Here is a 72089-nt window from a genome sequence, read left to right as displayed (position 1 = left end):
GAGTGGAACACAGCTTTTCTGGATTAAATAAAGATTATTATTATTATTATTATTTTTTACAATGGAGTTATTAACATTTATTTTTTGTTTATTGCAGTAACATTGGTTTATAACATTGTAAAAATTTCAGGTGTACATCATTGTACTTCTATTTCTGCATAGATTACATCATGTTCACCACCAAAATACTAATTACAACCCATCACCACACACATGTACCGAATTATCCCTTTCACCCTCCTCCCTCCCCCCTTCCCCTCTGGTAACCACCAATCCAATCTCTGTCCCTATGTGTTTGTTTATTGTTGTTATTATCTACTACTTAATGAAGGAAATCATACGGTAAATAAAGATTAATTCAAATATTTGATATTAAGGTCTGAATTATAAAAGAATATTATGGGAAATGACTCTTTACCTTGAAACTAGGAAAATGATGGGAAAAAAAGAGAGCAGACTGCATCCATTAAATATATTGTCCTTGAATGGGTTTGTGTGTGTGTGTGTGTGTGTGTGTTTCTTTGCACGTAATGACACTGGAAAGAAGCACGGGTTCTTAAAGACAACTATAAGAAGCTATGTGTGAGTATTTCAAAATAACTTTCTCTGAGTGGGTGTTCATCTTCCTTTCTCCCTTCTTTTGGTAATATAAATCCTTTCTCCCGTGGAAAATGCTCTCCATAGTGTTTGTAAGGGATTGAGCACATCACTAAAAAAAGGCTAAGCAGAAAAGTCATGTACAGGGCTTTTTCACTGATATGACAGAAAACTATCACAATTATGGTGGTTCTGCTGACATTATATGAGCTCAGGGCTGCCAGTGGAGATGATCTTTCTGAAAATAAACTTGAAGGTGGCTGACCAAGTCTATGAGCACTCAGAAGAGAGAGCCCTGACCACATTGTTGGAGTTCACAAATGCAGCTGTACTAGAACACAAAACTGCCCTTGCAGTCACCAGTTAAATGAGCCTATAAATTCCTTTGTTTTGTTTAAATTAGTTTGAGTTGAGTGTGTGTTACTCTTGCCCTTCAATCTGGTAAACTATTAGAAGAATAAAAATATTTATTGCTAGCACGGTGTGAAGAAAAGAGTTCTTATGCTTTGACAGTGGAAATGCAAATTAATAGCTCATGTTTAGAAAGTAATCTTGCAAAATATATTTTATTTATAATATACATATTCTCAAACCTGGAAATCCCAACTCTGAGAATTTATTCTAACTCTGGGAAGTTATCCCACAAAAATTTAAGCATATCAGTTTGCAAAGATATAGATGGTAGTATTATTTATAACAGCAAAAATTTGGAATAAAGTGAATACCCAACCAGAGGGGCTGGTTGAATAAACTATAGTAAATTCTCATCATGGGCTATGATGTTGTCTTTAAAAAGAATGAATTACAGCTTGATTCCCAAAACTTATTTTCAAATGAGAAAGACAATATGCAAGAAAGTGCATATAACACAGCCCCCCATTACAATGCAAACAACCAATGACGTGGCTCCCTCTGCAGGTGGATGTAGCGTAAGTTAGGAAAAAATACACATCCAGGTCACAAATACATGTTACCCAGAGTAGCACATGTATGACTGGGGTGGGAGGATGGAGAATGAAAAGAAGTTACAAATATATTGATGAAAATAGTCATCCAAATATTATTGGGTATAATTAATATAAGTAATATTATTGATTGTTATTTCAAAGAGAAAATAAAGGACTGATCCAGTGAGCCTGAAAAACTTCCAGAGTCATTATATCTACTTAATAATAAACTGAGATTCAATCTCAATATTAAGGGGAAAATATCCAAATCCTAGAAACACAGAAGTGTGCAAAATTAAAGTAAGATTGTATAAAGAACTCTTTTAGATTTGTCCTCAAACCAATGTCATCAGGAATACATAAAAAAAAAAGAGAAATATTAATGCTATTGGATTCAGAGAGTAAATGTGTATAATTCACAGTGAAATGGAAAGGATATTAAATGGAATAAACACACAGTTATCCTTGTTAAGAACTGTTTCCTAAAGATTTTCTGCTTTGAATGCATGAATATTTTCTCTCAAGTCCAGAAAGACCTAGAAATAAGAATATTTCTACTGTCAGAGTGTAATTATCTCATTACACTTACCCTTCATCTTCCCTTTGGGGGGAAAATTATTTAGATAAAATTCCACATGAAGAAGGATATTTGTGCAGAATACTTACACTTAGTTGCAAAAAATGCTGACAATCCCAAAAGAACGAAATAAGTAATTACTCATATTACTGCAGTAATACCTCCAGAAGGTACTGCTAGAACTCTGTCCAAGATAACACGTAAATTGTAGAGGAATCGTTGCAAGCCTTCAATCAAGGAGCTGTTGTCTGAAAGCTTTGTCTCAAAAAAGCATACAGGTTAAGAATGGAACAACTGAGTGAATTAGCATTGTCATTACGTAGGTACTATAACCCACTCAGCTCACACGAGTATTTCATTTATAGAAAACTTACCATCTATTAGAAGTATTTGCCTCTTATTTTAAAATTGTTAGTGTTACTGTCTTAAAGACTATTTAGTACTGTAAGGGAGCTCAGGGGAAGGGGTATAATTTTGACTTTTCTTTTTAAAATAACCATTTACTTCTTAAAATCACTAATCTGTTCTTTTCTTGAAATGCTTACAATATGTATGGCATTAGCTTCATTTGTAACTACCTTCCCCCTAAATCTTATTATTTCTAGGGTAGAAAAGAGAAATACCAACAATAAAAGCTATTGGTTTTAAAACTTAGATGACTACTAGGATCCCATCCCAGTCCACTATTCTGGGATGTAATAACAGAGAATGCCTCTGGAAAATAATCAAACAGCCAGGAAATACTGTATAGTTTACTCAATTATGAACTAGCCACAATTCAATCCAAATGCTAAGGAAGAAATTCTAGACTATGGCAAAATGAGATCTTTATGAAATGGAGAAAGGAGGAAATGGAAAACACATTGAAAGTCCTAGAAAAGTCCTCGAAAGAAAAAAATCAGCTAGAAATTTAAAGGCACCCCTGATCTTCTGTCTTGCTTTCATCATGCTGGTCCAAGTCAGAGCCACAAGTGGTCAGAACTATCACAAAAGCCTTCTGACTGGTCTTGCTTTAGTACCATGACCCAAAAACAATAAATATTTTTAACTAGTTGAATTAGTCACTCAGGAACAAATTGAGAAACTGACTATGTAAAAATTGTCCTGGTGGAAAGTTCTTCTTCGCTAAACCTCAAGAAGAAAAGTGCATGGTTTGGGAAAAAAAATTATTACTTGTAACATACTTTATGTATATATATATTAATGTTATGTACATAAATATATTCTTTATATACATACACTTTATATATGTATATACATATTATATATACATATAAATAAATAGAAACTACACAAAATTGAATGCCTATCATGTGGTAATGGCTTTACTTATTTAATCTCATTCAGTCCCAAAAATAACTCTAAGATTTTTGTCATTCTCATTTTATAGATGAGGGAATGTGAGGTGTACATATTAGTAATTATATAATTGGCCTACTGTTGCACAGCTAATTGTTAGTGGAAAGTATTAAAACCCAGTTCCATCTGCCTCTAAAACCCATTGTGCGATGATACCTCCAACTTGTAGCGATGAAAATTTGAAGTGCAGGCACCATTTCAAAGGAAAACACGTGTCTTCTAAGAGAAGTATACTCAAGTTTGGGTTAGGATATTCTTCTGCTGGATCTATTGAATTCTGCAAAACCTTGAACTTTCTGCAAGTACTAAGCCATTCCTTCTTCCACGTAACTTCAAATTCTCCATTGACATGATCCAGATAATTACTTCTTTGCTGGATAATTTGAATTAATAGTATTCAAGAGTATTTTTTCTTGTATAAGACATATTAAACCGCAGCTACAATAATAGGCTGAAATTCTCTACAGATTTCTTAACAGATCAAGACAAAATTCTCAATGTTCTAACATTTAGAGCATGATTGAAATTCAGAATCATGGACTTACATTTATTCATGTCATGTTCAGGAATTCTTTCTATTTGTGGACTTGCTTGGACCTGAGGCTGGGAATGAGAGTAGAATCCTGCATTTTTGTGAGGCCCTTCCAACCTGTTCTTCTCTGTCGCTTAATAAAAGAGAAATGCCCCAGCATTAATTAGCATATTGAAACAACTGCTGGAATAGTCATTATCTCAGAGAAGAAAATATAGAGGCTAGGCTAGATGTGTTGGCATAAGGAAAGACATGTTGTTCCCCTGACAGTCAAGAGCACAGGTTGCAGCCCACTGCCCCACGCATCTTCAGGCTTACTTACCCAGACTTTAGAATCTGGCAACACTTCTGGTCAAGGTAAATTCAACAAAGAGAGACAGCATGGATTTCAGAGCATAGGTTCCAGAACCAAGATGTCTAGGTTTTAACCCCGGCTCTGCCACTTAGCTGTGTGACTTACATTAAGCAAGTTACTTAAATTCTTTGTGTCTGTTTCTTCATTTGTAAAATGCAGATAATGAAAGGACCTAACTCATTGACTAGTTATGAGAACTAAATGAGCTACTAATGACCAGGTACATAGAACTTGCCTATATAAGAAGTTTCTGTTAAATAGAGAATGTTCAGAGGATGTTCAGTCATGCACATCCTGCAGAAGATGATAATGATAATTCCAAGATGATTGGAACTATGCTTTGCCCAGAAAATTTCTGAGACCTAAGCAGAGAGGGATATCTGTATACTGCTATAAACAATAGAATCAGCAGCTCCAGATCTAGGCAAGCACGTAGCCCTAAATTTTACATAAAATATTTTTTTGTTGTTGTCCCTTTACTTCATTTCCCAAAGGCCAGAGCACTTCTCCTATTGACCACCTAAAGACAAAAAATATTCTAGGATTATAATTTATAATTAGTCAAGTTCTTTTAATTTGTTCAGGTGGAAGACGGCCCCAAAGCCATGCTATTCTTTTAAAAATAACTTGAATGTTTACATATTCAGTTATATCATTTATGAATACCTTTAAATGACTATATTATGTGTGTAGACCTCTAGTCTACATACATACAGTGTAGAGGCTCTACACTAGTTCAAAAGTGATAATGCACAAATTTGTATTGAGATCACATTTCTAACTAAAATAAGCCAGTCATCAGGTTGCATAAGGGACTATTTTCAATTATGCAAAGGAAAAATACACATGTGCAAAAGAGCAATATACCAAAGTAACAAGGGTACTTTATTTTAGATAGTGGAATTCAAAGCAATGTTCTTCAAAAATGCGTATATTTTTGTCCATACTTCCTAAAGCAATCTACTGATTCAATGCAATTCCTGTCAAAGTTCCGACGACATTTTTTTGAAGAAATAAACAAAGAATCCTAAAATTTATATGGAACATCAAAAGTCCCCAAATAGCAAAATGCATCCTGTGAAAAAAAGAACAAAGCTGGAGGTATCACACTTCTCAATTTCAAAATATACCACAAAGCTATAGTAATCAAAACAGCATGGTACTGGCACAAAAATAGACACACAGATCAATGGAACAGAATTGAGAGCTCAGAAATAAACTCATACATCTACGGACAGCTAATTTTTGGGAAGGGAGCCAAGAACATACAATGGACAAAGGAAAGTCTCTTCAATAAATGGTGTTGGGAAAATTGGACAGCCACACACAAAAGAACAAAAGTAGACCATTATCTTACAACATACACAAAAATTAACTCAAAATGGATTAAAGACTTGAATGTAAGACCTGAAACCATGAAACTTCTAGAAGAAAACATGGGCCGTATGCTCTTTGACATCAGTCTTAGCAGCTTATTTTCAAGTACCATGTCTGTCTGGGTAAGAGAAAAAATAGTAAAAAATAAACAAATGAGACTTCGTCAAACTAAAAATCTTGTGCACAGTGAAGGAAACAATCAACAAAACAAAAAGATAACCTAACAATGGGACAAGATATTTGCAAACCATATCTGATAACGGGTTAATATCCAAAATATATAAAGAAATCATACACCTCTACAACAAAAAAAGCTAACAACCTAATTAAAAAATTAGCAAAAGACTTGAACAGACATTTCTCCAAAGAAGATATACAGACGGCCAACAGGCACTTGAAAAGATGTTCAACGTCACTATCAAGGAAATGCAAATCAAAACTACAATGAGATATCACCTCACGACTGTCAGATCAGCTATAATTAACAAGACAGGAAATAGCAAGTGTTGGAAAGGATGTGAAGCAAAGGGAACTTGCATACACTGCCGCTGCCAGTGCAAACTGGTGCATCCACTATGGAACACAGTATAGAGATTCTTCAAAAAATTAAGAATAGAACAACCATATGATCCTGCTATTCCACTGGTGGGTATTTAGCCAAAGAAAACGAAAACATGAATGTGTAAAGATATATGCACCCCTATGTTCATTGTAGCATTATTCACAATAGCCAAGACTTGGAAACCATCTAAGTGCCCATCAATGGACAAATGGATGAAGAAGATATGACAATGGAACACTGCTCAGCCATAAAAAAAGATGAAATCTTGCCATTTTTGACAACATCGATGGACCTTGAGGATATCATGTTAAGTGAAATAAGTCACAGGAAGAAAGTCAAATACCATATGAGCTCACTCATAAATAGAAGATAAAAAGAACAACAAACAATCACATAGAGACAGAGATTGGATTGGTCATTACTAAAGGGGAATGGGGAAGAGAGGATGGCAAAAGGGGTGATTAGGCTCATGTGGATTAGTCTTTGGGTGATGAACACGATGTAATCTATACAGAAATCAAAATATAATGATGTACACCTGAAATTTATATAATGTTATAAACCAATGTTACTGTAATAAAAAATAAATAAATAAATTGTCATATCCCTGTCTTGTTTGAGTTGGCAGGCCCTGGTCAATAAAAAAAAAAAGAAAAGAAAAAAAGAAAGGAGTCTCTCTCCAAACTCATGCCCACCCTCCAGTGACAGACATGTGGTTTGTTACGTTAAGTAAGATAATGCTGGGAGAATGTAGAAATTCTAAGTTCTCTTGGTCTATCCTCAGTCTTGGGAAGGTTCTATGTATTGTCAAATTCAGAATACTCTAATAATGTGATGGTGGTATGTAAGTCACTTAACTCTAATACAAAGGCTAAAATAACAATGGTAAAAATAACAATAGTTACAATAAATTCTTAATGGATACTCAATATAAAAAAAGTAAATTGTTACATCAAAAACAAAATAAGAGGAAGCGGAATAAAAGAGTACAGTTTTAACATGCAGTTGAAGTTAAGTTGATATCAGTTTGAAATTAATACCTATAAATATAAAATGTTTTATGTAAACCTCATGGTAACCACAAAGGCAAAATCCTATATCAGATACACTAAAGATAAAGCAATTAAAGGATTTTACTGCAGAAAATCATCAAATCACAAAGAAAGAGAGCAAGAGAGGAAGAAAGGAAAAGGGGAATTCCAAAACAGCCAGAGAACAACTAATGACATGACAATAGTAGGTCTTTATCTATCAATAATTACTCTAAATATAGATAGATTGAACTCTCCAATCAAAAGACATGCAGTGGATAAATGGATAAATAAACAAGACACAGCTATCTGCTGCCTACAAGAGGCTCGGCCCAGCTTTAAAGACAGACACACTCCTAAAGTGAAGAGGTGGAAAAAGATATTTCATGTAAATGGAAACCAAAAGAAAACAGAAGTAGCTATTTTTATACCAGACAAAATAAATTTAAGTCAAAACTGTAACAAGAGACAAAGGAGGTCATTATATAATGATAAAGGGGTCAATTCAACAAGAAAATACATCAACTGTAAAAATACATGTACCTAACCTCAGAGCATCTAAATATATTAAGTGAATATGAACAGATCTGAAGGCAGAAATAGACAGCTATGCAATAATATTAGGAGACTTCAAGACCCCACTTTCAACAGTGGATAGATCATTCAGACAGAAAACCATAAGGAAATATTAGACTTAAACTACACTTTTGACTAAATGGACCTAACAGATATACACAGAACAATCCATTCAACAGCAGAAGAATACATCTTCTTCTCAAGTACACACAGAACATTCTCTAGCATAGATCACATGATAGGTCATAAAAAAAGTATGAACAAACTTAAGAAAACTGATATATTGAGTATTCTTTTCTAACCACAATGGGATGAAACTAAAGATCATACCATACAGGAGGAAAGGTGGAAAATCCACAAATGTGTGAAAACTAAACAAGACACTCTTGAACAGTCAATGGATTAAAGAAGAAATCAAAAGGGAAAACAAACAGTATCTTGAGACAAACAAAAATGGAAATACAACATACCAAAACTTATGGAATGAAGCAAAAGCTGTTCTAAGAGGAAAGTCTACAGCAATAAATTCCTACACTAAGAAAAACAAAGATCTCAAATAAACAAACTTACTTTACACCTCAAGGAACTACAAAAAGAAGAACAAACTAAGCACAAAGTTAACAGAAAACAGGAGATAACAAAAATCAGAGGAGAAATAAATAATATAGAGAATAGACAGACAATAGAAATTATCAATGAAACTAAGAGCTGCATTTAGAAAACATAAGCAAAACTGACAAATATTTAGCTAGACTGACCAAGAAGAAACAAAAACATGACCCAAATAAATAAAATTATAAATGAAAGAGGAGACATTACAGCTGACACCATGTAAATACAAAGGATCATAAGAGACTACCATGAACAACTATACACCAACAAACTGGACAACCTAGAAAAACAGATAAATTTCTAGAAGCATACAGCCTACCAAGACTGAATCATGAAGAAATAGAATATCTGAATAAATGTATAAGTAGTAAGACAAGATTGAATCAGTAATCAAAAAGCTTCTAACAAAGAAAATCCAAGGACCAGATAGATTCACTGGTGAATTCTACCAGACATTTCAAGAAGAATTAATAGTAATCCTTCTCAAACTCTTCCAAAAAATTAAAGAGAAGAAAACACTTTCAACTCATTTTATCAGGCCATCATTACCTTGATACCAAAGCCAGATAAAGATAAAAAAAAACTTTCAGGCCTATATCCAAAAATATTATCAAACTAAATTCAACAATACATTAATGGAATCATACATCATGATCAAGTGGGATTTATTCCTGGAATGGAGGAATGTTTCGACATACACAAATCAACAAATGTAACACACAACATTAACAGAATGAAGATAAAATCATATGATCATCTCAATAGACGCAGAAAAAGCATTTGACAAAATTCAACATCCTTTCATAGTAAAAATTCTCAACAAATTAGGTATAGAAGGAATGTACTTCAACAAAATAAAAAACATATGAGAGGCCAAAAGTAATACCACACTCAACAATGAAAAGCTAAAGCCCTTTCTCTAAGACCAGGAACAAGACAAGGATGCTCATTTTCACCACTTCTATGCAAAATAGTACTGGAAGTCCTAATGAGAGCAATTAGGCAAGAATAAGAAATAAAGGCGACATTAAGAAAAGAATGAGTAAAATTGTCTTTGTTTGCAGAATTCCCTATAGACTTCACCAAAAAAGTTAGAACTAATAAATTAATTCAGTAAAATTGCAGTCTACAAAATTAATATACAAAAATCAGTTGCATTTCTACACACTAAAAAAAAATCTGAAAGAGAAATTAAAAAATCAATCCCTTTTACAATAGTATCAAAAAGAATAAAATACTTATAAATAAATTAAACCAATAAGGTGAAAGATCTATATACTGAAACCTATGACACTAATGAAAGAAATGGAAGAAGACACAAACAAATGGAAAGATATTCTATATCTTGCACTGACAAAAAATCATATTGTTAAAATATCCATCCTACCAGAAGTGATCTATGAATTCAATGCAATTCCTATCAAAATTCCACTGGCATTTTTCACATAAACAGAAAAAAAAAATCCTAAAATTTGTATGAAACCACAAAAGACCCCAAATAACCAATGCAACCCTAAGAAAGAAGAACAAAGCTGGAGGTGTCACACTCCCTGATTTCAAGCTATGTTACAAAACTATAGTAATCAAAACAATAAGATATTGGTATAAAAACCAGACACATATATCACTGGAACAGAATAGAGAGCCCAGAAATAAACTCACACATATACAGTCAACTAATCTTCGACAAGAGCACCAAGAACACAAAATGTGTAAATGAGAGTCTCTTCAACAAATGGTGCTGAGAAAACTGGGTATCTACATGCAAAAGAATGAAATTGACCCTTATTTTATACCACTCACAAAAGTTAACATGAAATATATTAAAAACCTAAATTTAAGATTTGAAATTGTAAAACTTCTAGAAGAAAACAAAGAAGAAGCTCCTTGGTTGGCATTGTCTTGGCAATGATTTTTCGGATATGACAACAAAAGCATAGGCAACATAAAGACGAATAGACAACAGGGACCATATCAAACTAAAAAGCTTCAGCACACAAAGGAAACAGTCAACAAAACGAAAACGCAACCTATGGAATAGGAGGAAATAATTGCAAACTATGTATCTAATACCGGTTAAGATAAAAAATTATATAACAAATTCATACAACAATAAAAAAATCAAATAGTTCTATTTAAAAATGGACAAAGAATCTGAATAGACATTTTTCCAAAGAAGATGTTCAAATGGATAACAGGTACATGAAAATGTGCTCATTGTCACTTGTAATTATGGAAATGAAAATCCAAACCAGAAGATGTCACCTCACACTTGTTAGAATGGCTATCATCAAGAAAGACAAGAGATAAATATCGGTGAGGATGTGGAGAAATGGGAACTTTTGCACACTATTGATGGAAATGTAAATTGGTACAACCACTGTGGAAAACAGTGTGGATGCTCCTCGAAAAATTAAAAATAGAACTACCATATGATCTAGCAATCCAACACCTGGATATATAGCTGAAGGAAACAAAATCAGTATCTTGAAGAGATATCTCCACTCCTATGTTCATTACAGCGTTATTCACAATAACCAAAACATGGAAACAACCTAAGTGTCTGTTGATGGATGAATGGATACAGAAAATGTGGTATATATATACATACAACAGAACATTATGCAGCCATGAGAAAGAAAGGAATTCTGCCATTTGCAATAACATGGATGAAACTTGAAGCCTTTATGCTAAGTGAAATAAGTCAGAGAGAAACAAATACTGTTTGGTATCACTTACATGAGGAATATATAAGAAGTCAAAATCATAGAAACAGAGAGTAGAATGATGGTTGCCATGGGTTGGGGGTTGAGGGAAATGAGGACATGTTGGTCAAAGAACAGAAACTTTCAGTGTTAAGATGCATAAGTTCTTAGGATCTAATGTTCAGCATGGTGACTATAGTCAATAATATTGTAGTGTATATTTGAAATTTGCTAAAAGAATAGATCTGAAGCAATCTCACACACACACAAAAAGGTAGCTATGTGATATAATAGATATGTTAATTAACTTGATTGTGGAAATCCTTTCACAATGTATATGTCTAAGAAATAATCACATTGTACACTTTAAAACTACACAACTTGTCAATTATATTCAATAAAGCTGGGGAAAATATTTTTAAATAAAATAAAATTAAAACATATGTTTTAAAGAATAAAAGTCTAATGATTTCAACATATTTTTTTAGTAATATTTTTCTCCTAACCTTAAGAGAAAAAATCTAGGAAAACATGTCTGATCTTAAATAAGCATTAATTTAAAGTATTAATTCCTTTAGTTTAATTTACATTCTGTTGTTTTCTTCTAGATCCTGCTAAAATAAAATTTAATACTGTTTTAAAATTAAAGCATAGCAGGTATAGTATGATCCTATTTTACTAAACGCATTTCTATCTTCTATGTATCCACCTATTCATGTATCTATATATCCTACTTATACATTATACATTCATAGATTGTATATTCACAATGATTATTTCTATGTGATATATAACATTTCAAATTTTTAAAAACTTTCTTCTTTGTATTTACCTGCAATTTTAATTTTTTTAAATAAAGGAATTTATACTGTATTTTTAAAAATCAATTGTCCGTTTAATTAAACAAGAAAACAATGACTAGAATGGGAGTTTACAAGAATTTTTAAGTGATTATAGATGGTAAAATTTTTCCTCTTTGTACTTCTATGTATTATAATAAATATTAATTATTTCATAGAGATGTTTTATCTGTACATTGTCATGTAATTAAGAATGTTGAACAACCACTTTTGTTTTGCATATTGGTCATCAAGTAGACACAGTAGAGGAGAACATCCAATCACCGGGAAACATTGTTAAGAAACCCCAGAAATGTATTCAATAATGTAGAGCACATTAAAGCAAAAAATATATATATATTTTTTTTAATTCTTGGTGATTCTGAGATAAATAAAAACTGTACATTTGTACCATAGATCATCAATTATATATCATCTTTGATTAGAGATTAAAAATAAATAGGAAGGCAGGGGGTAAAATAGGTGAAGGGGGCGAAAAGGTGAAAAATTCTGGTTATAAAATAAGTCAGTCCTGGGAATGAAATGTACAGCATGATGACTATAGTTAACAATACTGTATTGCATATTTGAAAGTTGCTAAGAGAGTGGATCCTAAGAGTTCTTATTACAAAAACAAATTTGTAACTACGTATAGTGATGGATGTTAACTACACGTATTGTGGTGATCATTTTGCAATGTGTAAAAATACTGAGTCATTATGCTGTACATCTGAAACTAATATAATGTTATATGCTAATTATATTCCAATAAAAAAGAGGTAAAAATAAAGCCTATAACACATATATGTTAAATACACTTGACACACATATATTAAAATAGTATAGATTTAAATATACATTTAATTTCCACATAAACATTTAACATATATTTAAATATATTTTATTTTAATCTAATTAGAACATAGACATGGGGAAGAGAACTAATCTCTTTTAAAAAGTGGTGCTTAGTGTTAACTGAAGTCACCCAGGGCTCAATAAATATTTGCTGAATGAAGGAATGTATGAATGTATATATGAATGAATATATAAACATAGACAGACAGAGTTATAGGGTTATTACCCCAGTTGTTTTTTTGTTCTCCAGGTTTTTCCCTCCCTCTCACTCATACCCTGACAGACATTCTTTCTTGCCCAGCGTGGTACAGAACTGAAACTAATTTGCAAAGAAAGTACTCTAAGAGACTGAAGTAGAAGCTCACTTGTGGAGTGTTTTTCCCCAGACATTGGGGAAGGGAAAGGCAGAAAAGCAGAGTAACAGATGAGTGGGAATGGATACTAACCAGAGAACCTTTGAACATAATGGAACAGAAAGCAAGTAATAACCCAATTGTCCCGGTCATGCATTTTCTATGACCTATCTGTCGTCTTTCTACCTATCTGTCGTCAAATCTCAACAATTCTGGACACATTTAAGCTCCCTCAAGAAAGGGTAGAAAACTTGGATATCTTATGTGGTGTTGGGAACCACAAAGGGATACATTTGGCCCCTGACCAAGATGAAACTAAACTAAATTCCTTGTTCACAAGTGGGATTCCAGTGTGAACAAGAGAAGCAGGGACCTTTGGCTACAGAAGGGAGAAATGAATCCTAATGAGGGAAAAAAATATAAACTTTCATTCTGAGAGCATATTCTATTGGGGACATAGCATTTAATTGGAAAATATGGCTCTGAAATGGAAAGGCTAATTGGGACTTTGAAGAAATGAATAGCAGTTTCTCTCGTCAGAGAAAGCAATTCTAAGGAAGGAATTCTCAGATTGACCAAAGGGTATTGGTAAGCATAATTAATATTTTCACTGTGAAATAATTGAAAATATACAAGAGTATATGTTCTTCCAGTGTGGCCCCAAGACCAGAATTATGAGCATCACTGGGAAACTGTTAAAACTCCAAATTCTTGGGCCCCATCCCAGAATCACTGAGTCAGAAACTTTGACCTGGGGCCCAACAATCTGTAGTTTAACAAGGTCTCCATGTGATTCTGATGCAAACTAAAGTTTGAAATCCACTGGTACTGACAATGGAAACAAATGAGTCACAGCTTTTGAAAATTCCCTAACATTAAACCCATAGATGGGATAAGTAAACAATGAGAAACTAAAGTGTTAAATAATCAGAAGTTGACCATAATTTGGAAGCAAGGATGTACTTGAATATAAAATTCTTTCTTAACCTTGATACAAAGTGGGGTATGCTGAACCATTTATGTGGCATCTCATTATGTTTTTATAGAATAAGAACTAGACTGAATTATACTTTGTTTCTGCCTTCATCCCAGTTTGGTAACATGAAAAAGCTCCTCTCCAGGTTCAGGCTAATAGAGCATAATCCTCATCTGATGGTAATACCACCAAGAGCAGGCACAGTGCTTACAGGGGTTCAATTCATAGCCTAGGTAGAGATGTAGCTCTGCACTCACTTTTCAGTGATACGTCCCCAATGACTTCTCCACTTGCTGGATTTTATATTTGCATTATTTCATGCTCACCTAGTTTCCTACAAGCACCTCACCCTTCTTGACCCACCTTCACTGGCCATCAATTTGTTAAAGCTCAAAGAATGTCATCAGTTGATATTACTTTGTCAAAGTGTATTCAAACTAATAGTAAAATGTAAAATAACACATAAGTGAGATTTAGATCACCTATTTGTCTATGCCAACTGAACCCTCCACCATCATGGGGTAACTCATAGTCCATTACAAAAGACACTATAAAACGATCTATGAAAATAAAACATGAAAATAGACCCAGATACTTCCTGAGAGGTTATCAACACATTAGCCCAGCAGAGGAAGAGAAGTAGCTGGAGCTCCCTGGGGGACGTATTTGAGCTAAAACCACACAGGAAGTCTCAAACTCAAGGAGCTCACTTACTGTAGACCACAAGGCCCAGAGCAAGGAACCTCTCACTGTGTGAGGCACAGTGACCCCGACAAGGGCCTCTTCTCTTTCCTAATTTTCATGCAAGGTCTAGGAATAAAGCAAAAGGCAAATTTTTAAAATAATATTGATTCAAGGTTTACCTGTAAATCCTTGGCTTATTTTAAAGTTGGCATCTTGGGTATGGCTTCTCTCAGTACATAAGTAACATAAACCTTCATGTGAAAATCTAATATTGTATTAAAGTATCCAACGATTAAGAATGTAGCATTTGGGTGCAGAAATTGTTTGTAGGTTGTTTTTTAATATTTTTGACTGTCTTCACAGGTGAGGAAGTAGGGACGAATTCTTGTGTTGTCATCTATATTTCATTGTTTACTAGCTGAAGAAAACTGATATTTAGGGAAGTGAAGTGCCAAGCACAGTTTTTCAGGTTTGGAGGATTCTTTGTGATTATTGCTGTTCCAAATATGTCACCTCATCTAACTCTCAAAAAACTGGGTAGGAGGATTGTTATCTTCATTTTATAAATGAGGAAATTCAGATTTAGGGACATTGGGTGACGACAAAAGGGCACTCAATTGATGAATGCACATACATGATTTTATGTGGTATATTTTAACACTTGTTAATACCTTTATAGGTAAGGAATAATAGTGTGAATTATGTGTCCATTCTCATCCTGATCTTCTGTATTTAATAAAAGAAACTGTTTTGTCAAACATTTCTTTTATTAAATATAATTTCATTTCAATACAGTTTCATTCCAAAAACAAGAAAAACATAGCCTTTCCACAAAATCACTTTGTTTTTTTATATTCAAAGGATATCACACACAAAATTTAAAAGAGAGACAGGGACAAAACTGGGACACGTTAGATTTTTGCCTCCAGATGGCTGTTATGAACTCACAGTGATACCAGGAAATGAATGAGGAGAGAGGAAGTGACTAGTTCAAGAGTTCAAAAGTGGTCAGTCTGGGAGTTTTCTGGAGAACTGGGCAATGAGGAGACAGTCACTAAGCTCCAGCACCATGTGCAGCCTAAATAAGGAAAGGTGTTCACTCTCATTACCTTGATGAAAGCATTTCCACTCACCTTTCAACTTTTTTAAATGATTACTCAATATCTCTCCCTCATCAGGATTGCATCTTAAATGTTTAGCAAGCCAAGGGCCCTGGACCAGACTTTCAGCACGAACTCTTCTGTTATTCTTAGGAAGAAAGATCTGCTAATCTTCCTAATACACCCCTAGGTCCATGGTGCAGAGTCCTAACAATACATTAGCTGGCTGTAGGGCTCAGAACTCTTCAAGCCTCAGTGTTGTCCATACTAATTGAATCACCTGCTTGTAGAAAGAGGGGAACCATGCCAAAAGGGAGCTTTTTGAAGGGTTAGTCCTCCTCTCCAAAAAGAGCTGTCCACACATGTTCTCCAACTTTACATATACATTCTATTTTCCTAAAGCACTGAGTTCCAGAGAAAAGAGACAACCCTGTGGAAATCTATATTACTAAAAATCATCTTATCCTCACAATTTAAATTTCACAAACTCAAACAACTAAGCCTTTTTTAGTAATAGTGTTCTATACCATAATCTACCTTAATAGTAGTATTGATAATCCTTTTCTCACAGGTAGATAATATATTTTCCAGCAGATAAATACTTATAGCCACTGGATAAATATTGCAAATATTATTTAGTAATGTGTCATGTTTGTTCTTGGAAATTCTTTTCCTTTTTTTTTTTTTTTGTCTTTCTTCACTCTTTACTGTGTAAAAATAAACTCAACAATTCATGTCGTTTCAGCAAGAAAGTGAAAAAAAAAAAAGAAAGAAAGCAAGAATACCAGTAGAAATAGTGCATTTCCAGAATTGCTGATGACAGGTGGCAGGTCCCATGGTTTTGACCCATTTGAAACCCAAAAGGCTGCAGATCATATGAAAAATGTACAGCTTTGGTTAGCAAATAATGAAAAAGTAAGATACATCAATTCTCTTTCATATTATACAGTATATACATTATCACAATATCAACTATAGGGGGTTTGCTTTGTTGTGGTGGTGGGTTATTTTTTTCTTTCTTTCTTTCTTTCTTTTTTGGTGAATAAGACAAAATTGGGACTCAAGTATTGGGCTTTGTTTCTCCTCAATGACTTGTTCCCCTTCAACAAACTGCACTTAAGTCCCCTATGCAGGGAAGCAAGACATTTCCTGTTGTTTGTTGAATAAATTTATACATTGTGTTTTAAGAGACAAAACCATGGCTGCTTCAAGCCACATTTTGGTTGCCATAAGATTACAAAGGATTCTATCCTCTTGATGTTAATAATAAGTAACCCTAGTTTCTTCTATCAGAGTTGGAACCGATAGCCAAGTTCTCAATTCGATCCACTTAACAAGTCAGCTCCAAGACAAAGTGTCCACAATCAATGGCCAAGTTTACATAATGGTCCCCAACACACCTTTGAGAACAGGTGGCCCCTCTTTGGAGCTCATTGTAATGACTGTGAACCTCACGCTAGCCTCTCCCTTCCCCTTCACTGCCCACAAGACACTCCCTTGGTTTCAGGTCCCAGAGCTGGTAACAAAGTGATCTTTGCAGTCTTAGAAAACAAACTGGGAATCTACAAAAGGAAAAGAAAGCACACAAAATGCATCTCTTTCTTCCAAAATACAAGCTTTCGGTCCTACGTTTGGGCGGAGCCTGAAAGTATTTTCAAGGGAGATATAGGTCAATTTATAGGTTTGTCCTTTTCTTTCATAAAAATACTCTTGTTTGGTAATAAACTTTTTCTTCTACAGTAAGAGAAATAATACTGTGTTATCAAAAGCAAGAAGGCTTACAATTCAAGTGGGATCTAAGCCCCCAAGGGCCCGGAGAGCCTCCGTCGGCAGCTCTCCCACCTCAGACACCCAGGGAGCTGTGGGACACCAGCACGGCAAAAGCAAACACTGTCGAGACAGTGCTTTTTTATCTTCTTATTTTATAAAATGGCTTACCTGAGATAGGCATGTATTATTCAGTGCAAGAGGGAACATCAATCAGATTAAGGAGAAGATGGAAACTATGTGGTTTAGATTTGTGGCTGTGTCATCTACCTTTCTCGGGGCCAGCAAAGCGCCAAGTGTTAACACAGTGAGGGAGTCGAGGGGCTTGGCACAGGCTCCAGTTAGGGGTGGAGGGGGGAGCTAAATGTCAGTTTCTGCCCCTGGCACATGAATGCATCAGGGGAGGGGGCGAGGAAGGTGAATGGGTCGGGAGGCAGAAGGGACAGAGGCATAAGCATCTGGGATATGCTCTGCTCATCTCTAGTTAGGGCAGAGGATGGCTTGTGGTCCTGAACGGACAGCTCCCACCGTGCCCACTCTGGGCAGAAGGTGGTCTGGGATCCAGTAGGTCGGCAGGGGCTGGTGGGAGGTGCTGACAGGAGAGCACCTAGCATGCTGTGGGCCCTGCCTATGCAACAGCTCCGAGATGGCTGAAGAGAGGGGTGGGGCCGATCTGGTGTGGAGGGGTGATTCCAAGCTCTTGCTCTCTCACAACCACGGTATTATTTAGGCTTGTTCTCAATCTACATGTTAAAAATACTTCTTGGTGTGTTTAGGGAGTGGGGAGAGGGAGAGGGAAATTGATCTCTCTCTCTCAACCTCCACCGACACTTGTTTTCCCAGCCATTTTCAGTGGCTACATGGTCACAGAACAATGAGTGGTACTTGGCACACAACACATAACCAGAGAAGTCCATGCCAGCAGGAGAACATACATCGGACTGAGGGAGCAAGGGACATGCCACCCCAAGGAACATGCAAACAGAGAAGACTCCTGCAGATCCAAAGATGCCACAACCCGACGGGCTCTGACAAAGCACAGTGGTCTCAGAAAAAGCCACTGTTTAACCACAACACGCAGCGTGGTGCCTGGACCACACGTTCTGAACGAGAGTGATACATTGCAGAACGGCGACTGGGTACCGTGCAGACACCCACATGGACACCGATACAGACACCAACACAGACACACACAGATGCACTAGGTTTCCAACACAACATGGACCTGCATTTAAGGAGACAGGTGCCCCTGGAAGGAACGGAAGACGGAAGCACCTGCTCCTCCTGAAGAAATGTCTGCAGCTGTAGATGAGTCAGGCAGTGCAGTAGAATTTCTAGAAAGACTCGACAGCCTTTGCTAATTAGACTCCTGGGGACAGAGTCCAGGGTGCCCTCAGGGCGTGCAACCCCCAGATGGTACAACAAAGGGGGAGCTCCCCCACCCTGGGCATGATCCGTCTGAGCACTCCTCCTCTCTCTCACTCAAAACACACACAGACACACACACACATTTTTCTCCCCACCTCAGAAGGACTAGAAGGGAATGTACATGGTTGCTTTACATGAAGAAAAAAAAGTCAAAGCTTCGGGACACTGGTCAGGTCTCAGTGCCACCAGCTGGTGACAGGTTGGGGCTACTGCAAGACTTGAACCCTGTAAGATGGGGGAGTGTGTTTCAGGCCCTGGCCTGGCCATGCCTGGCTCCACGTGAGAGGTTTCTGGAGGCCCTGCCCCCTTGGAGGACTTGCTGAGACAACTCATCTGGGCCTGGGTGTGTGGGAGAATATGGCTGTCAGAATTAGCACAGATCTTCCCATCAACTGGTCGGGTTCAAGTCTCAGTGGCTCTGTGTGGCTGGGTCTCAATCAGAGGTGGGTTTCCTTGTCTAAAATGTCCTCTCTTGAGATAACCCACTGAAACCTCTGGTCTCCCACTGCCAGAGGCAAAAGGAGAGGGACCCTGGGGTCCTGGCTTCCTGGGCTGTGGGTGGGACGCTCCTCTCTCAGGGACACTGGTGTGGTGGCAGAACCAGTTGGTGGTTGAAAGGCAGGATGGATCCCAAGCATGCAGGGTGCAAGGAAGCGGGAAGGCTGAGGGCCAAAGATGGGATCCTGGGCCAGAGCCAGCAGAGCTGGGCCTTCAGGTCAGCCTCCTGGGCCCAGTACTGCCCGCAGATGCCAACAGCAGGATGCTGGCCAGGCACGGGTGGGAAGAAGAGGGACTGCCTGATCCTGAGGCCAGCCCCACCTCTTCTGCCCCCTCTGAGCATGTGGTGTCATCTGAGGACACTGTCTGCCTTCAACCCTTCAGAGAGAATTCACTTCTATTACAAAATAAAAATTCTCCATGGAGAGGCCCACCCAGCCTTGAACAAAGCGAGAAAAGACATTTATTTTATCAATAGTCATACACCGCATAATGACGTTTCGGTCGACAACAGACCACATAAAGGACGGGGGTCCTGTAAGATCAGTACCGTAGAGCCTAGGTGTGTAGGAGGCTGTACCAGGTAGGTTTGTGTGAGTACACTCTGATGTTTGCACAATGGCGATATGGCCTAACGACGCATCTCAGAACGTATCCCTGTCATTAAGAGACGCATGACTTTAGTAGAGATATGTTGCTCTGAAAAAGGTTTGCAAATGAAGACAAATGCACTGCAGAAGTCCCACCAGCCCCAGGCACGCAGGCAGCTAACAAAGTTGGCAAATACAGATATTCGACCAGTCATGAGATTTCCCAAAGCCACAAAGAAAGAAGGAAATGAAATACCTCATTCTTAGAGAAAAGGCCTCCGCCAAGACTCACACTTGTAGACACAGACACACACATTCACACAGACACACACACACACACGCAAGTCCTCTCACCTACTTTTGCATTGTTCAAAATGTCGCAGCCACCTGCGTTAGTGGTGAGCGGGGCGTGCCTGAGGAACAGCATGGGGCTCCTACTGAGAAGTGGGACCTCCTCGGGACAGATGGGAGCCAGGCCTGCTTCTGTGTGTGAGGACGGAAGCAGACTGTGTGCATAAGCGTGTGCACGTCTCCGTGTGCGCATGTGCGAGGGCGACTGCCTTGAGTCATTCCTAGGGGAAAGGGAGCAAAGAGACGACGGATCATCACCGCACAAGCAGGGGGAGGTGGGCGGTGGCCGGGGGCCAAAGGCTGGGAGGCTCAGCCCAGCCTGGAGCCTCAGTTGATCTGGCGACAGGCTTCGAATGTCAACTTGGTGGCTCCACCCTAGATCTTGATGTGGGACTCCGCCCAGGAGATCACGTTGCCAGAAAGGGCCTTCGTGCTGCAGGTGGCCAGGTTGTACACCTCTCCTGGGGTCACCTTGCGGTCCCAGATGTTGAAATGGGCCAGCTCACCCACGAGCGCTTGGGTGGCATCAAATCCTCCACCCAGTGTGTTCTGCTCCTGGCCCAGCACTAGCACGCCTTGTGGCTTGATGGGGTGATAGGGCGCCAGGTTCTCACCATTGCCACCCTGGGTGCCATCCTGGTAAGCTTCCCAGACCCCGTCCCGGGTGGTCCAGGTGATACAAATGTGGTGCCACTTGCCATCATTGATGACAAAGAGCAGCTTGGCCAGCTTGTCGTTGATGAGGATCTCCATGGTGTTGTTGCCCCATTCGATGAGGACCAGTTCGTTGGCGTGGCTGGGCACGGCGTAGGAGAAGGGTGTGCCCAGCCCCGGCGCCGCGCTGGACTTGAGCCACATGCACACGGTGAAGGCATACATCTCCGGCAGGCTCTTCTTCACCTTGGCGTACATGTAGTTGGTCGGAAGTGGGAATGGGAGCTGGAACTTGTCTCCAGGACGGTTGTCCTTCTGGCCTTTCTCCAGCTCGCTGATCCGCTGGTGTAGGGAGGTCAGGGCGCTCTCAATCTTGACCCTCTCCTCGGTGTCGTTCTTGGGGCCCCCCTTGCCTTCCTCCAGAGGGTTCACCCGAGACAGCACCTGCCTCTCCAGGTCATCGATCTTGCTCTGCAGCAGTTCCTTGAGGCTGTTGGTCTGGCTGGAGGAACTGAGCCGGCTGTACTGCTCCAGGTTCTCTAGGTGGGTTTTGAGCGACTGCAAAGTTTGCCCGAGTTGGCTGAGCGTCTCGGCGGCCGGCGTCCAGGACAGGTCGCCCATGGTGTTCTTGCCGGAGCCAGGCTGCTTGCGGCCGCCGCCCGTCCGGGCCTCGCTGGCGCCCGCGTCCAGCGTGCTGGGGCTCGCGCAGCGGCCCAGCCTAGTGGTCAGCTCGCGGATGGTCTCGTCTCCTTCTGCCGCAGCACGGTCTCGGGGAGCTGCGTCCACGTTGCTGCGGAGCTCCGTCGCGCCGCCGGCGGCCACAGCCGCGGCGCACGTGTGGGCGTCCACGGGCACCGAGATGCAGATGAAGCGCGTGGCCCGACATCCTGGGCCCCGCTGCCCGGGAGACAGAGGGCGAGAGACGCACAGGTGCGCGCGGCGCACAGGCCGGCCGGCGTGGCTGCGGCACTGGGACCGGGGGCTCCGGCCCGGCCGCGCTCTGCTCGGCTGGGGCTCGGCGAGCGGCGGGCGCTCTGGGCGCCGCGCTGCTGGGCCGCGCAGTCCGCACCGCCGCGCTGTCTGGCCGCCACTGCCCTTGGAAATTCCTAAACAATGAAAAATATGTATAAACTTCAGTATATCATGATCATAAATCAAATATTCCAGAAGAATTAAAATTAGGAGAGTGGAGAATATTAAACAGCATAAAAATGTATTATACAATTATTAGTGTTTAGCATCACATCTGTCATTTTACAAAATATCTGCTTAAGAGTAAAGGATACGGAACAGATCAAGGAGCTGGGTAAAACACTAGAAAAAATCACCCAAGCTGAACAGAAAAAAGAAAAAAGAATTAAAAAGAGTGAGGACACTCTAAGGGACCTCTGAGACAAGCACACTAACATCTGTCTCATAGGTGTCTCAGAAGAAGAGAGAGATCAAGGGGCACAGAATCTATTTGAAGAAATAATAGCTGAAAACTTTCCTAACCAAAGGAAGGAAACAGACATCCAGGTACAGGAAGCACAGAAAGCACCAAACAAGATAAACCCAAAGAGGCCCACACCAAGACACATCATAATTAAAATGTCCAGAATTAAAGATAACAGAGAATCCTAAAAGCTGAAAGAGAAAGGCAACAAGTTATATAAAATGGAAACGCCATAAGGCTATCAGATGACTTCTCAGCAGGAATGTTACACGCTAGAAGAGAGTGGCGTGATATACTTAAAATGCTAAAAGGTAAAAACCTACAGCCAAGAATACTCTATGTGGCAAGGATATCATTCAGAATTGAAGGAGAGATAAAGAGTTTCCCAGAGAAGCAAAAATTAAAGGAGTTTACCACCAAGAAACCAGGCCTATAAGAAATGCTAAAAGGACTTATTTAAGGGGGAAAGAGAAGACCACAAATAGGAAAAAAAATTATCTATGTCTATGATAAGAAGGTAATGGATACAAATGCACAAAAAATAGGTTAGATATGATATCAGAAACATAAAATGAAGGAGGACGAGTGTAAAAGATTAGAGCTTTTAGAAAGAGGTCAAATGGCATGATATATTTAAAGTGCTAAAAGGAAAAAACTTACAGCCAAGGATACTCTACCCAGCAAGGTTATCATTCAAAATGGAAGAAGAGATCAAAATTTTCCCAGATAAGCAAAAATTAAAGGAGTTTGTCACCAAGAAACCAGTGCTACAAGAAATGTTAAAGGGACTGATTTAAGGGGAAAAGAGAAGACCACAAATAGGAAAAATTATCTATTTCCATGATTAGAACGTAATGGATACAAATGCACAAAAAAGAGGTTAGATATGATATCAAAAACATAAAAGGAGGGAGGAGGGGAGTTAAAGAGTACAGCTTTCAGACAGAGGTCAAACTAAAGTGACCATCAATTCTGTATAGAAGAAGTAAGGAACAGAGAAGGACTACTAAAACACTGAGGAAAAAAAAAAGTTTAAAAATTGCAGTAAGTACATACTTATCAATAGCTACTTTAAACGTCAATGGACTAAATGCTCCAATTAAAAGGCATAGGGTGGCTGACTGGATAAAAAAACAAGACCCATATATATGCTGCATACAAGAGACACACTTCAGACCTAAAGATACTCACAAACTAAAAGTGAAGGGATGGAAAAGGATACTCCACGCAAATGGCAATGAAAAGAAAGCTGGGGTAGCAGTACTCATATCAGACAAAATAGACTTTAAAACAAAAACTGTAAAAAGAGACAAAGAAGGGCATTACATAATGATCAAGGGAACAATCCAACAAGAGGATATAACACTTGTAAATATCTACGCACCCAATGTAGGTGCACCTAAATATATAAAGCAATTATGAACAGACATAAAAAGAGAAATAGATAGTAACACAATAATAGTAGGGGACTTTAACACTCCACTTACACCAACGGATAGATCATCCAAACAGAAGATCAATAAGGAAATATTGGCCTTAAACGACACACTAGAACAGATGGACCTAGTAGATATATACAGAGCATTCCATCCAAAAACCGAAGACTACACGTTCTTTTCAAATGCACATGGAACATTCTCCAGGATTGATCACATATTAGGCCACAAAACAAGTCTCCATAAATTTAAGAAGATTGAAATAATACCAAGCATCTTTTCTGACCACAACGGTATGAAACTAGAAATCAACTATAGGAAGAAAATCAGAAAAGCCACAAATACATGGAGATTAAACAAAATGCTACTGAACAACGACTGGGTTAATGAAGAAATCAAAGAAGAAATCAAAAAATACCTGGAGACAAATGAAAATGAAAATACGACATGCCAGAATTTATGGGATACAGCAAAGCAGTTCTAAGAGGGAAGTTTATAGCGATACAGGCCTATCTCAACAAACAAGAAAAATCTCAAATAAACAATCTAACAATGCACCTAAAGGAACTGGAAAAAGAAGAACAAACCAAGCCCAAAATCAGTGGAAGAAGGGAAATAATAAAAATCAGAGAAGAAATAAATGAAATAGAGGCCAAAAAAACAATAGAAAAAATTAATAAAACCAAGAGCTGGTTCTTTGAAAAGATCAACAAAATTGACAAACCTTTAGCTAGACTCACCAAGAAAAAAAGAGAGAAGGCACAAATAAGTAAAATCAGAAATGAAAAAGGAGAGGTTACAACAGACACCTCAGAAATACAAACGATTATAAGAGAATACTATGAAAAGCTATATGCCAACAAATTCAACAATCTGGAAGAAATGGATAACTTCTTAGAATCATACAACCTTCCAAAACTGGATCAAGAAGAAGTAGAGAATTTGAATAGACCAATCACCAGTAAGGAGATTGAAACAGTAATCAAAAACCTCCCCAAAAATAAAAGTCCAGGACCAGACGGCTTCCCTGGGGAATTCTACCAAACATTCAAAGAAGACTTAATACCTATCCTTCTCAAACTCTTCCAAAAAATTGAGGAGGGGGGGAAGGTCCCTAACTCATTCTACAAAGCCGACATTACCCTGATACCAAAACCAGACAAGGACAACACAAAAAAAGAAAATTACAGGCCAATATCACTGATGAACATTGATGCGAAAATCCTCAACAAAATACTAGCAAATCGCCTACAACAATACGTTAAAAAGATTATACACCATGAACAAGTGGGATTCATTCCAGGTATGCAGGGATGGTTTAACATTTGCAAATCAATCAACGTCATACACCACATTAATAAAATGAAGAACAAAAATCACATGATCATCTCAATAGATGCAGAGAAAGCATTTGACAAGATCCAGCATCCATTTATGATAAAAACTCTGAATAAAATGGGTATAGAAGGAAAGTACCTCAACATAATAAAGACCATATATGAGAAACCCACAGCTAATATCATCCTCAATGGTGAAAAACTGAAACCTATCCCTCTAAGAACAGGAACCAGACAAGGATGCCCACTGTCACCACTCCTATTTAACATAGTATTGGAAGTCCTAGCCAGAGCAATCAGGCAAGAGAAAGAAATAAAAGGGATCCAAATTGGAAAGGAAGAAGTGAAACTGTCACTATTTGCAGATGACATGATTTTATATATAGAAAACCCTAAAGAATCCACCAGAAAACTTCTAGAAGTAATAAACGAATATGGTAAAGTTGCAGGATACAAAATCAACATACAAAAATCAGTTGCATTTCTGTACACTAACAACGAAGTAGCAGAAAGAGAAATTAAGAATACCATCCCATTTACAATTGCAACAAAAAGAATAAAATACCTAGGAATAAACTTAACCAAAGAGGTGAAAGATCTGTACATCGAAAACTATAAAACATTGCTGAAAGAAATTGAAGAAGACACAAAGAAATGGAAAGATATTCCGTGCTCTTGGATTGGAAGAATTAACATAGTTAAGATGTCCATACTTCCTAAAGCCATCTATAGATTCAATGCAATCCCTATCAAAGTTCCAACAACATTTTTCACAGAAATAGAACAAAGAATCCTAAAATTTATATGGAACAACAAAAGACCCCGAATAGCTAAAGGAATCCTGAGAAAAAAGAACAAAGCTGGAGGTATCACACTCCCTGATTTCAAAATAGACTACAAAGCTATAGTAACCAAAACAGCATGGTTCTGGCACAAAAACAGACACACAGATCAATGGAATAGAATCGAAAGCCCAGAAATAAACCCACACATCTATGGACAGCTAATCTTTGACAAAGGAGCCAAGAACATACAATGGGGAAAAGAAAGTCTCTTCAACAAATGGTGTTGGGAAAACTGGACAGCCACATGCAAAAAAAGGAAAGTAGACCCTTACCTTACACCATGCACAAAAATTAACTCCAAATGGATTAAAGACTTCAATGTAAGACCTGAAACTATGAAACTTCTAGAAGAAAACATAGGCAGTACGCTCTTCGACATGAGTCTTAGCAACATCTTTTCAAATACCACATCTGACCGGGCAAGAGAAACAATAGAAAAAATAAACAAATGTGACTACATCAAACTAAAAAGCTTCTGCACAGCAAAGGAAACCATCAACAAAACGAAAAGACAACCTAACAATTGGGAGAAGATATTTGCAAACCATACATCTGATAAGGGCTTAATCTCCAAAATATATAAAGAACTCATGCATCTCAACAACAAAAAAACTACCAACCCAATTAAAAAATGGGCAAAAGACCTGAACAGACATTTCTCCAAAGAAGATATACAGATGGCCAACAGACACATGAAAAGATGTTCAAAATCACTAACTATCAGGGAAATGCAAATCAAAACTACAATGAGATATCACCTCATGCCCGTCAGAATGGCTATAATTAACAAGACAGGAAACAACATGTGTTGGAGAGGATGTGGAGAGAAGGGAACTCTCATACACTGCTGGTGGGAATGCAAACTGGTCCAGCCACTATGGAAAACAGTATGGAGATTCCTCAAAAAATCAAGGATAGAACTAACATCTGATCCAGCTATTCCACTGTTGGGTATTTATCCAAAGAACTTGAAAACACCAATTTGCAAAGGTACATGCACCCCTGTGTTCATTGCAGCGTTATTCACAATAGCCAAGACTGGAAGCAACCTAAGTGCCCATCAAGGGACGAATGGATAAAGAAGATGTGGTATATATACACAATGGAATACTACTCAGCCATAAGAAACGATGAAATCCAGCCATTTGTGACAACATGGATGGACATTGAGGGTATAATGCAAAGTGAAATAAGTCAGAGGGAGAAGGTCAAATACCGTATGATTTCCTTCATTAAGTAGTAGATAATAACAACAATAAACAAACACATAGGGACAGAGATTGGATTGGTGGTTACCAGAGGGGAAGGGGGGAGGGAGGAGGGTGAAAGGGATAATTCAGTACATGTGTGGTGATGGGTTGTAATTGGTATTTTGGTGGTGAACATGATGTAGTCCATGCAGAAATTGAAGTACAATGATGTACACCTGAAATTTTTACAATGTTATAAACCAATGTTACTGCAATAAACAAAAAAATTATATTAAAAAAAAAAAAGAAAGAGGTCAAACTAAAGAGACCATCAACTTAGTACAGATTGCTATATACGTAGGTTATTATATATGAACCTCATGGTAATCAAAACCCAGAAACCTTTAATAAGTACACAAAAAGCTAATGAAAGGAACCAAAACATAATACTAAAGAAAGCCATTAAACCACAAGGGAAGAGAGCAAGAGCAGAAGAAAGGAACAGAGAAGAACTACTAAACCACCCAGAAAAAAGTGAAAAAATGGTAGTAAATGCAGACTTATCAATAGCTACTTTAAATACCAATGGACTAAATGCTCCAATCAAAAGGCATAAGGTGGCTGTTTGGGTGAAAATACAAGACCCCTATATATGCTGCATATACGAGACACGCTTCAGACCTAAAGACACTCACAAACTGAAAGTGAAAGGATGGAAAAAGATACTCCATGCAAACGGCAATGAAAAGAAAGCTGGGGTCGCAATACTCATATCAGACAAAATGGACTTTAAAACAAAAACTGTAACAAGAGACAGAAAAGGGCACTGCATAATGATCATGGAACAATCCAACAAGAGGAAATAACACTCATAAATATCCATTCACCCAACAGAGGAACACCTAAATATATAAAGCAATTATTAACAGACATAAAAGGAGAAATAGACAGTAACACAATAATAGTGGGGGACTTGAAAATTCCACTTACACCAATGGATAGATCATCCAAACAGAAGGTCCATAAGGAAACATTGGCCTTAGACAAGAACATTCCATCCAAAAACTGAAGAATACACCTTCTTTTCAAATGCACATGGAACATTCTCCAGGATTGATCACATATCAGGCCACAAAACAAGTCTCTATAAATTTAAGAAGATTAAAATAATACCAAGATCTTTTCTGACCACAACGGTATGAAACTAGAAATCAAATATGCGAAGAAACTAAGAAAAGCCACAAATATGTGGATATTAAACAAAATGCTTCTGAACAATGATTGGGTCACTGAAGAAATCAGAGGACAAATCAAAAAATACCTGGAGACAAATGAAAATGAAAATACGACATGCCAGAGTATATGGAATACAGTAAAAGTGGTTCTGAAAGGGAAATTGATAGCAATACAGGCCTATCTCAAATTTCAAATAAACAGTCTAACAGTACACCTAAAGGAATTGGAAAAAGAAGAACAAACAAAGCCCCAAATCAGTAGAAGGAGGGAACTAACAAAAATGAGAGCAGAAATAAATGAAATAGAGACTAAAAACACTAGAGAAAAAAATCAGTGAAACCCAGAGCTGATTCTTTGAAAAGATAAACAAAATGAATAAACCTTTAGCTGGACTCATCGTTAAAAAACACAGAGAAGGCTCACATAAGTAAAATCAGAAATGAAAGAAGAGAAATTACAACGGACACCTCAGAAATACAAAAGATTATAAAAGAATACTACGAAAAACTATATGGGAACAAATTAGATAATCTGGAAGAAATGGATAAATTCTTAGAATCATAAAACCTTCCAAAACTAAATCAAGAAGAAATAGAGAATTTGAACAGACCAATCACCAGTAAGGAAATTGAAACAGTAATCAAAAACCTTCTAAAATGTACAAGTCCAGGACCAGATGGCTTCCCTGGTGAATTCTGCTAAACATTCAAAGAAGAATTAATACCTACAGTTCTCAAACTCTTCCAAAAAATTGAAGAGGAGGGGAAGCTTCCTAACTCATTCCACAAAACCAATATTACCCTGATGCCAAAACGAGACAAGGACAACACAAAACAAGAAAATTATGGGCCAATATCACTGAAGAACATAGATGAAAAAATCCTCCACGATACTAGCAAATCAAATACAAAAGAACATTAAGAAGATCATACACTGCAATCAAGTGGGATTTATTCCAGGGATGCAGGGATGATTCAACGTCCACAAATCAATCAATGTGATACACCACATTAACAAAATGAAGAATAAAAATCACATGATCATCTCAATAGATGCAGAGAAAGCATTTGACAAGACACAGCACCCATTTATGATAAAACCTCTGAATAAAATGTGTACAGAAGGAAAGTACCTGAACATAATAAATGCCATATATGACAAATCCACAGCTAATATTAAACTAAATGGTGAAAAACTGAAAGCTATCACTCTAAGAACAAGAACCAAACAAAGATGCCCACTTTCACCATTCCTATTTAAGATAGTATTGGAAGTCCTAGCCAGAGCAATCAGACAAGAAAAAGAAATAAAAGGGATCCAAATTGGAAAGGAAGAAGTGGAACTGTCACTGTTTGCAGAAGACATGATTTTATATGGAGAAAACCCTAAAGAATCCACCAAAAAACTTTTACAAATAATAAATGAATACAGTAAAGTTGCAGGATCCAAAATCAACATACAAAACTCAGTCGCATTTCTATACATTAACAACAAAGTAGCAGAAAGAGAGATTAAGAATACAATCCCATTTACAATTGCAACAAAAAGAATAAAATACCTAGGAATAAACAGAACCAAAGAGATGAAAGATTTGTACATTGAAAATTATAAAACATTGTTGAAAAAAATTGAAGAGGACACAAAGAAATGGAAAGATACTCCATGCTTTTGGATTGGAAGAATTAACATAGTTAAAATGTCCGTACTTCCTAAAGCAATCTACAGATTCAATGCAATCCCTATCAAAGTCCCAACAACACTTTTCACAGAAATAGAACAAAGATTCCCAAAATTTATATGGAATAACGAAAGACAGCAAATAGCCAAAGGACCCTGAGAAAAAAAGAACAAAGCTGGAGGTATCACACTCCTTGACTTCAAAATATACTACAAAACTATAGTAACCAAAACAGCATGGTATGGGCACAAAAATAGACACACAGATCAATGGAACAGAATCGAGAGCCCAGAAATAAACTCACACATCTGTGGATAGCTAATTTTTGACAAAGGAGCCAAAAACATACAATGGAGTAAGGAAAATCTCTTCAATAAATGGTGTTGGGATAACTGGACAGCCACATGCAAAAAAAAAAAAAAAAGAAAATAGACCATTATCTTTGTGTATCACCATACACAAAAATTAACTCAAAATCAATTAAAGACTTGTTGTAGACCTGAAACCATGAACCTTCTAGAAAACATGGGCAGTATGCACTTCAACATCAGTATTAGCAACATATTTTCAGGTACCATGTCTGATCAGGCAAGGGAAACAATAGAAAAAATAAACAAATGGGACTACATCAAACTAAAAAGCTTCTGCACAACAAAGGAAACCATGAACAAAACAAAAAGACAACCTAAAAATTAGGAGAAGATATTAGCCAACCATTTATCTGGTAAGGGGTTAATATCCAAAATATATAAAGAACTCATAAATCTCAACAACAAAAGAGCTAAAACCCAATTAAAAAATGATCAAAACCCTAACAGACATTTCTCCAAAGATATACAGATGGCCAACAGGCACAGGAAAAGATGTTCAACATCATTAACTATCAGGGAAATGCAAATCAAAACTACACTGAGATACCACCTCACACCCGTCAGAATGGCTAATCAACAAGACAGGAAACAACAAATGTCGGAGAGGACTCGGAGAGAAGGAAACTCTCATACACTGCTGGTGGGAATGCAAATGGTGCAGCCACTATGGAAAACAGTATGGAGATTCCTCAAAAAGTTAAAAATAGAACTACCATATGATCCAGCTATTCCACTGCTGGGTATTTATCCAAAGAACATGAAAACACGCATGCATAAAGATCCCTGCACTCCTATGTTCATTGCAGCATTATTTGCAACAGCCAAGACTTGGAAGCAACCTAGATGCCCATGAAAGGACAAATGGATAAAGAAGATGTGGTATATATACACAATGGAATACTACTCAGCCATAAAAAAGGATGAAATCTGGCCATTTGTGACAACATGGACAGACCTTGAGCGTATTATGCTCCACTAAACAAGTCAGAGGGAGAAAGTCACATGCCATATGATCTCACTCATAAGTAGAAGATAAAAACAACAACAAACAATCACATAAAGACAAAGATTGGATTGGTTTACCAGAGGAGAAAGAGGGAGGGGGGAGGATGAAAGGAATGATAGGCACATGTGTATGGTGATGGATTGTAATTAGTCTTTGAGTGGTGAACGTGACGTAATCTATTCAGAAATTGGAATATAATGACATACACCTGAAATGTATATAATGTTATAAACCAACAATAAATATATATATATAAAGAACTCATACAAATCAATACCAAAAATATAAATAATCCAATTAAAAAATGGGAAAAGGTTCTGAATAGACATATTTCGAAAGAGAATATACAAAAGACCAACATGTACATGAAAAGATGCTCATGTCATTAGGGAAATGCAAATTAAAACCACAGTGAGATATCACCTCATGCCTTTTAGGATAGCTAGTATCAAAAACATAAGAGAGGTCCGGACCGTGGCTTAGCGGTTAAGTGCACGTGCTCCGCTACTGGCGGCCTGGGGTTCGGATCCTGGACGCGCACTGACGCACCATTTCCTCGGCCATGCTGAGGCCGCGTCCCACATACAGCAGCTAGAAGGATGTGCAAATATGATGTACAACTATCTACTGGGGCTTTGGGGGGAAAAATATGTAAATAAAATTAAAAAAAAAAAAGCAATGACCTCTTTAAAAAAAAAAAAAAGGACAAGAGAGGGGCCAGCACCATGGAGTAGCAGTTAAAGTTCCCTGCACTCCCCTTTGGCGGCCCGGGTTTGTGGGTTTGGACCCCAGGCGTGGACATGCACCACTCATCAGCCATGCTGTGGTGGCGACCCACATATAAAATAGAGGAAGACTGGCACAATTGTTAACTCAGGGCAAATCTTCCTCAGCAAGAAAAAAAAAAGACAAGAGACAACAAATCCTGGAGTGGATGTGGAGAAAGAACACCTGTGTACTGTTGGGGTGATTGTAAAAGCCAATACTGAAAACAGTATGGAGGTTCTCAAAAAATTAAAAACAGAACTACCATTTGATCCAGCCATCCTACTTCTGGAATATATCCAAAGGAAATGAAAACACTGACTTGAAAAGATATCTCTGCCTCCACATTCATAACAGCATTATTTACAACAGTGAATATACAGAAACAAACTAAAGGTCCATCAATAGATGAATGGATAAAGAAGTTGTGGTGTATACACAGCAGTCTCCCTGTATCCATGGTTTTGCTTTCCCTGGTTTCAGTTACCCGCAGTTACCCCCAGAGTGCAAAAACATTAAATGAAAATTTCCAGATATAAAAAAATTCATTTTAAATTGCGTACCCTTCTGAGTAGCGTGATAAAAATCTTGCATTATCCTGCTCCAGGCCACCCCGGACATGAGTCATCTCTTTGTCCGTCTAGGAGCCACCCCAGTTATCAGATGCCTATTGCATTGCTTGTGTTCAAGTAACCCCTTTTTTTACCTACTAATGGCCCCAAAACACAAGAGTAATGATGCTGGCAGTTCAGATACGCCAAAGAGAAGAAGTGCTTCCTTTAAGTGAAAAGGTGAAAGTTCTCGACTTAATAATGAAAAAAAATCCTATGTTGAAGTTGCTAAGATCTATGGTAGCTTTTATTACAATATTTTGTTATAATTGTTCTGTTTTATTATTAGTTATTGTTATTAATCTCTTACTGTGCCTAATTTATAATTAAACTTTATCATGTGTATGTATGTATAGGAAAAAACATGGTATATACAGGGTTCGGTACTATCTGCAGCTTCAGACACCCACTGGGAGTCTTGGAATGTATTCCCTGGAAAAGGAGGGACTACTGTATACAATATACTCTATTGTATACAATTCCTTACAATAATGGATACTATTCAGCCATAAAAAATGAGGAAATCCTACCATTTGCAACAACATGGATGGATCTTGAAGGCATTATGCTAAGCGAAATAAATCAGACAGAGAAAGAGAAATGCTAAATGATCTCACTTATGTGTGAAACCTAAAATAAAACCAAACTCATAGAAAAAGAGATCAGACTTGTGGTTAATAGAAGTGGAGTCTGGGGGGAGGAGGAATTGGAGGAAGGTGGTCAAAATGTACAAAATTCCAGTGATAAGATAAATAAGTACCAGGGTGTAAGGTACAACGTGATGACTATTGTTAACATTGCTGTATGATATATAGGCTAGTATTAAAGAGAGTAAATCCTAAGAGTTCTCATCACAAGAATTTTTTTTTCTTTTTGTTTTTCTTTTTTCTTCTCTTCTTATTGGATCTATATGAGATGGTGGATGTTAGCTGAATCTTCTGTGGTAATCATTTCACAATATATGTAAATCAAACCATCATGCTGTACATCTTAAACTGATACAGTGATGTATGTCAATTATTTTTCAATAAAACTGGTCCAACCTTAATTTTTCCCTCTTGAAGACATGAAATCAGCTAAATTCTAAAGAGCCCTGGTTCTTTCTCTCCTCCATTAAAATAATTCAATGACTTCCTTTTGAACTTTAAATGAACATCTAAAATTTTTTCATTTTCTGTCACTCTTTCCGTTACCCAAAGTCTCCTCCCACGCTGGCCACTTTTTAGATCTCAGATGCACCAAGACAGGTATTTGGGCAAAATTTCTGTTCTTGAGGAATTTTTAGTCTACAGGAAGTAAGTATTGTGATAAACAACAACAACCAAAACAATTTTTCTTGGTATCACTGGCACCTAGCACAACACCAGGATCATAGTTGACCTGCAGTAAACAATTCCTTTTTTTTTCCTTTTTTCTTTTTTGTGAGGAAGACTAGCCCTGAGCTAACATCCAATGCCAATCCTCCTTTTTGCTGAGGAAGATTGGCCCTGAGCTAACATCTGTGCCCATCTTCCTCTACTTTATATGGGATGCCGCCACAGCATGGCTTGACAAGTGGTGCATCAGTGCATGCCTGGGATCCGAAGCTGCGAACCCTGGGCCACTGAAGTAGAAGGCTAACACTGAACTGCTGTGCCACCAGACAGGCCCCGAACAATTTCTGATTAAAGTAAGAGTCTGTTGGTATGATAAACCAGATGAAAGAAATTAATGTATAAATTAAAAGTATTATTGCAACAGTGTTTCAAACAAAACAAATATTAATTATCTAGGTCAAAACAAAATTACAGAAGCATAAAATTATCGGAGATGGCTGCAGCGTGATGTGGAACACTGCCCAATGAAAGACACTGCAAAAGAGGAATTTAAGAAAATCTTTTCATGCAAACGTGCTATGCATGTCTTGCAGTCTCCGCCTCAATTTGCTTAAAGAGCATGTCTGCCCTTACTTTATATATATACATGTATAAAATATATATCAACAAATAATGACTTCCTACAATGTCTAAGAATAAATGGCTAATGTGCAAAATTTTAACATCTAGTAAATCATTAAAGTGGAATGATATGATTCATGTTTGTCCTAAGCTCCCCTTCCTAATGTGCCTCACAACAAATTAGAGTGTGTGTTTTTATTTTCTTTGAATTTTATTACAACTGCTATAACTACAAGAGCAAAAATAATTACAAACCAGACATTTTGTATGCAAAGTGTTTCCATAACCTGTCCAAGGCCATGAAAGCCAAGAGATATTCTTTCAGTTCTTCCCCTGGTACAGCCATCTGTTGATACAGGAAACACGGTCCAGCACAGGGTATTCACTTGCATTATTGAGAAGGATAGTCAGAAGAGAAAAAGAGTGGTGAAAGGGGCCCCAACATTACTCTATAATGCATATACACAATTCTCCTACATTAGTATTTATCTCCCAAAATATAAAAAGACTCTTAAGTGGCAAACATACATTGATCTGTCAAATAAAATAAGATCATCTTTCATGTATTTTCTGCATGGTAATTAATGCACAGACCCAGGGAGAGATGAGGGTCTGTTGCTCTGAGATGTTGGACTCAGCCTCAGAAGTCATTAGGCATCTTATCAGAATTACTTCCTCTTCACCATTGAGAGGCTTGTAAGTAGTGTTTGTGCGTATCAGATGCAAGAAGAAATATTTTGATTCAGAATAAAGAAAAATATTCTAGGAGCAATTAAAATCTGTAAATGACTACCTGGGGAAAAAATGAGTTACATTTCCCTGGAGGTGTTCAAAATGGTAGATAACCACTTGGCAGGAAAGTATAAAGAGAAATTTATGAATTCGTTGGATTCTTGGACATACAAGATCCTGTTCAAACCTATGATTTTATGATTCTGTGAAAATAGATGTTTACCATAATCATATTTCCTGTCAGAAGTTCTGGATTGTGTTTTCTTCCCTTAGGCATGAGATTTCACCTCTGTGTAAATATCCTTCTCAGTCATTTCTGGAGAGTAGAGAAACGTATTGAGATAAGATATGGGGAAAGGAGAACCTCTTCCACAATAGTTTAGAAAAAAATCATTGTACTTCATGCACTCATGCAACATACGGGAATTAGCTGTCAATGAAAATCATACGTGAGTAGGAATTTCTTCCTCCTTTATAACAATTCCTTTACACATGAAGGGCCTTCTTAAGTAAAGTTTATATTGGAATTTCCCACCAACTGTGGTCTTCCATAGGTTGAGGGATGCTGCTGTGCCAATGATGGATGGAGAAATAGTTTAATTTGAGGAGGACAAAACTGTAAAAAATCTTTTGTTAAGACAAAATATTATCATTTCAAATAGGTTCTCCTCCTACTATGATCAGAAGACAATTGAAATAACAGATCTGAACACATAAAAGCAGAGCTGTCAGGACAAAGGCAGGCTGAGAAGGGGCTATTCTGACTGCCTGAGAGATATCAGACACTTTTATTATTAAACCACAAATCACAAAGGCTTCCTGTTTTGCTTTGTTTTAAATCTTAAACCATGTTGTTTTGTAGCAGAGAACATCCAACTATACAGTAATGCCAGAGTATAAGAACCCAATTTATAGCTACAATGATAATAAATCCAGAATTATTCTGTTTTCTCCATCCTGTTCTTCCTAAGGCCATTCATTCCCACTTGTCAAACACCTGATTTTATTTTTAATTCAGTATGAGTTCCCTCTTCTCTGCAATGAGGAGCCCATTGAAATTGAGAACAACCATACATCTAGACATATATGTAAAAAAAATCAAGAGGTCAAGAGATTAAGGGCTGGTCCAACAGTTCAGCAACATCATCAACGCCATTGGCTCTCTAAATCTTTCTAATCTGTCCTCGGGAGTGTTGATAACCTCATGGCCACAACATAGCTGCCATAGCTCCAGGTAATTTGTCAGTATTCAAGACAACAAAAAGAGAATACAGGCAATGTAAGCCATTCCAGAAAACCTCTAGCCAACTTTGTCTTAAGTTTCAGTGGCCACATGGCCACTGTAGCTGCAAGGGGAGCTGGGATAGTGAGTAACTCACGGGAATGGCAGGAGAAAAGGTGATTTGGAATGGCTCATGGATAGACCAACAGTCTATGCCACCCTACGCTAGGACTAAACAAGATTTAGCCAGACATAAACAAATTTTTGAGGACTTACTACTTATTCCCCATAATAAATGTAAAAGTAATGAACCCAAGAGGCCTCTTTTACTTTTCAGAAAAGGAACAAGGAACTACGTACCACAGTATCTGGAGAATAAGGAAATATCTTATACTATATCACTGCTTTGGCATGGTTAGCCTCTGCTAGTTTATCTGTAGCAATTATCAGTATAAAACCTTAGAAGCAAAGGAACCAAATAACTGCCTTTGTGGAAACAAAAATGGTAGAGTTAAAAAGATTCCACCTGAGGTACGTGTCCGGGTTAGTGGTGACACTGAGGGACACCACAGGTAGTAACAACTTTAAATTTAAAAAGCAAGAAGGATGAGTTTCTGAATCAAAGAAGAAAGGAAATTAGTTTGAGCCTCAGCAGGAATTTTCAGATAATTTTCGCTCTCTCTACAATATTCATTCTCACCTCTATTCTGTAAATAATTGCTTTCATTTACCTACTCTGGCTAAACACCATACTGGTTGTCCCTAGTCACAGCTGCTCCAGCAATGCCCAATATCCTACCTTCCAACAGGGCTAATAGTCTGTGGAAAGTTATGCATTTTTGCTGTAATCATTCTGAATGAAATTTGTCCAACCGCAAAATACATAATTCTCCTCCATATCCAGTTGAATGGATTTCTTTGAAAAGTTTTCCCTGTGCTTCAGCAGAGTGAACTCCATCTCTCCTGTGACTTCTCAGAGCACCTTCATTGTGACTCAGTCACTTGTGTTTTCACATTACTTTTCAATTATTTGTAGGAATTTCTGCTCTCTGAAATTTGAGCTCCCTAAGGGAAGGGTCTGTGACTTAATTACCTTCATAATTTGAATACAAGTATAATGACCTGCATGTCATAAAATAAACATTTGTTGAACAAATGATTAAAGGAACAAATCAATGCTCTATTGAGGCAGACACAATTAGAAACAAGGAAAAATAAAAAGAAGGGGTAATTAATTCTGTTTCAAGGTGTCTAAGAAAGAATCGTTTGATTTCCCTGGATGGCTGTGTTCCTACACTAAAATACAATGTTTACATTTTTTAAAAATTTTCACCTAATAAGGAAAGAGAAAATCTCATGTTGTAGTTTGTCTCTATACCTCCAGAGAACAAAAAATTCTCTATCTAGATTATTATGGTTTATAACTAAGAATAAAGTCTAACTAAAAAGGATGATACAAAATATTCACAAAAATAATATTATTTCTAAAGAAAGAGGAAGGTAAACTTATATCTTTTCCACTTTCGTCAGTCTTTGTAATTCACTTTATTCCATTCCAAAAGAAAGCAGCCTTGGAGGGCCCAGCATTATTCCATTACCTGAATGGAAATTCTTCTCCTCAATGACCTGCTTTTGATTCAACTCTATTCTACTTGAAAATACTCCAATTCAGGAGATTCACTTCCCTTCCCTAAAGTTCAATTGTTCTGAGTTTCCTCTATTTTTCTTGAATTTCAAATATCATCCCCATCAGATAGATTTATGGATGTTAACAAAATCTCTAGAAATGGTAGCTGATGACACCTTTGACCTTACCTGAAAGTTCCACAGTTTGGTCAGAGATAGAGTTGAGAGTGGTTCAATTTCCCTAATAAAGGCTGAACAGGAGGGAAATATCTGATGTCCAGAATGACTGAAAATATCCTCAGCAGTAGACTAAGAGATCTTGACATTTCAGAGACTTTCTGAAAGTTTCTGCTCTGGTCAGAATCTCATATACGTTTAGACTTTTTTTAAAGGACTTTTCTTCTTTCTTCACCCTCGGGCACAGATGAAGAACACTTACTTGTGAGGTAAATAGTTTTGACTTATAAATGGAGGAAAAAACAATACCATAGATGGCTAGATAATGTAAGGAAGGAAAGAAGAAAGAAAGGAGAGAAGGAAAAAAGAAAAAGAGGAGGAGGAAGAGAGAAGAATGGGAAATGATCTAGTCAAAATTGTGAGCGGGTTAGCTGGGAATCTCTGTAATCATTTTGTGTGTAGTTTCCAAGTAGAGATCTCACCTTTCCCTAACGTTGGGTGAGAGGAAATCCAAGCGAGAACTAAGAGGATGGAAGAATGTTCTGTCGGTCGGCACCTCCCACATGACGCAGACAGAGTTAATGAAGAAAATACACCAGAGGACTCTTTGCTTAGAAAATGTTATAAATTCAAACTGTGGGACTATGAGGGAGATGAATAATTATCTTTTAATTAGCCGGAGAAAAGATTACAAATACTGAAATATTGTCATTTTATAAGTACCCTTGTTCTTATGTTTTACTTTGCTAAATGACTGGGAAGAAAACCACACAAGTTTCTTTTCTTTCAATGAAAGAATAAAAGAATGATGGTCAGACATTTAAGTTATATCATGAAACATGTATTATGTTATATATACAACATGGCCCCCATGTCTGGAAACATAAGCAAAGTTATATGATAATGGTTTGTGGCTATCACTTTACAAAAACAATGACATTATATGATATGTTCACTGTGTTCTTCCTCATTAGCAATGTGTTATGCAAATTAGAAATAAATATAGTACAATAACTTAACATTTCCATCAATCCTTGAACATGCTTCTGCGATGAGTTGCCTGCAATGATTTTTGGCTCCAATTTTAGTTATAAACCTGAACCTTTAGCACACTCCAGAAGTAATGAAGTGAGTTACTCTTTAAAAAGTAAAAGAAAATATTAACTATATTTCCAAACTTAGTCACCCTGTATTTAATATATATTGTATATATTCCGAACCTACCCCTAATTATAATATCTATTCCTCATTAATAAGTTATTTGCTATTGTGGATATTTATCTTTTAATTAATGATCACTTCGCCAAGTAGCCTAGATTTTAGGCAATAACTATGTCATATTCATGTTGACTTTCCAGTACTTACCACAGTTTCCTATACCTTGGGAGAGTGAGGGAGAAGAATAATTACCTCTTAATTAGCCAAAGAAAAGATTACAAATACTGAAATATTGTCATTTTATAATATTTCATTTATTTTATTGAGTACGTGCTTAATAACTATTTCTTGAATAAAAATGAACTTAAAATTTTCTTATTATTTACTTTTGAGGTACATTTTGTTTATTTGACACATAAGGTACACAGCATCCAGAGCTTTATTTCCTCTGATAATTTTATCACAATAAATACTCTGAGAGATTTTTCAAACGAAGTCTTGGAGCTACCACTCCTCTGCTTATACTTTTCACCACTGGAAGATAGTCTTCTTTATATTCAACAAAAGAAATTTCTTCTCCTTTTTTTAAAAATGCTCACTTCTCTTCTAAGATATCCCTGATAAAAGCCACTAATATGTTTTGTTTTGTACTGCTTTAATGACAAAAGCAAACTGCTACTAAGTGAGGAAATAAACTTGTCTAAAATTCGTACAAATTATGAAAGAGTGTGTAAAAATATTTTTCAGTGCAAATTAGATGAAGGAACATTTACTTAATGTAATCCAAAGTGACATAATAGAAGACAAAAGAGTTTCATAGAGTAGTGAAAATGGGCAGTTAACTCTGACTGGGCTGGAATGTGAGCAAACTATACAAGGATGTGCCATTCAAGCTGATTATTGAAAGAAAAATAATTTTAGCTGTAGAAATGGGAAGGGAAAAAGCATATTGGGCCAAATGAAACTCATGACTAGAGCAAGTAATGGGTGAAACAACCAGCATTTGGCACAGAGAATTCAAAGCACACAGTAACCACTTCTAAAACTGAATTATCTTATGGATTTTTGTGTAAAATATCTGGATTCTACTTTGATATTCTGACAGAGACATGACAGATAAAATCATAAGAGGAAAAACTTCAAGCAACCCTGTTCCACATTATTGATTTCCAATATCCTTCTCTTGATATCATGAGTCAGCATCTACCCACTAAGGATGAACTCAGGATCAGGTTCAACTTTTATTTAATCAGATTCAATTAGTGTCTCCACTTGGTTTTACTTCTCCTGTAACACACTGAAAGGCCTATTTTAAATAATTACTTGCATGAAAGCATTGCACCTGCCATTTTTAAGTGCCTGTGATACCTATATATATATATATCTGCCTTTGTACCCTGGAGAATGTCCATTATTCTCAGGCTCTTAAGATAATGCAGAGATATCTGAGCTAAAGATAAAGATCAGAGATATAGCACTGTCAAGAGAAGAGTCAGGCAGCGTGGGTTCCAACCCCCAACTCCAGCTATTAATTAATTGAATAATCTTACAAGTCTCAATTTTCTCATCTATAAAATGAAGATAATGATATTACCTCATATGATTGTTATAATGAGAAAATGAGAAAATATATGTGTATCCAGCAAGGAAAACAGAAATCTCTCTGAGTGGTTAAAACACAAGGAATTGAATTCAGGGAATTGATTAAGCAGGTGACAAAGAGGCTAAGAAACTGCTTGGGAGTCTATAAGGAAACACAGAGTTTAACAATACCAGGAAGCCTCTACTGCCCTCTGAACTAGGAATAAACGAAGGAGGTGGTTTTCCTGGAACAAAGACCACTGGCAGAAGCTAGAACCATAGAAGATCTGTCCAATGAGAGGACCATAAAAGTAATGCAGCTATTGCTAGAGATGCAATCTAAAGTAGAGAGGGGTTAAAACTACCCTGGCCTTTCCGTTTCTCCCACCCTCCGCGTTCCTATTGGCGTCTCCTGTTGACAAAACCCACCTTGAATCCAGAAACCTGGTTTTACGGAACCCATCTTATACACCTTCTCAGATTCTCAGCCTCAGCTTCACATGTCTCTCGAGTTCTTAACCACTTGCTTTACACAGTTGTCCCCACAACGACCACCTGCAGGTGAGGCTGAATGATTCCACTGTCTGAAGTCTACAACTGAACTGTCTAGCTCTGATCACCATTTCCAGACTCTGTAAGCATCACAACACGGGATATGAGAGGTGGATTCACCAGCAGCTGTACAGGCTAGAAGTGCCGGTTACTAGTTTCCGCTTGGAATGAACTATAACCAACAGGAGACAGATGGAAAGGAATTGGCATATAAATGCCTCTCCACTCCTCCCTTCCATGGACTATTTACATTTACAGTGTTTCTGTACAGCCATATCCCCCATTTGACCAGCTTTGTCCCTTCAGGGAGCAGTGGTCAGCTCAGGTGTGTACCACCTTATATTTGTTTCCCATCCTTCCTTGCCTTGCTTCCATTTTCCCTCATTTTACTGCCCTGTAAAGCATTGAATGCACTTAAGTTTCTCCTCAGGCTTTGTTTGGTTGAGACACTGGGAAACACAGCCTGGAGGGGTTAACTCCCCTGCAATGCAAAGCTGAGTAGAAGAAGAGCAAGGTATAGATCTGAACACAAACAGGCCCAGACTGGCATATTCTAACCTCAATATTCATTCCCAACTTATATTCACAGTTAAAACTTATGTAACAACTTCATGCTTTCACCTAATATGATGCAACTTTCTGCTATAACAAGAAAGAGGCTCTTACCTTCTCCCTGACAAGGAGAAACAAAAAGCCCAATTGGTCATTGTGTCTATCTACCTCAAATATCGGGCCTCCAAATCATATGCAGTCCTCCCCATCAGCTCTAGATGTGGCCCCTCATAGTCTGGAAATCTGTATTGCAATGATAAAGTCCACTAACACCTCCTATACTAAATGGCACTGGAAACAGAAGAAAAAAAGTATAGGTGCTTTCCATATACACATATCATATGCTTATCATCATATCCTCACTTCTGTAAGATGTCATGAAGCCAAAGTTGATATTTATCACTTTCTACTCCCACCCTCCATTCATTTTCCTCAGGAGGCTAATGTCTCCACTGGTTGTGGTTCCTTATCTAGGGTAATAACTCCTCCCAAGTGTTCCTTTCCTATTTTACTTTACATAAAAGTTTTATTTAGTTGGAAGATCTCTGCTATGTCCTTATTCACCCTAGGATCTCTGGGATATTGCACTGATAATAACTCCCCATCAACTAATCCTGCCCTACTAGGCATAATAGGGAGCTATGACTCAATTGCATTGAGGGACCTCCCCCATCACAGATATTCAGTCTCTGCCTAACTCCTCCCTCTTATGTCTTCTGCACTACTTAAGTTTAGGAGGTCTCTTGTGGGTCTAGCTTCTTAGCTTTAGACAATGGGCAATGTCCAGAATTCTTGACTTGTCATTTCCGTTCTCTCTCTTCCTTATGTAAAAACATCATAGTTTATACCTTCTAGACATCCAATATCAATTCGCAGTATAGAAGATCTGCTTTCTATATGCACCTGATGGTCACTTATTATCAGCATTTCTACATTCAACAGGTGTTTCATAAAGAATTTTCAGTCCTTCATGATTAAATTTAAACTCCATACATCACCTGACAATGCAATGGTAGTAGTAAAAATAATTATACATTCCGTGGGGGAAGAGATTTGAGTTGTCATTTCCAAAACAGGCATAAGACAGGCATGAGGCCAGGTGTCACTACACCTCCTCTCTGGGTATGGTATGGATCCCAAGAAGGGACTGAAGATCATATAGAATTCTACCTTCTGTTATATTGTAGACGTTACAGCTTTTCTCTACAGAGAAATGTTCTACAACATTTCTCACTGGCTAATGGTATATGTATTTATTTAGAGACGGGTTATATGATGTGGACCAAATCATCACTACAAACTCCCCTGAATGGCTACAATCCTGCTTTTCATTAGATGGCAGCATTTTAACCCAAGGTTTCTTGGAAAACAGAGCCTGAGTGTGATAAGACTCATGAGGGGAAGGAGTAAAATCCAAAGGAAGCAAGAAGGAGAGGCGAAAGGAAAGGGAAGTGAGTCAGGGAAGGAAGAACAGGCAGCACAAGACGATATATTTTCAGAAGCTGGCCACAACTTCATAAGAAAACAGTTTTTTACTCATTCACAGCTCTGAGGAGCCCTTAAATAAACACTGTGTATTCAGAGTCCATCAGGTTGGAGGAGGGGGCTAGCAGTTCTTTCGCAGCCTCGTTTCTGTCTTCTGTCGTTTTATGGTGAAAATTTTCCATATTCGGCCTTTACAGCCCTGCATTTCTAGATGGTGTCACCTGAACCCTTCAGGCCACCGCTGAAAGCTGCAGCCTCTGAAGGATCTTGGTCAGTCTTGGCACTGAATCTGCTGCGGCTCTTGCCAAGGTGGACATGATGGAGGCCATGCCAACATCTGGCTATTGTACAGGTTTTGATAACCTAGTTTTACAACCATGAGTACCAAACAAGCATTTCTGAGGCTGCTCTGGCTAGGAAGCTGGGCAAGAATCCAGGTGAATGAGACAGACAGGATGAGATACCAGGGGAAGCACATCAACTAGATCCAGTATACTGCCCAGTGATGGGACATGCTCGAACCTGTATATTAAAAGCTTTATGAAATTTCCAGGTTTAATGTTGATGTCATATAGGTAAAGATCTAAGTTTGACAAGAGGATATATAAGATTTCACTTAAGAAGCCAGGAATAAAAGCAGTTATAATAAGTAGAAGAGAGGAAATAATAAAGATAAAAGATGAAATAAATAGGATGGGAAATGGACAAACATAAAAAAATCAGTGAAACAAAAAGCTGGTTCATTGACAAGATCAATAAAATTGATAAAAATCTCTAGCTAGACTGATCAAGAACAAAAAACACAAATACAAAAATATTATAAATACAAATATCAGAAAAGAAAGGACATGATTACAGATTCTACAAACAGTAAACAGATAATAAGGAAATATTATTGTTATGGATTGAATTGTGTTTTCCATAAAGATATGTTTAAGTCCTAACCCTGGCACCTATGAATGTGACCTTATTTGGAGATAGGGTCTTTGTAAATGTAATCAACTTAGGATGAGGTCATTAGACTGGGCCCTAATCCTATTGGACTAGTGTCCTCATAAGAAGAGGAAACAGCATGTAAAGACAGAGACACACAGGTAAAAATGCCATGTGAAGGCAGGGGCAGAAATTGAGGAATGCAGCTGCAAGCCAAGTAATGCCAAGGATCAACGGCCACCAAAAGCCAGGAAGATGCAAAGGGAAGTTTCCACCCATCATCTCAGAGGAAGCATACTGACACCTCGGTGTTGGACTTCTGTCTTCCAGACAGTGAGAGAATACATTTTGGTTGTTTTAAGTTGTGAAATTTGTGATACTTTATCACAGAAGCCCTAGGAAACTAATACAACTATGAAAAACAATATGGAAATAAATGTGACAATTTAATCAAAATGGACAAGTTTCTTGAAAATAAAAATTATCAAAATTGACAAGAAACAGAATGTCTAAGTAACTCTAAGACTATTAAAGAAATGGTATTCCTAATTAAATACCTTCTACCAAAGAAAACTTCAGACCCAGATTATTTCACTAGTAAGTTCGATGAAACATTTAAGGAATGAAAATACAAATCCTAGCCCCTCAAAAGAGATGAATATTCAAAAATATCACAAATGAATATATAACACCAGTATTTGTCCAATACCATAAACATAAAAAGACATCTTAAAAAAGAAAATAACAGACCAATATCCATTATGAATATCAACACAAAATTCCTTAAGAAAATATTACCCAAGCAAATCTAGCAATATATACAAAAGTAGGATAAATACAGCATGACCAAGTGGCATTTATCAAAGAAGTGTAAGTTTTATTCAGCATTCAAAAACCATCAATGCAATTTACGGTGTTAAGTGACTAAAAGACAAAATCTATATAATCATCTCAATAGATGCAGAAAATCATATAACAAAAATCAGCTCCCATTCATGATGAAAGTCTCAATCAATAAGAATAGAAGGGATTTCCTCAACGTGATAAAGAGGAGCTACAAAAAAACCTATAGCTGACCTCACATATCATAGTGAAAGACTAAATACTTCTCTTTGTAAGACTGGAACAAGGCAAGGATGCCTACTATCGTCACTTCTCAACCAGAGGTCTTAACCAGTACAATAAAACAAGAGAAAAAATGAAGGAAGGATAAATAAAACTTTCTATATTCTCATAGGATATGATTATGTACATAGAAAAGAAAAACTCTAAGGAATACGAAAAGTAAAAAAAAAAATTTACAGGAAATAAGTAAATTTAGCGAAGTGATAGAACATCGGGTCAATTTACAAAAAACAATTTCATCTATATAAACTGTTAACAAATAATTTGAAAAAATGTTAAATGCCATTTATAATAGCATCAAAAATACAAATTTAACAAAGTATGTATGAGACCTATATCTTGAAATGTATCATATTGCTGAGAGAAATTCAAAAAGACCTAACTAAATGAAGAGAGGAATCATATTCATGAATTCTAACACTCAAAATTGTTAAGATAGCTATTCTTCCAAATTAATCTACAGATTCACTGCTGTCCCAGGCAAAATCTCATCAAGTATTTCTTTTTTAATTTTTATGTTTATTTCGGTAACATTGGTTTATAGCATTGTATAAATTTTGGGTGTACATCATTATACTTCTATTTCTGCGTGGATTACATCAAGCATTTTTGAAGAAATGTTGAGAAAATGCAAAATCCCAGAATAGCCAATATACTTTTGAAAAAGAACAAATTTGGAGGAATAGCATGCCTGCTTCCAAGGCTTACAATAAAGCTACGTAATTGAGACAGTATGCTAATACTGCAAGAATATGCACATAGATCACTGAGATGAGGTAGAGTATCCAGAAATAGACCCACACAGATATGGTCAATTAATTTTCTACAAAGGCACCAAAGTAATTGAATGGAGGATAGGGAAGTCTTTTCAACAAATAATGCAAAAAGTCTGGATATCCATACGAAATAATAGTGATCCTTGACCCTTTTCTCACACACAAAAATTAGCTCGAAATGGGTTTAGGCTAAACATATACGTTAAAACTATAAAACTTCTAGAAGCAAACATAGAGGAAAAATCTCTGTGATCTTGATATAGGTAAAGATTTCTTAGATAGGACATAAAAAGTGCAAAAAAAAGGAAAAAATTATAAATCACACTTCATCAAAATTTTAAAACTTCTGCTTCTTGAAAGACATCATTAGGAAAATGAAAAGGGAAGACATAGACTGGGAGAAAGTATTTGCAATACATATATCCAACAAGGGATTTGTATCCAAGTTATATAAAGAACTCTTACAACCAAATAATAAGACATACAAACCCAATTTTAAAAAAGAGAGAACAGACAATTCAATGGGCAAAAGATTGGACAGACATTTCACAAAAAAAGTTATACAAATGGCCAATAAACACGTGAAAAGGTGCTCAATGTCATTAGTCTTCAGGGAAATGCAAATTAAAAACCACAATGAGATACCATTACACACCCACCATAATGGTTAAAATTAAAAAGACTGACAATACTAAGTCTTGTCAATGATATAAAGCAACTAAAGTCTCATATGTTGCTACTGGGAAAATAAAATGATGCAACCACATTGGAAAACAAACTAGAAGTTTCTTATAAAATTAAACATGCACTTACCATAAGATTCAACAATCAAATTCCTAGGTATTTAATAAAAAGAAATGAAAACACATGTCCACACAGAGACTGGCGCATAAATATTCATGGTAAGTTTATTCATAATAGCCAAAAATTGGAAACACATCAAATGTCTGTAGGCAGATGAACAAATTGTGGTATATCCCTACAATGGAATACTACTTAGTAATAAAAAGAATGAACTAATGATACACAAAAGAACATGAATTAATTTCGAAAACATGCTGAGCAAAAAGAAGTCAGATACAAAAGAGCACATGATGTATGAAAATCTATAATAGGGAAAATTTATTTATAGTGACAGAAAGCATATCACTGGTTGCCTGGGGCCAGGTGGGTGGGGCGGGGCAGAAAAGAACTTTTGGAGGTGATGAAAATGTTCTGTCTTGATTTGATGGTATTTGAGAGGTGTATACATTTGTTAAAAACCCATTGATCTCATGATTTAGAATAGATGCATTTTATTATATGAAAGTATGACTCAGTAAAGTTGATTTTTACAATGTCAAGAGAAGGAAGACAAAGAAATCCTGAAGAAGTGTTCCAGATTAAAGGAGACTAAAGTGATATCACAACTAAATGTATTGCATGATCCTGAACATGGAGGAAAATCACCTATAAATGACCTTGTCCAGACAGTTGACAAAACTTGAATACGGATTATAGATGAAATTATAGTACTGTAGAACTGCTAAATATCCTGATTTTGATAATTGTACTATGGTTATACAAGACAAAGTTCTTGTTCTTGTAAAATATTTAGACAAAGGGACAAATGCCCCCAGTTTATTATCAAGTGGATCGGTATGGAGAGAGAGAGAGAACTGTAAAGCGCAGCTAGAGCGAAATATAAACAAATGGCAACTATGGGTAAAGGTTATATGAGAGTTCCTGGTACTATTGTTTCAACTATTCAATAAGTTTGAAATCATAGCAAAGTAAAAAATAAATTAAATGAGAGGTAAGCATCTACATGGGAGATGGGCAGGATAACTATTTCTTAGTTCTTAATTGTGCTACCTCCTCAAGCATAAGGCTATGGAAATGATTTACCCTATGGGTAAGGAACAGATCCAGAGTTTTTTAATTGGCTCTGTAGGTAGTTCAAGGAAAGAGAAAGAGAGACTTTCTCTGGGCCATTAAAGAGAGGGATAACTGATTTCCAAAGACAAAATCTTCCCCTCTTCCCCAGGAAGACAGCCGGCATCTGATCTCTTAAATCATAGCCCAAAAGAACATTTTCTTCCTCTTCCAACTCATCTCTTTTTCCACAATGGAATAAGTCTTACTGTCAAAAACATTAATTTGTAAATAATCACAAATTATCACAGGAAAAAAACAGACATAAAGGACAAAATTCCATTTCACCTTTTCTTCTGTGTCTACTTGAAGCAGGCAGTGGAAACACAATCAATTCTCTTCTCACATATACAATTATAGGTTTTAGAGCAATCAGTATTGTCTATCCTTGTTGAGGTTAAAAACACACATTCTTCTCTCCCAGGACGCAAACTCATTATTGTCAAATTACTGTAGAAAAGAAAAAATATATGGTCATCTGTTGAATTCTAACCTTACAATAACATAAATCATCTTTTTAAGTGTGTTGCCTAAAGATCTGGAATATGGTAATGTTAATCATGACTTCATCACTAAAAGATTTTCTTTTGCTCTTAGTCTTTAACTAGAATAACAGCCCCTTGATCACACCCATAATATTCCATTTTATTCCACACTGGAAATTTTTAGTCAGAAGGCAAAATTACCATGCAATATTGCTATGGGATCATGATATATAGCAAACGTGCTTTCTTATGCTAATTTTTTAAGGTAAAAGTGAGAGATTAAAAAGGAGAAGAACTGAATTTCTGTGACAGAGATAACCAGGTCTCACGTGCATATACCTTAAAGAGAAAAAGTAGAATTGGAATATACCAAAAGATGGGGCTGTTTAATTGATGTCTTTATTTGTTAGATTTCTTTTCCTTCCCTACCACATGATTGTTATTACATGACAATCAATTGAAAAATATCTAAAAGCAGGACTTCTGCTTGAGCAAAGTGATGGATTATGTACCAGAACTATTTTAGTGTTGAAACAGTAAAATGACGAATAAAAAAAATTTAAACCTGCTTGAACAAATTTATGAACTGGCAAGAAACGAATTCATACTCAGGCTGAGAGTTAAGTAAGGGTGGGACCCCAGAAGGGTAATTGAAGCTCTGAAGTCAGTTTTTCCCTTAATTGATGTAGTAGGCTGAATAATGAACGCCATCCAAGTTTCTAAATAGAAGTCAAGCTACAAAAAGTTATGACCTCAAAGGGATATATCCTCAGTATAAACCACTGAAGAACTGTCTTTGAACCTTGCACTTAAGCAGAAGAGTAAAAGAATAATCCCACCTAAGGATTCAAAACCATAAACCATCTCTCATATAATTTTCATATGCTGTACTATTTAAGAATATTCAAATCTGCTATAGGAATGAAGAGAAACAAACAAGGAAGATAAATGAAACTAAGTAACTTGTAAGCTATAGGCAGAACACATAAGATGTATTAAGTATGGATAAGTAAGTTAGTAACCTATGAGACATGTTAGGTATAGACACAGAAAATAGAGCATATGTGTGCTAAACATAGGAAAGGAAGAAAGAAGAAAGTAGACACTAAATATAATACTCCAAATATACATGATGCACATAGATACTCAACATTCATGAGGTCTCAAGTTCTCCACCCATTGGTGACACTCATTCTGGCCCTCTGTCTAAGAAACTCAAATAAAATCCATAGCTGCTCACAAGATTAATTGGAAAACTTCAGCTATGGTCAGTTTTACATGCTCCTGCATCTCCCCAATAGAGAAAATGTTTATGCTGGGCACAAGAACCTTCAGTCTGTTGGGCCCCTTTACTCAAACCTCAAGTCTGGTGCTAGAAACCACACCATCATCAGGAAAGGGTTATGCAGCAGAGAGAGGCAGGCCATATGAAGATTGCCTAACCCAAGATTCAGGTGATCTTTTCACCCACTTGCACCTCATCCTAAGTGTGACAACCTGTCCCATCCTATCCAAGTGTGAGAGCTATCCCATTTCTTTGCCCTGGAATAATGTGATGTGTTTTAAATTGGTTTAATTAACTGTGCAATTTAAGTATATTTATTTGGGCAATGAACCTTTCTGTTCAGTGACCTCTGAGATTGTTTGCCTGAAAGTGTAGTTACAGGCTATGGTCACATTAAGGTAATTTCCTGCATGACATCATTTGTAGGTTTGCAGCCCTAAACTACCCTACTTGCAGGGCCCATATTTAGAAGTAAAAGTAGTCCTGGAAACTGGGTGATGTCAGCATCATGGCAGAGTGGGCTCTTCCCTTAGACTCTTCTCTCTACGATACAATGAGAAGGACACACATAAATCCACAGAGGACATTCACACAACACAATAGATGTCTGAGAGATCCACGCAGCCATACACCTGAAGGTGGAGGTGCTGAACCCTCCAGGAAGCAGTGGAAGGAGGTAACGGGATATCCTCTCCCTCCTCCAACTGCAGCAACCTAGGGACACTCCTCCAAGAGAACAATAGACTTATAAATATATATGCACCTGACACAGAAGCAACAAAGTACATAAAGCAACTATTAACACATTTAAAAACAGACATTAATAGGAACATAACCATAGTAGGGGACCTTACACCCCACTTACATTAATGGATAGATCAACCAGACAGAAAGTCAATAAGGAAATAGCAGAATTAAATGAAAAACTAGATTGGATGGACTTAATATATGTATATCGAACACTCCATCCAAAAACAGCAAAATACACATTCTTTTCAAGTGCACATGAACATTCTCAAAGATAGACTGTATGTTGGGAAACAAGGCAAGCCTCAATAAATAAGAAGAATGAAATCACATCAAGCATCTTTTCTGACCATAATGGTAGGAAACTAGAAATCAACTACAAGAAAAAATCTGGAAAAGTGACAAATATATGGAGACTAAAAAACATGCTACTGAAAAACCAATGCATCATTGAAGAAATCAAAAGATAAAGGAAAAAATATCTGGAGACAAATGAACAAGAAACCACAGCATACCAACTCATATGGAATGCAGCAAAAGTGGTCCTAAGAGGGAAATTCGTAGCAATACAAGCCCACCATAACAAGCAAGAAAAATCTCAACTAAGCAGTATTAAACTACAACCAGCAGAATGGGAAAAAGAAGAAAAATAAAGCCTAAAGTCAACAGAATGAGGGAAATGATCAAAATTAGAGCAGAAATAAAGAAAATTGAAATGAAAAAAACAGTAGAAGGGATCAATGAAACTAACAGCTGGTTCTTGGAGAAGATAAATATAATTGACAAATCCTTAGCTGGACTCACTAAGAAAAAAAGAAAGAAGATTCAAATAAATAAAATTAGAAGTGAAAGAGTTGAAATTAAAACAAATACCGCAGAAATACAAAGGATTATAAGAGAATACCAGGAAAAACTATATGATCACAGACTGGAAAACCTAGAAGAAATGGATAGATTTGTAGACTCATACAACCTCCCATAACTGAATCAAGAAGAAATGGAGAATCTGAATAGACCAATCACAAGTAAAGAGACTGAAACAGTAATCAAAAACCTCTCAAAATATAAAAGTCCAGGAGCAGATGGCTTCTCTGATGAATTTCACCAAACATTCAAAGAAGATATACTACCTATCATTCTCAAACTATTCTAAAAAATTGAAGAGGTTGGAACACTTCCCAACACATTTTACAAGTCCAACATCATCCTGATCCCAAAGCCAGACAACAAAATCAGAAAGAAGGAAAATTACAGGGCAATATCACTGATGAACATAGATGCAAAAATCCTCAAAAAAATACTGGCAAGTCATATACAGAAATACATTAAAAGGATCATATACCACAATCAAGTGGGATTTATATCAGGGATGCAGGGATGGTTCAACATCTACAAATCAATCAATGTGGTACATCACATTAAGAAAATAAGGAATAAATATCACTATAAGACATTATTGAAAGAAATCGATGATGACATAAAGACATGGAAAGATATTCCATGCTCATAGATTGGAAGAATAAACATATAGTTAAAATGTCCACACTACCTAAAGTAATCTAAAGAATCAATGCAATCCCACTTAGAATCCCAAGACAGTCTTTACAGAAATAGAACCAAGAATCCTAAAATTCGGGCCGGCTCTGTGGCTTAGCGGTTGAGTGCGCGCGCTCTGATGCTGGCGGCCCGGGTTTGGATCCCGGGAGCGCCCGGAGGCACCACTTCTCCGTCCAACGCGAGGCCGAGTCCCGCATACAGCAACTAGAAGGATGTGAACCTATGACATACAACTATCTACTGGGGCTTTGGGGTGAAAAAGCTGAATAAATAAAATCTAAAAAAAAAAAAAAAAAAAAAAAAAAAAAGAATCCTAAAATTCATATGGGGCAAAAAAATACCCCAAAAATCTAAAGCAATCCTGAGAAAAAAGGACAAAGCTGGAGGCATCACAATCCCTGAATTAAAAATATACTACAAAGGTATAGTAATCAAAACAGCATGGTACTGGAACAAAAATAGACACACAGGTCAATGGAACAGAATCGAAAGCCCAGAAATTGAAAGCCCACACACCTAAGGACAGCTAATCTTAAAGAGAGAAGCCAAGAACATACAACGGAGAAAGGAATGTCTCTTCAATAAATGGTGTTTGGAAAACTGGACAGCCACAAGCAAAAGAATGAAAGTGGACCTTTATCTTTTGCCGTACACAAAAATTAACTCAAAATGGATTAAAGACTTGAAGGTAAGATGTGAAACTATAAAACTCTTAGAGAAAATATAAGCAGTACAGGCCTTGTCATCAGTCTTAGAAGAATCTTTTCAAATCCCATGTCTACACAGACAAGGGCAACAAAAGAAAGAATAAACAAATGTGACTTCCACAGACTAAAGAGCTTCTGCAAGGCAAAGGAAACCAGGGACAAAGTGAAAATACAGCCCACCAGCTGGGAGAAAATATTTGCAAATCATATATCTGACAAGGAGTTAATCTCAAAAATTTATAAAGAATTCACACAACTCAACAAAAAAAAAAAAACACAATCAAAAAATGGACAGAGGATATGAACAGACATTTTCCCAAGGAGATATACAGATTGCCAATAAGCACATGAAAAGACATTGAACATCGCTAATCATCAGAGAAATGCAAATCAAAATGACATTGAGATATCACCTTACACCTGTTAGAATGGCTATAATCACCCAGACAAAAAAGAGCAAATGTTGGATAGGATGTGGAGAAGAGGGAACTCACATACACTGCTGGTGGGAATGCAAACTGGTACAGCTGCTACGGAAAACAGTATGGAGATTTCTCAAAAAATTAAAAATGGAAATACCATACAACCCAGTTATCCCATTTGATAACATATCTATCCGAAGAACTTGAAATCAACAATTCAAAGAGACTTATGCACCCCTATGTTCATTGCAGCATTATTCACTGTAGCCAAGACATGGAAGCAACCCAAGTGCCCATTGACTGATGAAAGGATAAAGAAGATGTGGTATATATACACAATGGAATACTACTCAGTCATTAAAAAATACAAAATCGTGGGGGTGGCGTGGTGGCATAGTGGTTAAGTTCACGTGCTCCGCTTCAGCGGCCTGGGGTTCACAGGTTCTGATTCCCCGTGCAAACCTATGCACTGCTTATCAAGTCATGCTGTGGCGGCATCCCAAATAAAGCAGAGGAAGATGGGCGCAGATGTTAGCCCAGGGCCAATCTTCCTCAGCGAAAAAGAAGAGGATTGGCAACAGAAGTTAACGAGGGCTAATCTTCTTCAGGAAAAACAAACAAAAAACCGCACCATTTGTGACAACACGGATGGACTTTGAGGGTATTATGTTAAGTGAAACAAGCCAGACAGAGAAAGACAAACACCATATAATTTCATTCATATGTGGAAGATAAACAAATACATGGACAAAGAGAACAGAGTGGTGGTTACCAGAGGGGAAGGGGGTTGCCCGTGGGCATAAGGGGTAAAGGGGCACATATATATGGTGACAGATAAATAATACTATACAATTGAAATTGCACACTGTTGTAAACTGTTATGACCTCAATAGAAAATATAATAATAAAAAAGTGGCCCTGATTCATAGTGCCCCAAGGCATCCAACAAAAGCAAATTCTTTCTTGAGGAGCCACCTTCATCTCAGCAAGTTGAATAACTTACACAGCAGCTCCAAAAGAAGAAAAAAAAAATCATTCAACCCTACAAAGAAAATGGCATCATGACCAAACACCAGCAGAAACAATAGAGTAGACCCACAAAACTTCAAATATAAGAGTTATCAGATACCAAATATAAAATAAGAACGTTTAGTATATTTCAGGAAATAAAAGACAGCTTGAAAAAATGAGTAACCAGAAAGATTTATAAACATAAACAAAATATCTAGAAGTAAATAATATAATACGTAGTTCAGACTTTTAAAAAAAATCATTGAACAGTTTAACAGTAGATTTTATCTAAATGTAAACGCAAGAGTTTACAAAATATTGCACTTCAAAATAGAGGAGCCATAGTGCAGTTGTGTGTGTGTGTGTGTGTGTGTGTGTGTTTACTCACATATATTTATATTTATAAATAATATAAACTAATAATGTAAAGGAGTTTCAAATGAGTTCTTGGCATACTCAAAATATTCATCTGAGGTTGTGGGAGAGATCACTGTCTAAGTCAGGAGGGTCTAATCACTTCATATCACTTTACGTTATGATTTTGTTTTATTTTGTGCACCTCATAACACATACTTCTGAGCATGTTTTTAGCATCATAATTTTACTATTATTAATAACTCTGTATGATGCATCTCTTCCTTTTTAAGTATGCTTCCTAAAACACTTTCTTAATCATTCTACTTATTCTTACCAGTGATGGCTACTTGAAAATGAGTTAAGCTGTGCAAAATAAGAGAATATTCCTTTTAGATGGAATCCTTCCAACCCCAACACCAATATTAGAGTTTGAATGCATTCCAGAGACTTACATTCCAGAACTTGTGTCATTGTCAATCCATTTCCATTTACTTTCCTTCTCATTATATGATAATCCAATCCAGTAGTAATCAGGATGAGTCTGGGCTTGGATGAAGGTCTATAAATGAAACAAAACTTATCGTGTGACTAAATTCCCACCTGTCAGATGAATGAAAGTGATAGGTAAATGGCCCAACTCTTTCTAAGGCCACTACTCTGCTACATCCTCCTTCATCCCTCCTTCTAGAAAACCTTCTCTCCCCTCAATCCCTGCATTTTCATTTTGCAAAGTAATTTCCTCAAGGATTATTTATTTATGTTAAAAATGGCTGCCAGTCTCATAGATTATTTAAAACATGGAAAAATTTAAAGTCTAAATATCTAACAATAGGATATGTGTTAAATAATTTATGACCTTTATGAAACCACTCAAAATCATGCTCCTGAAAAACACTTAAGGATGTAGAGAAATGATCAGTACATATTCTTAAGTGAAAAAAGGAACCTTCAAAATAAATTTATTAAAATGACAAGTGTATCTGGGGAGATGTGCCTGAGAGCCTTCAGTCTCATAAGAGAAAGCCTGGCTGTAGTTCAGTAGTTGGAAGAGGTGAAGGGAAAACGGGCAGTATTCGGAAATATTTACTGTCTAATAAAGTAATATATTAAAGTGACATATTACATAATGTCTGATTAAATGACTGAAAGTATTTAAAATATAGGTTTAAATTTAACTGTGTTTTACTGAAACAAACATAAAAAGTTACTTTATTACTTGATATCATAAATTATTTTATGTTGTGATTTAAAACATCTATTAGATTAGCATATAAATTTTGTATTGTTTTCCTAAATAATAAATAAAGGTTTCAGGCTGATCTTTACAAACATTTCCCTATAAAAACACATTTTGTGTATGTTGATAGTTTTTATTAGTAATAAATTAAAAACATAATTTTAATATTATTGTCACTGTATTTTCTATTTTTGCAATTCTTTTCAAAAGAAGTACACCTTGATGTAATATATAAGAAAACTGATCAAGTAAATGTTACCTGCAGATGCAATGAAAATCACCAAGAGGCTAACTTGTAAAACTGTTATCTCTTTTATGTTCCTCATTATTACCTCCATTTTGCAAATAGGAAAACTGGGGCCCAGAGAGGTTAAGTAATTTACCCAAGGTCACCCAGCCAGTAAGTGGCAGAACTGGATTTTACCCCAGGCAGTCTGGCTCCAGTATTTCTAACAGTAACTACTAGACTATATTGCCTCCGGGTTCTTAGTTGCCACTTTATAGGGAGAAATAATTGCTGGTTTCAGGCTGCAATTTACCAAAGAGTTAAGTACTTCATTGAAGGCAAAGCATACTTCTCCGTAAGCAAGGTCTCCTGCAGACTCCTTAGAGAGGGAGAAGATTGCAAAGACCCAAACTGTACCTTCAAGGGGGTTTCTATTTTAGAAATAATAACGGTCATCAGGATAGATAATATGTACTGAATGTTTAGTAACAAGATCATATGCCTATTAGCAGGCAGGGGTCTCCCGGAAGACTCTTAACTATACAATTTTTGCCCACTCAAGTGACACAACACAAAGAATAACTGAAGGTCCCTCTTTCTGGACTCCCTCCTGTCCTCAATATCTTGAGTCCAAGAATGGCACACAGAGTGCAAGAGAACAAAAGTGAATATAACAATCCATGATACCTGTTCATATTTATCACCTATCTTCAAAAGAGATAAACTGCAACTTTGGCAAGTCTGTTTACATCCCTTCCAGTCTTTTTGTTCAGTGGTAAAATAATAACACTTTCCTCCACAACAGGACCAGTGGTCTTCATAGAGTTTGCCTACAACATACAAGGTGAAATATTAAACTTCTGTCATCTGGTATTCTGTTAAGCAGAGCAATATATTTATCAGTCCTCTATAAATACTCTTAATAGCTATCAAGAATGATAATATGAGGTTCATCAATATTCCGGAAGGCCAAGAGATATCGGGACTCCCATATTCATTGCAGCATTATTCACCATATCCAAGATATGGAAGCTACCCAAATGTCCACCAATGGATGAATGGATAAAGAAAATGTGACATACACATACAATGGAATATTATTCAGGCTTAAAAAGTAGGAAATCCTGGCATATTCGACAGCATAGATAAAGCTTGAGGACATTATGCTAAGTGAAATAAGCCAATCACAGAAAGACAAATACTGCATGATTCCACTTACATGAGATGTAAAGCAGAGTCAAACTCAGAGAAACAGAAAGTAGAATGGTGGTTGCCAGGACTGGGGTGGGGTGGGGGCGGGAGAATGAGGAGTTGTTGTTCAATGGGTACATAGTTTCAGTTATACAAGATGAATAAGTTCTAGCGATCCATTGTACAACATAGTGCCTACAGTTAACAATACTGAATTGTGCACTTAAAAACTTGTTAAAAGCATAGATCTCGTGTTAAGTGTTCTAACCACGTACAAAAAATGAAATGAACATGAGGAACGTTTTGAAGGTGATGGATATGTCTATTGCCCATATTGTGAATGGTTTCACAATATATGCAAGGCCAAGCGCGTCAAATTGCATACATTAAATATGTGCAGTTATTTGCATAATAATAATACCTCAATAAAGCTGTTTTAAAACATAATAAAATAAAATTCAAAAAAAAGATTCTGGAAAGCCTTCTAAATAAAATAAACATTATTCTTTGGATTTTTTTCTCCTCATGTATTTTACAGTATACCACAATTTTTAAACTATTATTGATCCTCTAGTAATAGAGACAGTGAATTTCTACTAACCAACTTACCCAAACGACATTATCTATGAAAAATCTCTTTGCAAACTCTAAATCCTAAACAAATATTTAGTAGTTGATTAACCAGGTCAATTCATTTCATTGTTATGCCTGATAACAGAGTTTATTGTATGAGATTTAATATCTTATCTCTTGGAAGTTTTTAATGGTATCATCACAAAGAGTTGCACAAGCATCAACACTATGGTGAATCTTGCAGATGTGCTGCAGGGAATATATATTGATCACAAATAGACCAAATACCTGAAGTCAAGGCAGAATGGAAACACACACACACACACACACACACACACACAGAGTTATCTTTACAACAGCATCCAAATAAAAGTCCTTGTGCCCATTGTAGCCTAAGTATATTTTTACTGATAGCCTCCATATTTCACACCAGTAACAAAGTTGGAGTGTCTAATTTGCCCAGAGTTCCAAAATGGCACAGATTTTCAGGGGAGGTGACATACTATTTCACCTTCTGGAATCAGTAGGAATGCATGAACCACCATTGAGTTTCTGGAAACATAGGGCTCTACTAATCCAAACATGAATTCTGGGGTCTTAATCCCATATTTGAAACCAGTAAACCTAGATACCCATACTCCTTCTAACAAGCACAATTTAAAGTTGTCCAGTAGACGTAGATCACTAGCATATATCATAAGGCTGTTTGTTAGGCCTCAAAGTTTCTTTCTTTCTTTATTTATTTTTCCCCCAAAGCCCCAGTAGATAGTTGTATGTCATAGTTGCACATCCTTCTAGTTGCTGTACGTGGGACGCGCTTCAGCATGGCCGGACAAGCGGTGCATCCGTGGGCGCCCGGATCCGAACCCGGTCCGCCAGCAGCGGAGCGCGCGCACCTAACCGCTAAGCCACGGGCCGGCCTGGCCTCAAAATTTCTTGAAGGGGAAAAAATATAGAAAAGACATGCAACCTTTCATTCAAGATTTCCTCCTGTATCCAAAATACCTGTATTTTGCAGAGACTTTGAAAAGCTCTCCTGTTTTCTATGACATCTCTTCTTTTCTATAAAGAGTGAGTCCAGTTTCTTTTTCTGCTGAAGGGTTTCATTTTCGAGAATGTCATATTCTAAAGTCTTATTCAAAAGCTGCTCCTTTAAGTAGGCGTCATTTTGTATATTGTGGCAATTTTGACGGAGATTTCGTAGAATTTCCTCCTGTTGGTGTTTTTCTCGAATACACTGTAAAACTAAAATAATAACATAGATATAATACAAAAAAGAATTCACAATGCTTAAATGTTGAAATTTAATACAAGGGAAAAAGTCTCACTTTGATAACCAATCCATATCATTATATTAATTAATAATTTGACATTTAGAAAGTAACACCTCAATAAAATGACCACAGAAATAGAAACATCAAATTTCTCACTATTAGCAACTTAAGCATAGAATAAATAAAATAAGGTATCTGGATAAAATTATAATGGTAACACCTTCCCATTCACTTTAGTTTCTTTTTAACAGCACATTGTTCACAAATAGGCACCAAAGTGAAAATCAATCAATGAACATTTAGCAACACATCTTCTGAGTATGAAAATCTGCACTAACAACATGAAGAAATGGCACCATTATTATCGGAGTAGATGAAATATCCATAGGAGAAAAGAGAGGAAGATCCAAATACGTAATTTTATCTGAGTGTGTCATATTAGTGATTTTCGCTAAAGATGTCAAGGAATTCAAATAAAAGATAAAGGTTGAATTCAAGATCATCTAACATCCATGTATAAAATCACTCTTTTTACTAAACCATTTCTTCATTGTATACTTAAGAAAAATCAAGAGAATGTCATAATTTCTTTTGAATAGTTGTTTCTTTTTTTTTTTAATTTTTTTTTTATTTCCCCCAAAGCCCCAGTAGATAGTTGTATGTCATAGCTGCACATCCTTCTGGTTGCTGTATATGGGACGCGGCCTCAGCTTGACCGGAGAAGCGGTGCGTCGGTGCGCGCCCGAGATCCGAACCCGGGCCGCCAGCAGCAGAGCGCGCGCACTTAACGGCTAAGCCACAGGGCCGGCCCTGAATAGTTGTTTCTTAAAGAATGTCTATCTAAAATTTACAACGATCTAGACTCGGAAGGCAGAATATTACTAACTCTTTATCAGAAGGATTGTTACCGTGTATTATACAGAATGAGACAGCTCATTACATATACAGTCATTGTGATAGGTACATAAAATGAAAATGACATTGTGATGTGTCTGAGGAAAAATCACTAAAAAAGAGCCACCTTAGGTATTCCCCAAATACAGCCAAGGCACAATTGTAGGAGCATGGTTAATATCTGCACAATTAGTGGTTCTTGCTGTCACTCAGACTTGAAGGAGATATTTCAGTTACTCACACTTTGTCCCCAACACTGTGGCTGTCACCAAAAGAAGTAAACAGAGGATCCCAAGAATCACTACAATGAGACGCCAGTGCACTGAAAACTCTTTAAATAAAGAACAAATAAAATAATCATTAGGAATAGAGCCTCGCCTGCTACTAACCTTAACCTAGGACACCATTTGGAACAAAAAGACAATCTTCTCTAAAAATTTTACAAAAATATATCATACAAATGGATTTAAATTTGTGATCTCGTAATTAAACTTTTAAAGTTTCAGATTTCTGACAGACATACACCCATTGTAGAAATCCTACACACAAGAACAGTCCTATAGGATTTTGAAGTACATCCCTGACAAAAACACAGATGGCAGTAGACACAATACACATTTATGAAAATCCACCCTGACATGTATACTCCTTCCTGTGATCTGGATTAATCATGAAGAGGAAGGCCCAAGCAGTCAATATTCTTGAGAAGTTTGTAGCCAATAGTGGATATTCTAAAGCTGCAAAAGTGATTGGGGTTCAACCTTAAGTGAGTTTCCAGAAATCAGCTCCCCTTTCTTTTTCATGAATTCTATTTTTCTTTAGTTAATACTATATTGATCCTCCTGCTTTTGCAGTCCTCAGTATCTAAAAGTTGTATCTCTGTCACTAAATTAAACAAGTGACAGTTATTCTCAGTTTAGCGTTTTGTGACAATATTTGAGGGGAGACAGAGAGAATAGTAAAATCAGAATGCTCCTTTTGATTTGAATATTTTTGCTTCTTCATTGCCATCAAGGTTTGGTAAATATTTAAGACATCTAAAATACTTTTTTTCTAGAAAAAAGTATTGTATCTAATGCATATTTTTCATTTCTCATTTCTAAGACTTTTATTTCTCCAGAAGATGCAATCTTTTCTTGAGACTCTAGGCTGTGCTTTATTTTAAAGGCCTCACGAATTCCTCTTAAACAAATTTGGATGAAAACATTCTATTACCATCTCAAATTTAAAAGAATTCACTAATTTCTCCATTATCACAAACTTAAAAGAAAAAAGACTTGTTCTACTAGTCTACACAATTATGATTTCATATTACCATCTGAGAACCTGAAATACAGATAGGAACACTTTTTTTAAAAGTCTGAAGTTTGACAATCCATTAGAGACAGGTGAATCTAGATGCTTAAAACATATACCTTTGTCATCAGTTTTCCCATGTCTTTGAGTAGCACCAGGCCTTGACCTATTTTGTGACTCTGAAGGAGACTGAAGAACCCTCAAGGAGGAATAAATCACTTCCTGATTGCTCATGTCTAGAGTAAGAAGAGAAATATGTTATGCATTAAAACTTTGCAACAGGATGTTTTCTGTCTAAAGAGAAATTAAAATGTCAGTCTATAGGAACATACCAGGAATAAGAGGCATGTGTGTCTATTTGTATGTATATGCGTGTATGTTTATTAACTCCTTTAAGTGTGTAAAACACATAGACTGAGATTGATGTCTGTAAGAAATGGAAAAGTTTGAAATATCTCTGATAAAGTCACTTATACGCCTTGTGATTACTGCCATAATTATTAGAAAATACGGAAAGAATTTTGTAAAAATCTACCAGTAGATTGAATAGGCTGAGTCCTATTCACCCAGCCAATATAGCTCAAATTGTTCAACATACATATACAAATGTTAAGCATGTTAAAATTGGTACCATCCCAAATTACTGAGACACTTTTAAAACTATCAATTCAAAAAACAAAAATTGTATTTTTGAAATTCCGAAAAAATATAAATATTTTGACTTAAAACAACAATATACAGGTTCAGACCTACATATAAATTTAAAAACTTCTTGCATTCTTTTCAACTACATGACTCTACCAGAGTGTTTCCCAAAGTGTATCCCACACACCATCTGCGAAAGAATTATTGAGGGTTAACATTGCAGACTGGTTAGGACTCCAGATTCTAGTGCCCCACGCAAGAGTTGCTGAATAAAAATCGCTTAGGTTGGAGCCTAGACACTTGTATTTTTAATCCCAAATGACTCAAACATATTAAAATTTAGAAATAATCTTCTAGTGTATGATGTTGGCAGAGAAGCCTATGTGAAAATAAATTTGTCAGTGGGCAGTAATTAGTTAATATCCATAAAGAATTCAATCTATTAAAAATATTAATATCGAAAAAATTTTTAAACAGTAAATATTTAAAATTTACCTTGCTGCATATATTAATCAGTATGAAAAGATGATATCTACAAAAGAAGACATATAGAAAACAAATTACACATGTAACTATATTCTTTTAAAACTTTTTAATTTATAAAATTTTCTAAACTTAATTATGCACATTTTCTCTAATTTCCTAAGGAAAAGGAGTTTTTCTATTACAGAACCATTTAAGAATGATAGATAATATGTAAATCATTAGACCCAAATAAAAAGTAATTAAGCCCCCAAATCCCTCTTCATTTAGGTAACACAAAAATCGTAGCATCTTGAAAAAAAGAAAATAACTTTTCGTGAATGCTGAACTACGGTTTTCACATCCTTCCGAGTTAATGCAGCCCTAAAGAAATCAAGAGAAAATGCTTCCCCATCAATCTCATGTTCATGCCAAGTCATCTGTAACAAAATGCCATATTTCTAGGATATTTCCTTTATAAGTAGGACTAATAGCATAATCAGGTACAAAGATCTGGAGGAATGAGAGCAGATGTTACCTGTGTCTGTGTCATGCAGTGATGCAAGTGGAGGAAGCTGACCCAAAAACAAGATGGGAGAACTTGGCTTTTCCAATCCTGGATCCCTTGGGTGCGTGAGAGGCTGCAAGACGAAGGCAGAAATGAATTGTCTCTGAGTGGTACTACAACTCAAAATGTTCTGCCCCTCCTCTTGACCAAAGTGGTAAAAGGAAATTGTATGATAAAAGCTGAGGTTGACGGGAAAGGAAAAATGGTCATGAGTTACATCTTCCTCCATTTCAACTAAACAACCACTTAATACTCTTTGCAAAATAACATTCAAAATCTCTATTTGAGGACTGAAAAGATAAAGGAACACAACTTTGGAGAAAACAAAAACTAATATCTTTAACAAACCTAGCATACTTAAAAGAAACTACTAGTAAAAACAAATGATTAAAATGTATATGTATAAATGTATATATATACATATACATAACAAATATTATTACTAGATACTTTGCCTCTTAAATAACCTGTTAGAAACTTTCTTTTATATGTTGCTATTTGAAAAAAGATTATTTCTTTTTTCCATTTATGTTTATGCAGATAAATGTATTTTAGAAATTATTTTAAAACATCCATAACTCCACTATTAAAATGTTGGTGTATATTCTTCTAGGTTTTTATCCATGCATTAGGTTTACTGTCAAAGTTGTTGTCATTCCATACACAGTATTTTTGACCTGTGATTTTTTAATAATAAGAATTTCTTCACTTAAATAATATTTATCTAAAATGTGATTTTAAAACCGTATATAGTTATTATCTATATGGATTATACCATAATTTATTTAGGCAATCTCCTACTGTGGGACATTTAGGTTGTTGCCAATTTTTTGCTAGTATAAAAGGTATTTAACCTGTACTTTTGAATATTTTCTTAGGAAAATTTTTTAAACGTGAAATTATGGGGTGAAAGCGTATATACAATGAAGAACTTGGACACATATTATCAAATGCCCTCCAAAATGTTGTTCTCATTTATATATCACTAAGTTGGGTATGAAAATGTTCACTATTGATTTCTAAAAGATACTAGTGAATTATTCCTCTCCTTGAGTTTTGCGTACAAATCTTACTTCATGAAGACCTACATCCTTCCAGCTAAAAGAAATTCATTTCTAGAACTCTGTTTCTATGAGCCAGACCCTGCTAGAGTACACCCAAATCACTCATTGAAGTTCGCTTCCATTTGAGACCGGCTTTGTCAATCTTCTAACATACAGCTTTGTGAGGCCCATTTAAATTGCTCTTCAAATCAAATGACAGTGGTTAATATGGAGCATGGAGGAAGAGGAGTGAGGTGTGGGACACAAGGGGAAATTGATTATGCAGAGGCGAACCCATCCCTAATTCACCAGGCCTGACGAAATTCCTTGCTTATTCTTTTCTCTTAGCCACCTCTAGCCACAACTAAACCATCACACTTTAGAAGGCTTCCCCGATTCTTCAGTGTGCTCATGGCTCTACCTCTCCTCCCAACTACTTTACAGACACGGTCTACTGAGTGTTCTCACCACTATGACCCAGTCTAGTTGTCTGCCTGTTGTTTGCCCTCACTGGCCTACTTCTGTTCCCCGATGAAGTCCTTAATCTCTGAATCACCACTGAAGTCTGCCACTTGTCACCATGTGCAGGGAGTCTGCTGAAATACCTCTGAGAGACTAATTTAATTCAATTATATAAGCAAAGTTTCATGAGTGCAGTCTGGACACTTCAGGAATACTTGTTGCTGGGCATTTTCTTCTCTTTACTCTAATCCCGGAATGGCTTTGTCAATCTCAAAACAGAGAGAGATCCCAGCCCTCTAACCCAATGCCAAAAATAAAGAAATAAAAGAAGCTCTGCTGAGAGAACATAGAGTGTAGGGGTGGGAGAAAGAGTAATGGTTGCCGAAAGGTGGCAGAGAGAGACACTATCATTTATTGGAGGACCTACTGTGTGTGTAACCATACTGAAACCTCTCAACACTGACTGCTGTTTATTATTGTCCCCATTTTACAAACGAAGAAATTAATGTTAAGAGATTAATTGACTTGCCAAAGGACACATTATTGCTAATTCTTGACCCATGTTTAAAATCAAGTCTGACTGAATACACAGAGCACAAATGGACTATAGATTCTAAAGGGCCTGGATTTTCAACAAACCTCTGCCACAAATCATGAATTCTAGAACCAGGCAGATCTGGCTTGATGTGTGTCTTGCGGCAAGTCCCTTCACTTCCCCATACCTTGGATTCTCCACAGTAAAATAGGGATAATACTTTAATAACATTTAAATTAGTAATAAATTAGTTAATATTAATATTTAATATGAGATAGGGTATATAAAGTGCCTAACCAGACCTGGAACATATATAGTAGGCACTCATTAAATGTTAAATATTATTATTTGAGGTCCAAGTATCAAATTCTTCCTAGCTGTAAAAATTTATATGTGTTCAACAAGAATATCACTCACTTCACAGACTTGGAAGAATTCAATGAGACTATCACTTCAGATAGGATTTCTTAGACTTCAAAATAGGTAACTGTTCATTTTTTTATCACTCTCCCACGGTACTATAAATAGTAGAAGAGCAAGGACTGCAACCCAGAAATCCTGATACACTGAACTAGGTTCTCTATCCTAACACGTCAGGTGTGGAGTGCAGATGTTTGGAGGAAAGCGTGTGTGTATGGGGGAGGGGACGCACATTACTATAATCCAGGAGCAGGGAAACATGTGGCAGCACACCACTACCTCTCTAGAAAAGCCATTCTGTAACCTCAGAGCCTGTTATTTACATCTTGCTTCCCCATGGAGATATTGGTAATGTTGAGCTTTTTTTTGTTGGTATTTACACCCCTATATCTGGTGGAGGGTAGACAGTTCTCATGATGGAAGCTAGACAGGTACAGAATGCATTTTTACACTTAGGTAGTTGTCTCTCCTCTGTATAAACTCCACAGGCTGAGTGCATCTGTCTTGTTCATTATTATAACTGCAGCACTTAGAAGAGATCTGATACCTACATGTACAGTTGATGAACATGTTCAAGTTAAGAGAAATTGACTACAAAATCTGGATTTTTTAGTTTTAGAAAGAGGTTTAATGAAACTGATGATTGTAAAGCCATATTGTATAGCCGTTCCCTCTAAGCTCTAGTTTCTTTTTATTACTAAGCTCTGAATTTCTAGAAAAGGCAAATTTTTTTTTAAGTGAGAAGACAACCAGCATCAGAAGATAGCAGCAGTAACTTCAGATGGGACTAACTGAAACTCCTAGCATGGGTCTCTGATCCGTGAAGCACAAAATTGGAAGCACCAAACTTCATCTATCCCAACAACTGTTAATAAAACAGAAAGATGAGAAATTTGAAGAATGTTTTGAATGCTCCTGAACTTGGTCTTCCGATTTCACTTCTTTGCAAAAGACACATACACATATGCAATATGACTAAATAAAGCATTCATGTATTTATTTTCGGCTGCTTTGCTGCAAAGCCTTTTTTCATTTGGGAAACCACACACTTTACCCATCCCTTCCTGACAATATTAACTTTCTCAGCTAGAAGATTAAGACACAGCTTCTAGTCACATCTTCAAGCTTTCTGGTCACACCATCAAACCTTAGTGGCTTATCATTTCACAGCAGCATGCGGTTCTTCCTGTCCTAAGCTGAAGTAAAGGATGTCTGGAATAACCACCAGCTCCCAGGGAAAGATGGTCTGTATCACTCTATTGTGAGGAGTAACCTAACCTGTCCAGGTACCTATTTCCATAATGATTTGTCCTAATGCATAACGATTATGCCACTGACTGATATTAAATGTGTTGGCTCTTAGAGTAAAAACTCAAAAGACCTCTTGTTTGAGGTTTCCTGTTCCCCTAATTAACTGCCTCATTTGTCTTTCTTGTCTTTACAATAAAAGCTATTCTAATGCTCTAAAGTTAAAATCCTCTATATTGTCCAAACTGGCCTCCAACAGTCCATCAGAGAGTAACCATCCTTCCTCCAATGTCTAGGTAACTAAATGAGAGGACCATCTCAGGAAATAAGTAAGCATGAAAAAATAATGGCAAAAAAAGTATTTCAGTTTTCTATTTGGGCTCCGTGACACTAAGGGATAAAGTCTATTCACAAGTTAAAAGGGAAAATAGTTCTGTGAAGTAGTGCTATAAGTAAGAATTTTGAGAGAGTGACATCAGCGTCATGGTGGAGTGAGCTCGTCCCTTAGACTCTCCCCCAATATAGAACAAAATGGACACTCATATACCAACAGAGGGACATTCACACAACACAAAAGATGTCTGAGAGACCCATGCAGCCGTACATCTGAAGATGGAGATGGTGAACCTCTGGAGGAAGTGGAAAGAGGTAAGGGGATCTCCTCTTCCTCCCCCAATGGCAGTGACCCTGTGCATGGGACCATGCACACAGCTCTGAGAGAAGGGGGGGTGTGGAAGCCCTCAGCAGGACACCTTTACTCTCTAGGTTCCCTCACAGCCCATGGGAAAGCCATAAACAGAGGTGACTAAGCTATCATCAAGCCAGCACCCCCGGGGAGCAGACAGAGAGAGAAGAGTGAGAACGTCCCTGAGATCATACATGTGAGAGAAAGTTCCCCTTCCCCAACCCAGCACTCCAGCTCAGCCAGTTGACCAGAGCACACATGCGTATAATAGAAAAGAAGCAGCTGTGAGCAAGCAAGCCAGAGATTGTTGCGGGCTCAGAATACACAGCTCTTGACCCCCACCCAGTGGTGGCAGGAGGAATCTGTGACCAGACACTATTACTACTTGGAGGCACAAATCCACACTATCAAACAGTATGAAAAAATATATTAATACTCAGAAAAGAAGGAAAATGGCAAGCACCCAGAAATAAATCTCGAATGCACAGAAATTTATAATCTAAATGACAGAGAATTCAAAATAGTTATCAGAAAAAAACTCAAAGAGTTACAAAAAAATACAGATATAAAGTTCAATGAAAACAGGAATTTCTTCACAAAAGAGATTAAAACTAAAAAGAAACTCCAATAAGAAATTTTGGAAATGAAAAACAAAATGGATGAGATAAAGAAAAATCTGGGTTCCCTGAAAAAAAGACCTGATATTATGGAGGAGAGACTCAGCAATCTGGAGGATAGAAATATAGAAATGCTTCAGATGGAGGAAGAGAGAGAATTAAGACTGAAAAGAAATGAACAAATGCTCTGAGAAAGATCCAACTCAATTAGGAAATGCAACATAAGGGCTGTAGGTATTCCAGACGGAGAAGAGAAGGAAAGTGGAGCAGAAAGCTTTTTCAAAGTAATAATAGCTGGTTGTCAGCCCAGTGGCTTAGCAGTTAAGCGCACGTGCTCCACTCTGGTGCCTGAGGTTCGCAGGTTTGGATCCCGGGCGTGCACCAACACACCACCTGTAAAGCCATGTTGTGGCAGCATCCCATATAAAGTAGAGGAAGATAGGCACGGATGTTATCCCCACCCAATCTTCTGCAGCAAAAAGAGGCAGATTGGCATCAGATGTCAGTTCAGGGCTAATCTTCCTCACCAAAAAAAAAAAAAAACAGTAATAATAGCTGAGAACTTCCCAAACCTGGGTAAAGTGCTGGAAATACAAGTGAAAGAAGTTATTAGAACTCCCAATTATATCAATGGAAAAAGACCTTCTCCAAGGTATATATTAGTAAATACGGCAAAAGTCAATGACAAAGAAAAAAATATTAAGTGCAGCAAGGGAGAAGAAAATAACTTACAAAGGATTGTCTATCAGGCTTTCAGCAGATTTCTCAGCAGCAAACTTACAGCCTAAGAGAGAGTAGAATGATATATTCAAAATTCTGAAAGACAATAATTTTCAGCCAAAAGTACTCTATCCAGTGAAAATATCCTTCAGATATGATAGAGAAATAAGAACTTTCCAGATAAACAAAAGCTAAGAGACTTCATTCCTACAAGGCTCACCCCCGCCCCCAAAAGAAATGCTCAATAAGGCCTTCATACCAGAAAAAACAAAAACAAGGACATGGAGATACAAAGCCTTGAGCAAGGAGAAAAATAGGTATACAAAATCAGAAAAACTGTAGCTCTCTATCAGAAAAGGTTAGTGAACAATTATAACATCAAAGATAGAGGGAAGGAAAACACCAAAAATAAATATAATCTCATAATTTTCACCACGAACTCACAATACAAGATGGAATAAGCTGTGACAATAATAACTCAGAAGGGGAAGAGGTAAGAGATGGAATTGACCTGGTCTAAGGAAATAAGAGGCTATCAGAAAATGGACTATCTCGTCTATGAGATTTTTTTAAAGATTTTTATTTATTTATTTTTCCCCCAAAGCCCCAGTACATAGTTGTCTGTCATAGCTGCACATCCTTCTAGCTGCTGTATGTGGGACGCGGCCTCAGCATGGCTGGAGGAGTGGTGCCTTAGTGCGCACCCAGGATCCGAACCCGGGCCGCCGGCAGCGAAGCGCACGCACTTAACCGCTAAGCCACGGGGCCGGCCCTATGAGATTTTTTATACAAACCTCATGGTAACGACTAAAGAGATAACCAGAACAAAGACACAAATGATAAATAAAGAGAAAACTAAGAAAACCTTCACAGAGAACTACGAAACTGAATTGGTAGCCTGAAACACACGGGATGATAAATAATGGAAACACAGAAAAACTGGAAAATGAACAATAAAATGGCAGCACTAAGCCCACGTAAATCAATAATCACTCTAAATGTAAATAGATTGAATTCTCTAATCAAAAGACACAGAGTGACAGGATAGATTAAAAACAAGACGAAACATTATGATGCCTCTAGGAAAGACATCTCAGCTCTGAAGACAAACAGGTTCAAAGTGAGGGGATGGAAGAGACTACTCCAAGCTAATGGAAAACAAAAGAAAGCAGGTGTTGCCGTACTTAGACAAAGTAGACTTCAAGATAAAACAGGTAGTGAGAGACAAAGATGGGCAAGACATAATGGTAAAAGGGACATTCCAGCAAGAAGACATAACACTTATAAATATATATGCACCCAACACAGGAGCACCAAAGTACATAAAGCAACTATTAACAAACCAATAAGGAGATATTAAAAACAATACAATAATAGTAGGAGACCTTAACACTCCACTTACATCAATGGATAGATTATCCAGATATAAAATCAACAAGGAAATAGTGTACTTATGCAAAAAACTAGACCAGATATACTTAACAGACATACATAGAGCAGTACATCCCAAAACAGCAGGATACACATTCTTCTCAAGCCCACATGAAACATTCTGAAGAATAGAGCATATGTTGGGATCAAGGTAAGCCTCTATAAATTTAAGACTGAAATCATAACAAGCATTTTTTCTGACCATAATGCTATGAAACTAGAAATCAACTACAAGAAGAAAACTGGGAAAGTAATAAAGGTTTGGAGACAAACATGATACCGAACAACAAATGGACCATTGAAGAAATTAAAGGAGAAATTAAAAAATATCTGGAGACAAATGAAAATGAAAATACGCCATACCAACTCATATGGGATGCAGCAAGAGCAGCCCTACAAGGACATGCATAGCAATACAAGCCCCCCTTAACAAACAAGAAAAATCTCAAATAAGCAATCCTAAATTACACCTAACAGAATTAGAAAAAGAAGAGCAAACAAAGCCCAAAGTCAACAGAAGGAGCAAAATAATAAAAATTAGAGCAGAAATAAATGAAATTGAAACCAAAAAACAATAGAAAGGATCAATGAAACTAAGAGCTGGTTCTTTGAAAAGATAAACAAAAATGACAAACCCTTAAGCAGACTCACTAAGAAAAAAAGAGAGAAGGCTCAAATAAATAAAATCAGAAATGAAAGAAGAGAAATTATAATGTATCCCACAGAAATACAAAAGATTATAAGAGAACACTATGAAAAACTATATGCCAACAAATTGGACAATCTAGAAGAATTGGATAAATTCTTATACTCATACAACCTCCCAAAACTGAATCAAGAAGAAATAGAGAATCTGAATAGACCAATCACAAGTCAAGAGATGGAAACAGTAATCAAAAACCTCCCAAAAAATAAAAGTCTAGGAATAGACGGCTTCTCTGGAGAATTTTACCAAACATTCAAAGAAGATTTAATACCTATTCTTC

At 36.9% G+C, this 72089-nt stretch overlaps 1 protein-coding gene and 1 pseudogene across 1 annotated transcript; both read right to left on the bottom strand.

Annotated features, from left to right (window-relative positions):
* Window positions 1–20912: 20912 nt before the first annotated feature.
* LOC101396998 (neuronal pentraxin-1 pseudogene) lies at window positions 20913–44586 on the bottom strand (annotated as a pseudogene).
* Window positions 44587–48102: 3516 nt separating this feature from the next.
* LOC147914806 (T-cell surface glycoprotein YE1/48-like) lies at window positions 48103–64018 on the bottom strand. Its single transcript, XM_087441982.1, has 8 exons — window positions 63913–64018; window positions 63408–63444; window positions 62387–62503; window positions 61213–61302; window positions 59809–60048; window positions 57727–57869; window positions 56029–56135; window positions 48103–49455 (listed from the first exon to the last, which is right to left on the bottom strand). Exons 2-8 carry the CDS (start codon window positions 63415–63417, stop codon window positions 49308–49310), a joined length of 855 nt encoding a protein of 284 aa, XP_087298108.1. The 5' UTR covers window positions 63418–63444; window positions 63913–64018; the 3' UTR covers window positions 48103–49307.
* Between the last annotated feature and the right edge of the window lie 8071 nt (window positions 64019–72089).

The sequence above is a fragment of the Ceratotherium simum genome, chromosome 17 (assembly GCF_057802395.1).
Source record: "Ceratotherium simum simum isolate JZ-2026a chromosome 17, ASM5780239v1, whole genome shotgun sequence".
Lineage (NCBI taxonomy): Eukaryota > Metazoa > Chordata > Mammalia > Perissodactyla > Rhinocerotidae > Ceratotherium > Ceratotherium simum.
This window is presented reverse-complemented; position numbering and strand designations above follow the sequence as displayed.

What these genes read in the sequence shown, in the direction of transcription:
- LOC147914806 (XM_087441982.1), bottom strand. An exon ending in TGGGAAAACTGATGACAAAG is followed by an intron (nt 61,303 to 62,386) that starts GTATATGTTTTA and finishes CTTTATTTAAAG; the next exon opens with AGTTTTCAGTGCACTGGCGT. An exon ending in AAAGTCTCTGCAAAATACAG is followed by an intron (nt 57,870 to 59,808) that starts GTATTTTGGATA and finishes TGTATGTTGTAG; the next exon opens with GCAAACTCTATGAAGACCAC.